The 64,727-nt window shown below is 39.8% G+C and overlaps 2 protein-coding genes and 1 long non-coding RNA gene across 13 annotated transcripts; 1 reads left to right on the forward strand and 2 right to left on the reverse strand.

Moving 5' to 3' along the window:
* Positions 1–866: 866 nt before the first annotated feature.
* Positions 867–19,597, reverse strand: LOC141802689 (tumor necrosis factor receptor superfamily member 5-like). Of its 5 annotated transcripts, none has more exons than XM_074686296.1 (4): positions 19,573–19,597; positions 5,427–5,832; positions 3,406–3,582; positions 867–1,875 (listed from the first exon to the last, which is right to left on the reverse strand). In XM_074686296.1, exons 2-4 carry the CDS (start codon positions 5,830–5,832, stop codon positions 1,547–1,549), a joined length of 912 nt encoding a protein of 303 aa, XP_074542397.1. In that variant the 5' UTR covers positions 19,573–19,597; the 3' UTR covers positions 867–1,546. The 5 variants fall into 5 exon arrangements, with proteins under 5 accessions (XP_074542397.1, XP_074542393.1, XP_074542392.1 ...); XM_074686292.1 differs by lacking the exon at positions 19,573–19,597 and adding an exon at positions 14,042–14,550; XM_074686291.1 differs by lacking the exon at positions 19,573–19,597 and adding an exon at positions 6,111–7,011.
* Positions 5,747–42,246, forward strand: LOC141802690 (uncharacterized). 5 transcript variants are annotated; one of them, XR_012599523.1, is made up of 4 exons: positions 5,747–5,881; positions 13,899–14,113; positions 39,016–39,117; positions 41,730–42,246. It is a non-coding gene; the product is annotated as an uncharacterized LOC141802690 (long non-coding RNA). The 5 variants fall into 5 exon arrangements; XR_012599525.1 differs by lacking the exons at positions 39,016–39,117; positions 41,730–42,246 and adding exons at positions 25,209–25,491; positions 25,590–25,706; XR_012599522.1 differs by lacking the exons at positions 39,016–39,117; positions 41,730–42,246 and adding an exon at positions 25,209–25,706.
* LOC141802688 (venom phosphodiesterase CdcPDE) lies at positions 19,724–54,776 on the reverse strand. 3 transcript variants are annotated; one of them, XM_074686288.1, is made up of 25 exons: positions 53,735–54,776; positions 50,626–50,713; positions 47,858–47,998; positions 47,624–47,749; positions 46,937–46,997; positions 44,045–44,142; positions 42,404–42,483; positions 41,864–41,983; positions 40,429–40,538; positions 40,198–40,263; positions 40,045–40,117; positions 37,413–37,521; positions 34,837–34,959; positions 32,333–32,364; positions 32,087–32,214; positions 30,576–30,645; positions 30,407–30,494; positions 30,157–30,329; positions 26,292–26,337; positions 25,700–25,854; positions 25,362–25,497; positions 22,192–22,269; positions 21,923–22,055; positions 21,645–21,801; positions 19,724–20,315 (listed from the first exon to the last, which is right to left on the reverse strand). In XM_074686288.1, the coding sequence occupies exons 1-25, from the start codon at positions 53,774–53,776 to the stop codon at positions 20,142–20,144; spliced, it is 2,607 nt and encodes an 868-aa protein (XP_074542389.1). In that variant the 5' UTR covers positions 53,777–54,776; the 3' UTR covers positions 19,724–20,141. The 3 variants fall into 3 exon arrangements, with proteins under 3 accessions (XP_074542389.1, XP_074542390.1, XP_074542391.1); XM_074686289.1 differs by lacking the exon at positions 53,735–54,776 and having other exon boundaries at positions 47,624–47,744; positions 50,626–52,300; XM_074686290.1 differs by lacking the exons at positions 50,626–50,713; positions 53,735–54,776 and having other exon boundaries at positions 47,624–47,744; positions 47,858–48,000.
* Between the last annotated feature and the right edge of the window lie 9,951 nt (positions 54,777–64,727).

Raw genomic sequence — 64,727 nt, forward strand, 5'->3', positions numbered from 1 at the left:
TTCTGTTGTGATGTTTTTTTTCATATATATTTCTAACTTTGGTGTCTCTGTTTCAATTTTTTTTTGTGTTTCCATTTTATCATTTATAGTTTTACTGTCCTTGTTTTGACCTTTTGTTTTAAGGCGTCCCTGTGCTGACTGTTTTAGTTCTGTCTTCTCTCTTTATTTATTTATAAATCAATTTCTTTGTTTTTTTTTAAACTGTTTTGTCATTTTTTTTCCCCATCTCATCAAGTTTCCAGTTCTGCTCTCTGATTGGTTGTCTCTGACTTTCTTTTATTTGATAAAAGGTCTAAATGGTTAAAAAATGGTAAAATGAACTGCTTTAATTTTTACTTCTTACAGTAATCCAAACCTCATTTTGTCTCTTAATAACTTGAAATCAGACATTTTCTGGACCGACCAGGTGAATGTGGCTCAGATTGAGTCTAAAAAGACATTTTCTGATGATAAAAAGACAAAAACACTTGATAAGATTTCCGTTTATTTTTTTTATTTTTATTTTTTTATGCTTTTGTCGTCTTTGTTTCCACTCTTTCTGTTGTGACGTTTATTTTCAAACTTTGTCTCACTGTTGGTGTCTCTGTTTTAATTTTTTTTGTAGTGTTTCCATTTTATCGTTTGTAGTTTTACTGGGCGTCCCTGTGCTGACTGGTTTACTTCTGTCTTCCCTCTTTATTGATTTATTTATTTATTTATTAGCTTTTTTCAACAGTTTCGTCGTCTCTGTTTTTAGCGTTTTTTTCTGCTCTCTGATTGGTCGTCTCTGACTTTCTTTTATTTGATAAAAGGTTTAAACAGTTAAGAAGTATTTAAACAAACTTTCGGTGATGAGGTCATAGAAAGACGATGACACGTGATCATAGTGACGAGGTTTATTGAAATGTGGTTAGAAGCAGCCGTACATGATCTTAGAGTAAAAAAATAAAGCGTGGAGAACAGTCTCCTCTAAACTGTATAAATAGAAATAAATTAACATCTCTGAACACGATCACCAGGAGGAAGGAGGAAGGAGGAGGAGAGAGGAGGAAGGAGGAGGAAGGAGGAGGAAGGAGGAGGAAGGAGGAGGAAGGAGGAGAGGTAGACGTACTGCAGGCCAACAGTTATTTAAAGTCACAAGTTTATTTCTGTGTTGCTGCTGTTTGCTCTCTGATCTCTGCTGATTTAACCCAGATTAACGAATGATTGAACGAATGAATGATTGATTGATTGGTTGATTGAATGATTGTGGCTGAACGTTGGACCAACAGTCGTACCTGCAGCAGAGAGGAAACGCTCTGAGACCCAAACGGAGTCAGAAACAAAGATAAACTGACGGCAGTGAACAGACTCTCCCTCTGATCCCAGGTCACAGCACGCTGGCTCATCTTTAATTGTCGGCAGGTGAGACAGGTGGTTTCAGGGGGACACAGACACAGACACAGACACAGAGACACACAGGGACAGGGTCAGGACTAACCCAGAGCTGACCCTGGGAGCTACTGGCGGCGTTTCTCTGGGACCTGGTTTCTCCGCCTGCTTTAAAGCAGCCGTACCCCCGCTGACCTCACAGAGCATCCACGGCGTTGTTGAGGCCGCACAGGTCGTACGCCTGTGACTCCATCCTGCTCAGCTTGCTCTGCAGACGCTCCGCCGCGCCACTCGCTCCTGCTCGGGTGAAAGCGGCGGGGAGCTGGCGGATCTGCTCCGCCGAGGCCGAGGCCACCCAGGCGGTGATCCTCTGGTGAAGCTCGGAGACGCCGAGGCTGGAAAGGCCCTCCAGCTTCTTCCCGTCCTCACGCAGCACGTGGCGCAGGACGTGGCGCAGCTTCCTGACCCCCGGTCTGTGGTGGACCAGGAAGGAGGGGAAGATGTCTTTGAGGTAGAGGGCGCCGTCTGTAAATGGTGGAGAAACAAAACCATCACTCAGAGAAATCAGCCACAGGGGTTTAGACTTTACAGCCACTGAAACGACAGCTGCTGCAACAGTAGTGTGATGATGATGTCACAGTGATCAGGAGTTCCGTGCAGCTGGTGGTGATGTCACAGTGATCAGGAGTTCCGTGAAGCTGGTGATGTCACTGAGAGGGGGAATAACTCATGATAACAACTGTGACCCGTCCAACACTGACTGTGTTTCAATGTTTGTCTCTGTCTAGTTGTCCAGTTTTGACGCCTGCGTCTCAACTTTTCAGAAATGTCGTCTTGTTTCAACTTTTCATTTTTCAGCATCTCTATCTCAGCTTTTTCAGTTTTTGTTGTTTTTTCATTTCTGTATTCCTGTCTCAATATTTTATTAGTTTTCTCGTCTTGGTTTCAGTGTTTTTAGTTGAGTCATCCCTGTTTAATGTTTTTCACCTTTAGTTTCCCCCATACCAACTTTTTCTTTCTAACTTTGGACATCTTTGTTTCAGCTTTTTCAGTTTTGTTGCCTGTTTTTCAAACATTTCAATGTGTTTCCCTGTTTTAAGTTTTTAAGTTTTGTTGTTCATCTAAACATTTTTTTTTAATTTATTGATATTCCTTTTCCGTCTCTTTCCTAACTTCTTTTTTATTGCTTTTTTCATCTTTGTTTCCACTCTTTCTGTTGTGATGTTTTTTTATATATTTTTTTTTAATTTTGGTGTCTCTTTTTCAATTTTTTAGTGTTTCCATTTTATCATTTATAGTTTTGCTGTCCCTGTTTTTGAGGCGTCCCTGTGCTGACTGTTTCAGTTCTGTCTTCTCTCTTTATTTATTTATATATATATATATATATATATATATATATATATATATATATATATATATATCTTTTTTTAACCGTTTCGTCGTCTCTGTTTCAGCGTTTTTTTTCATCTCATCAAGTTTCCAGTTCTGCTCTCTGATTGGTTGTCTCTGACTTTCTTTTATTTGATTAAAGTTTTAAATGGTTAAAAAATGGTTAAATGAACCAGTTTAATTTTTACTTCTTACAGTAATCCAAACCTCATTTTGTCTTTAAATAACTTGAAATCAGACATTTTCTGGACTGACCAGGCGAATGTGGCTCAGATTGAGTCTAAAAAGACATTTTCTGATGAAAATAAGACAAAAACACTTGATAAGATTTCTGTTTTTTTGCAGTGTAGGAGCTCTTAAAGCTCCAGAGTCCGGCCTCACAGAGTGCCCTGAGCCACAGGTTTCTCCCCTGGTGCAGAAACCACACAAACCCTGTGTCTCCGTGGCGCAGAGCCGCAGCGTTTCCATCCCTGAGCTGTTTCTCTTTAAAAACGTCTGTGAGGGTTTCTGTGCGGCGTCAGGATGTGCTGACGTGCTCCTGCATGATAATTGCTGCTTATTAAGTTTGCAGAAGCCCCAAAATGAGCAGTTGGTTTCCCTCTGAGTCTAAACACAGCTGTTTATAGCCCCGCCCCCAACCGGCCGCTGGCGGCGCCGTGCTCTCACCTGTGGACGTGGAGCAGCTCATGCACACGTTGTCGTGCCACGCCGAGCCCCTCAGCAGCAGCTCCAGCCCCGCGGCCTGGCAGCTCCGGTGCTGGGAGCAGTTCTTCTGGGCAGAGACCACGTCTGAGAAGGTGCCGTTGGGACAGGTCCTGCAGACGGTGTCCTGATCAGCCGTACCTGGAGGACGGACACAGAGAGAAACGACCCTTTAACCAGCTCTGATAAAACCCTCTGTGGACTTTGTGGTTGATGTTACATCAGTGCAGTGACTGTGTCTGACCAGTGAGGGGCAGTGTGTCTGCAGGACAACATCTCACTCAGTTTTGACATGTCTGTTTCATTCACTCCTAATTCTTAACTTTTTGAAGCTGCTTTTTCACAAAACAAAACAAAACAAAACAAAATTAAACTACTTTTTATTTTTCCATGAACACACCAGGACACGTTCACATCATTTTACATTTCAGACTGTGTAAATTCAGAGGATTGAATTACATCATGCAGGAGTTCCCTTGGAAAGGATTCCTCCTGCAAAGCATTCTGGGTAACTGAGTCTGTTATACAATGCTGGCTCTTGAGGTAAGTGTGTTGTTTTGACATGTCTGTGACTTTCCTGTTTTATTGTTATCATAAACTCCTGTGTGTGTGTGTGTGTGTGTGTGTGTGTGTGTGTGTGTGTGTGTGTGTGTGTGTGTGTGTGTGTGTGACTCATTAAACCTCCAACAGGGTAAAATGTGAACGTCGTTAATCACTGAGTGTTTACTCTGTCCCAGTTTCCCTCTGAACACAACATGAGCTGAATTGACTCAGAATGAGACCAGAGAATAAAAACAAAGAGATTTAATCTGATTCATTTTCAGATTATCTGACGTGTGTCTGGAGGAATTGGAGCCTGGCTGATTAATCAGACTGTCTGTGTTAGATAAAGTGAATATTTGTGTCACTCTAACAGGATAAAACCAGAGAGGAGTTATAGTTAAGATTTCCAGGGGCCCCCAAAGCATCTCTTAAAAACTGATTTATGAAGTTCTCTTCAATTGAAAGCATTTCTTTTTTCTAAATCTCACTTCACATGCTTCAAAATCCATCAAAGGCTTAATCTGTAATGATGGTTTTGGGTCCTCCCCCTCCCTTCTTATTCAATGGGCTATTCCATGTTACAACACATCTGAACATTTGATTCAGGAAGAAAGTGGTAAAAACACTTTTTACCATTTTTTTTTTCTTATTTTCAACCAAGTGGGAAATAAAACCAATGTTGCTCTGAGATCTGAGATAAACATATCAGACTTTTAGGATTTTAAGGACTTTATCTAGCCCAGGAAACAGGATCATTTTCTCTAAATCAAACTTTTGGAGTTGGTGATAAACATTATTGTATAAATCTCTTTTTTGGAAACATAACTCACTGGACAGGGGGTCAAATAAAAATACATTCACTTTAAAATAATAGCACCAAAAAGTATGGTAACTGTAAATATCACCTCTTTCAGTAGATTTTTTTCCAGTTTGATGTTGTTCTTGATATTTACATATTTTTTCTTTACTAAATTATTTTTTTCAATATTTACCTATTGTAATGTTTTTCACTTCATCCTTTCTTGTTTGTTCCTGTTACTCTGTAAATTCCCCACTGTGGGACAAATAAGCTTCAATGGACCATAAAAGATTTCAAATCCAGGACAAAGTGGACTAAATGATGGATTCACTTTTTTCTAAATCAAACTAAAGTACAGAACTTGAGGAAATGCATTTAGTTGTGTTAAGTTAGCATGAACAAGATTAGCACTGTGTCATGCCTTGATTCTGGGAAAGAGACAGTGGACCCAGGGAAGGCCAGTCTAGCTCTGAGGAAGAGGAGTTACAAGGACATGGAGGGCCCCACTGACGGGGTTTGCCTTGGGCCCCCAAACCACTAAATACGCCCCTGGGTGTGTGTTGATTTTCATGTGTGTTTATGTTCATGTTCATGTGTGTGAGTGTGTGTGTGTGTGTGTGTGTGTGTGTGTGTGTGTGTGTACCTGCACTCAGCACCTCCTGTCCGGACGGGCACTCGCTGTGGGGAACGCAGGTGTCGTATCTCTGGTCGTAGTAGAACCCGGACCTGCACGCGCACTGACAGTCGCTCTGCGCCGTGCACGCGGCCTTCACCACCTGGTTGTGTGCGCATGCGCTGCAGCGCAGACACTTCCCGATGTAGTTCCAGAGCTCCGTGAAGGAGCCCTGCGGACACGGCGCGCACGCGCTCTTCTTGTGCTCCGTGCAGCGCGCGCGTAAATAGGTGCCGGGCGGGCAGCGGTCACACGTCAGAGGCTTCCCGCTGATCGGGTCCGTGTCCTTGAAGGTGAGGAGCGGCTCCGGGACTCCGTCCACCAGGGAGGAGCGCAGGGAGAGGAAGAGGAGCGGGAAGAGGAGCGGAGTCAGCATCTGCAAGGAGGGAGGAAGGAAGGAAGGAAGCGAGGAAACACAAGGAGAGGTGAGGAGAGCATCCCGAAACAAGGTGAGACAGGGACACACTCTGCACACACACACTCACACACTCACACACACACACACACACACCTGCAGCAGCTGTTTTAACCCAAATATCACCTGAGGAGGGAGAACCTCAGAGACATGCAGGCAGCAGTCTGAGCATGTTCCTCTCACACTCACACACACACACTCTAACACACACACACTCTCACACACACACACACACATACCATCGTCAGTGTGTGGCTGCAGAGTCTGTCAGGAGGATGGACTGTGAGCGGCGCACGCTGCGCTTTATACAGTAAGGTAACACCGACGCCCCCAATCAGCGGCTCGGAGCGCGGAGCGGTTTCTGAGGAAGGTGGACGCTGTGTCATGCAAATACTGAACACACGAGTCATCACCAAACACTAATTCATCATATGTCAGAGGGTAGGAGTGAGTAAGGTCAAGTTATCAAACACGCTCAGACTTATTTTGACTCTTTGAATATTTTAATCAGTTTTCATCCATAAATACTTTTTTTTAAATATTCAAATATATTCACATATATCCTGTATCCTTACTGTAAGTGCTGTGTGATAATCAGAGTTATTTATTGATATTGAATTTCCAGTATGATGTAATAAACATGTAAACATGTTGTTTTACTGGCAGCTGTAGTCACTCAGTGTAATCTGTTTAAACTTTGACCTGTTGCCCTCCTCACCTTCTGGATGAAAACACAACATTACACCTGTTTCAGAGAGCAGTAACACTAACGAGGAACTAATTTTGTCTTTATTCATTTAACCTTTATTTAACCAGGAAGTCCCATTGAGATGAAAAAATCTCTTTTACAGGAGAGACCTGGCCCAAACAGCAGCCGCACAGAGTCACGATGACACAACACAATCAACAGGTTAAAGTAAATAAGCAAACACACACATTGGCTTTCAAGAAAAACAACCACACGCCTCCGTCACCACACTCTAAACCCCCAGAAGTGATTGCTTTTTCTACGCGTTTGTGTTGTTCATGGACAAAACGTCCGCCCTTTATTAAGCTATAAAAAATTAATTAATCCATATTTTTTTAAACTTTCAAAGCATTAAATCTTTTTGACTACTTCAGACCTATCTAAAAAATATAAAGTTTTATAAAACTTTTTGATTATCTTTTTGCTTTATGGCATTTTTGTCATAAAAAAACATGATTTTAAGAACAGGAAAAATTGAAAAAAAAAAGATTTTTCTAAAAATAAGGTTCACAGCTGAATACTTATGATCAATATATAACAGCCTTGACTGTGTCAATATTATATAACAATATGAGTTTAAAGACCCGAGGTGATCCTCCACCCTAACCACTTTTAAATCACGTCTTAAAACTCACTTTAATTCTGTGGCTTTAACTCAGCACGAGAGTTGTTTGATCCGTGTCCTTTTACATCTTTTATGGTCTTAACCCCTTTTTTTATGACTCTTATCTGTTTCTATGTGTTATTTAAATTGATTTCTTTTATTGATATTCTCATATGTTATTTTAACTGTGCAGCACTTTGGTGAACTTAAATGTTTTTAAAATGTGCTATATAAAGTATAAAAATAAAGTGGATTGGATTGGAAATGAGAGTTTGCTGTCTATCCAAATACCCAGGTACAGTTTCCTTCAGAAGTAAAAACATTAAAATGATTCACCTGTTGTTAGTTACCTCTTGAGACGACCGTGAACTTTGTCTGAAGCTCCTGCACCGCTGTTGTGATAGAGTTTGTATAGGTATAGATGACAGTATCGTCAGCATAGAGATGTATTTTGGCCTTTATGTCCTTTCCCAGGTCATTGATAAAAATAGAAAACAGAAGAGGTCCCAGAATAGATCCCTGAGGGACGCCTTTAGTGATCGGAAGACACTCAGATTTATGGTGCATAGACACGCTGAGTTCGGCTGGTAAAATGACTTTTAAACCAATTAACAGTCTTTGGACTTACAGCAGCAGCTCTAAGTTTCATTAATAACAGTTCATGTCTTACTGGATCTGGATAAATCAATAAATAAAGCAGCAGAGTGTTGTTTTCTGTCCAAGGCACAAATGAGGTCATTTACAACAACCATAGATGCAGTAATGGTACCGTTGCCAGATCTAAAACCTGACTGAAAGTCACTTAAAATGTTCTTTTCTTGTAAAAAGTGCTTAACTGTAAATTCACCTGGCTCTAACAGAGAGCTCCTCATACTGATAACCAGACTTCCTGTGCAGGGACTCCTCTCAAAGAGTGAGACGAATGAAAAATGCACGGCAGACAAAAGCTCCGGTCTGAAGAGTTAAACCAATAAACTACTATTAATAAACTGTGGTCCCAGATTTCCCATCATCCTCAGCTGTAACTGTCAGTAAGTGTGTGAATAATAATGAGTATTTGACTGTTGGGACCAAAGGATGCTCTGTTAATAGTTTACTGTTAAACCTGAGTCCAGTAGTTTTCTGTTCACATAGTTTTTCTGGATTGGCCTGAAGGAAACCCTCCCTGACTGAGTCAGACCAGAACCTGTCACAGTACCTTTAATTTTCTTTCCAGTAACCTCTGATGTTATTTAATTAGAGGCTGATGTAATACGCTGCTGAGCCTCAGAGCGGAGAAACCTGACTCCAAAATTAGCCCCATCCAACCAGAAAAACCAGTTTACTGTAAAAATAGAAATGTGACAGCTAAATGTCATCATTTATTCCCTCATGTGTTTGTTCAGTCAGATAATAGTTTCCTGGAAAAGGAGAATCAGGATGATACTCAGAGGTTTTCACATGTTGGTGATGAAGCAGCTTCAGAGCTTTCAGAGCAGTTAACGAGCCAGCTGTGAGTTACAGAGCTCATTGTCTGGGCAGGTTTTCATTTTCAGAGACGGGGTGTCAGGGAGGGACGCAAACCATGAGCTCACGATGGTTCACCGAAAAAAGAAAGAGAAAATCCTTTTTCCATTTCCTCACACACACTGCTGATAACTGCTGATAACTGCTGATAACTGCTGATAACTGGTTAATGTGTTTCTCTCGTTCAGTGCAGTAAGTTCTCCTTAATATGAGACTGAAATGAAGGTTTCAAATCTTCCACCAGGGGGCCCCACCTGCAGCTGATTTTGTATCCCTGTTTGAAAAATCTTTTTTTTAAATCCTGTGTCTGTTTCTGAATTATTAAACAAAATGTCATAAAAAAGTGGTTATAAAACTCAAAATGTAAATCAAAAGGACCATGTTTCAGTTCCTGACCCGTCCTCGAGACTGTGAGGGAGTGGAAGTGGAGATTTTATGAATATGTTAAATTAAAAAAAACGTTAAGATTTTATCATTAAATCAATATTTATCATCACATAGACACACTAAAGTACCAAAATTGGTACCATTGAGTAACGACACGAATGACCTGGAACCAAACATCTGTACCGTATTGTTTCAGATGTTAAAGGTCTCCATCCCTAATTGTTGTAACATTTTGTGTAGTTATTACATTTTGTGTAGTTGTTACATTTTGTGTAGTTGTTACATTTTGTGTAGTTGTTACATTTTGTGTAGTTGTTACATTTTGTGTAGTTGTTACATTTTGTGTTATAACATTTTGTGTAGTTGTTACATTTGTGTAGTTGTTACATTTTGTGTAGTTGTTGTTACATTTTGTGTAGTTGTTACATTTTGTGTTATAACATTTTGTGTAGTTGTTACATTTGTGTAGTTGTTACATTTTGTGTAGTTGTTACATTTTGTGTTGTTGTTACATTTTGTGTAGTTATTACATTTTGTGTAGTTGTTACATTTTGTGTAGTTATAACATTTTGTGTAGTTGTTACATTTGTGTAGTTGTAACATTTTGTGTAGTTGTTACATTTGTGTAGTTGTTACATTTTGTGTAGTTGTTACATTTTGTGTAGTTGTTACATTTTGTGTTATAACATTTTGTGTAGTTGTAACATTTGTGTAGTTGTTACATTTTGTGTTGTTGTTACATTTTGTGTAGTTATTACATTTTGTGTAGTTGTTACATTTTGTGTAGTTATAACATTTTGTGTAGTTGTTACATTTGTGTAGTTGTAACATTTTGTGTAGTTGTTACATTTGTGTAGTTGTTACATTTTGTGTAGTTGTTACATTTTGTGTAGTTGTTACATTTTGTGTAGTTGTTACATTTTGTGTTATAACATTTTGTGTAGTTGTAACATTTGTGTAGTTGTTACATTTTGTGTAGTTGTTACATTTTGTGTTGTTGTTACATTTTGTGTAGTTATTACATTTTGTGTAGTTGTTACATTAAGTGAAGTTGTTACATTTTGTGTTGTTGTTACATTTGTGTAGTTGTTACATTTTGTGTGGTTGTTACATTTTGTGTGGTTGTAACATTTTGTGTTGTTGTTACATTTTGTGTAGTTGTTACATTTTGTGTAGTTATTACATTTTGTGTAGTTGTTACATTTTGTGTTGTTGTTACATTTTGTGTAGTTATAACATTTTGTGTAGTTGTTACATTTGTGTAGTTGTAACATTTTGTGTAGTTGTTACATTTTGTGTAGTTGTTACATTTTGTGTAGTTACATTTGTGTAGTTGTTACATTTGTGTAGTTGTTACATTTTGTGTAGTTGTTACATTTTGTGTAGTTGTTACATTTTGTGTAGTTGTTACATTTTGTGTTATAACATTTTGTGTAGTTGTTACATTTGTGTAGTTGTTACATTTTGTGTAGTTGTTGTTACATTTTGTGTAGTTGTTACATTTTGTGTTATAACATTTTGTGTAGTTGTTACATTTGTGTAGTTGTTACATTTTGTGTAGTTGTTACATTTTGTGTTGTTGTTACATTTTGTGTAGTTATTACATTTTGTGTAGTTGTTACATTTTGTGTAGTTATAACATTTTGTGTAGTTGTTACATTTGTGTAGTTGTAACATTTTGTGTAGTTGTTACATTTGTGTAGTTGTTACATTTTGTGTAGTTGTTACATTTTGTGTAGTTGTTACATTTTGTGTAGTTGTTACATTTTGTGTTATAACATTTTGTGTAGTTGTAACATTTGTGTAGTTGTTACATTTTGTGTAGTTGTTACATTTTGTGTTGTTGTTACATTTTGTGTAGTTATTACATTTTGTGTAGTTGTTACATTAAGTGAAGTTGTTACATTTTGTGTTGTTGTTACATTTGTGTAGTTGTTACATTTTGTGTGGTTGTTACATTTTGTGTGGTTGTAACATTTTGTGTTGTTGTTACATTTTGTGTAGTTGTTACATTTTGTGTAGTTATTACATTTTGTGTAGTTGTTACATTTTGTGTTGTTGTTACATTTTGTGTAGTTATAACATTTTGTGTAGTTGTTACATTTGTGTAGTTGTAACATTTTGTGTAGTTGTTACATTTTGTGTAGTTGTTACATTTTGTGTAGTTACATTTGTGTAGTTGTTACATTTGTGTAGTTGTTACATTTTGTGTAGTAACATTTGTGTAGTTGTTACAATTTTGTAGTTGTTACATTTTGTGTAGTTGTTACATTTTGTGTGGTTGTTACATTTTGTGTAGTTGTTACATTTTCTGTAGTTGTTACATTTTGTGTAGTTGTTACATTTTGTGTAGTTGTCACATTTTGTGCAGTTGTTACATTTTGTGTAGTTGTTGTTACATTTTGTGTAGTTGTTGTTACATTTTGTGTAGTTGTTACATTTTGTGTAGTTACATTTGTGTAGTTGTTACGTTTTGTGTAGTTGTTACATTTTGTGTGGTTGTTACATTTTGTGTGGTTGTTACATTTTGTGTGGTTGTTATATTTTGTGTAGTTGTTACATTTTGTGTTGTTGTTACATATTGTGTAGTTACATTTGTGAAGTTGTTACATTTTGTGTAGTTGTTACATTTTGTGTGGTTGTTACATTTTGTGTTGTTACATTTTGTGTAGTTGTTACATTTTGTGTAGTTGTTACATTTTGTGTAGTTGTTACATTTTGTGTAGTTGTTACATTTTGTGTAGTTGTTACATTTTGTGTTATAACATTTTGTGTAGTTGTAACATTTGTGTAGTTGTTACATTTTGTGTAGTTGTTACATTTTGTGTTGTTGTTACATTTTGTGTAGTTATTACATTTTGTGTAGTTGTTACATTAAGTGAAGTTGTTACATTTTGTGTTGTTGTTACATTTGTGTAGTTGTTACATTTTGTGTGGTTGTTACATTTTGTGTGGTTGTAACATTTTGTGTTGTTGTTACATTTTGTGTAGTTGTTACATTTTGTGTAGTTGTTACATTTTGTGTAGTTGTTACATTTTGTGTTGTTGTTACATTTTGTGTAGTTATAACATTTTGTGTAGTTGTTACATTTGTGTAGTTGTTACATTTGTGTAGTTGTTACATTTTGTGTAGTTACATTTGTGTAGTTGTTACAATTTTGTAGTTGTTACATTTTGTGTAGTTGTTACATTTTGTGTGGTTGTTACATTTTGTGTGGTTGTTACATTTTGTGTGGTTGTTATATTTTGTGTAGTTGTTACATTTTGTGTAGTTGTTACATTTTGTGTTGTTGTTACATATTGTGTAGTTACATTTGTGAAGTTGTTACATTTTGTGTAGTTGTTACATTTTGTGTGGTTGTTACATTTTGTGTTGTTGTTACATTTTGTGTAGTTGTTACATTTTGTGTAGTTGTTACATTTTGTGTAGTTGTTACATTTTGTGTAGTTGTTACATTTTGTGTAGTTGTTACATTTTGTGTAGTTGTTACATTTTGTGTAGTTGTTACATTTTGTGTGGTTGTTACATTTTGTGTAGTTACATTTGTGTAGTAACATTTTGTGTAGTTGTTTCATTTTGTCTAGTTGTTACATTTTGTGTCGTTGTTACATTTTGTGTTGTTACTTTTTGTGTAGTTGTTACATTTTGTGTAGTTGTTACATTTTGTGTAGTTGTTACATTTTGTGTGGTTGTTACATTTTGTGTAGTTGTTACATTTTGTGTAGTTGTTACATTTTGTGTAGTTGTTACATTTTGTGTAGTTGTTACATTTTGTGTGGTTGTTACATTTTGTGTGGTTGTTACATTTTGTGTAGTTGTTACATTTTGTGTAGTTGTTACATTTTGTGTGGTTGTTACATTTTGTGTGGTTGTTACATTTTGTGTAGTTGTTACATTATGTGTTGTTGTTACATTTTGTGTGGTTGTTACATTTTGTGTAGTTGTTACATTTTGTGTGGTTGTTACATTTTGTGTGGTTGTTACATTTTGTGTAGTTGTTACATTTTGTGTAGTTGTTACATTTTGTGTGGTTGTTACACTTCGTACTGGGATCAGTAATAAATCAGATGGACAGTGATGATGATGATGATTATCTGAGAACAGATGGAGCGTTCCCATTACTCTGCTGACACCTGGTGGTTAAAAAGTGAACATCAAAAATTCATTTAACCCCTTGGTGGATGACAGGGTGAAAAATGACCTGATGAGGTGTTTTTTTTTCTGCGGTATATCTCTGTGATGAAAAGCTTTCATATTCCAGCTGTTCCTAAAAAAACATGTTTTTGTTTTTATTCATTCACATTTTCAAATTTCCTTAGATACTTTTGAGGAAAGCGTAATATTTGTGTTTCTTCCTTGAGTGGGTCAAAAATGACCATTTACATGTTTTTACGCCACTTTTTACATTCATTTAGTTTCAAACAAGAATGATTAAATGTTTAAAAACTCTTCACTTTGTAACAGATTTTTGGATATTTGAAAACCATTTCTGCGCTGATGAAAATGTAACCCGAGCGATAACGTGGATGATTTTCTTCCTCTGGTCATTTTGGAGCCTGTTTGTGAAAAGTGTAGGGTTTATCACGCCTGCAGCGAAGGGTTAATGATAGAAAACATCCAAAACCAAAAACAGATTTCTCTGAACTAATCCTTTGAGTTTTGTTTTTGGTGGATGACGTCCTGAAGTTTCTGTCACCCTCTCTGTGTTCACACCTCGGGTTTGACTGAAAGAAACTCTCAGTCTTGTGTGTTTTTTTGTGTGTGTGTTTCCTGCTCCCCAGGTTTTCCTGACAAACACCTGACCGGGATCAGCTGATGTGTTCGTCTCCTGGCAGCTCAGGCTCAGGGGAACATCCGGGCAGAGATTCAGGAGAGTGTGAAATCACATCAGTGAAATCTCATCAGTGTTTATGACGGCGCTCACCTCCTCCCAGAGCTCCCTGTTGCTGTGCACGCCGTGGTCATTATCTCAGACGTCCCTGGCGCTCTCCATGAGGTGATTTAACGTCTGGCCTGTTGGTTTCTCCACGCCTTCACTTTCACTCTGATGCTCCGTCTGTGCTTTCCTTTTGTCCCTTTGTCCCTTTGTCTCTTTGTGTCTTTGTCCCTTTGCCCCTTTGTGTCTTTGTCTTTAATCTTTCCCGTCACTGAGCGAGCAGCGGTCTGACAGGAACAGTGTTCACTGAGCGTGAGACATTTCTCCCGTGTCGTCACTGAGAGGAGAAAACAAACCTGAGCTCTGTTGACCCTCTCTAGCTAGGTTCCAGTTTTGCTGAGGTAAAGGGGCGGGGCTTCAGCCAGCTACAAGGCGACCACCTGTTGGTCGAATCGGCCGTGCCCTTATATGGACATGTTCATAGTTTTAACAACTTTAATAACTCATCCAAACTGTTCTTGAATTTCTCATATTCAGGCGTTTTTCCCTTTTCTAGAAAATAAAGAACAGGGCTTATTTTTGTTTTTTTACCCCATTTTTTGATTCATTTAACTCTTTATTAGGGATAGACTGATTATCTGCACTAACAGTGATGTGGTTTCTCTCTGTTTCTCACACATCAGCTGATGAACTCTCCTCTCTAACAAACTAATAACTAATGAAGTGTTTATGTCGTACTCTGAATAAAAAAAAGCCAAGTCCAGAAAAACGGCTGATTTCTGGATATCAAAGATAAAAATGACGCCTGAGTTTTTGAGCCCTTTTTTTGCATGATCTAGAAAAACATCTGCAGAATTTGAACACCTGTTTAATTTAAAAATGACTTTGCAAAAAAATCTTAGGAAATTAAAAATCTTGACAAACATCTGAGTTTTATTTTTTATTTCTTTATTTCATTTTATTTTATTTTATTTTATTTTATTTTTATTAATTAGTTTTGTTTTCTTTCCTGCTTTTGTTTTTCTTTTTTGTCTTATTTATTTACTTATTCATTTATTATTTTTTATTTATGTATTTATATTATATATTTATTTATTTATTTATTTTTAATTTATTAATTTATTTATTTACAAATCAGCTGATGAACTCTCCTCTCCAAGAAACTAAAAACTAATGAAGTGTTTATGTCTTACTTTAAATAAAAAAAAAGCCAAGTCCAGAAAAACATCTGATTTCTGGATTTAAAAGATAAAGATGACACCTGAGTTTTTGAGCTCTTTTTTTTGCATGATCTAGAAAAACATCTGCAGAATCTTTGAACACCTGAATTATTTAAAAATAACTTTGCAAAAAAATCTTTTGGAAATGAAAAGTCTTGACAAACATCTGAGTGTTTTTTGTTGCTTTATTTTATTTTAATTTAATTTAATTTAATTTAATTTAATTTAATTTTATTTTATTTTTATTAATTAGTTTTGTTTTCTTTCCTACTTTTGTTTTTTCTTTTTTTGTCTTTTTATTTACTTATTCATTTATTATTTTTTATTTTATTTATTTATATTTTTTATTTATTTATTTATTTACAAATCAGCTGATGAACTCTTCTCTCCAAGAAACTAAAAACTAATGACGTGTTTACTCTAAGTAAAAAAAAAAAAGCCAAATCCAGAAAAACATCTGATTTCTGGATATTAAAAGATAAAAATGGTGCCTGAGTTTTTGAGCTCTTTAAAACCCCTCTTACCTCCAGCGCTCCCGGGTGCAGGTTAAATTACCGTAACTCCTCAACTAATTGGGCTAAAATAAAATGTTTGTTGTCCTGTTCTCATTACCGTAAGTCTTCAACTATTTGGGCAAGAGAAAAAAACTAAGAGAGGAGAAGATGAACTTTCCAGGCATGACCTCTGACTTTTTGAAGGACAACATCTCTAAAAGTTTGGAGAGGAGAGTTGATCAGCTGGTGTGTGAGGAACAGAGAGAAACCACATCACTGTTAGACGCAGGAGAGTCAGAAATCTCCGTCTCTGAAGTCCAAGCAGAAAGTTTCCCCAAAGTTTCCTCAAGTCGAGCACAGATAGAAAAACTCTGAACTAAGATCCGGCAGATTCACTGTCACTGTTCAGGGTTTCCAGCGAACTGAGCATGCTCACAGCTCATAACAGACTAATGTAACACGATGAGACTCCTGGTGTAATAACTGGTACAGTCTTATTGTTGTCATGGTGACCTGCGGGTCATAAAGACAGCCTTACATGCAGTGGAAAAATAAAGGAGGTGGAGTGAGAGGATAAAAATCACCCACCTGAGCTTCAATGGGCTCGGGTTGACATCATGTCCAAACAAAGAGGCTCTTAGTGGAGCCTTAAAAGGATCTGGTTTACATCATCCAGTCTGTGCCTGCTTCTCAGAAAGTGTTTGATGACACGGCTCTTAACCCAGATGTGAAATCCCTGAGAGGGTCTGACATCAGCGTCTGGGGTGGCCTGACGTCAGGCTGAAGCTGAAGCTGAGACTGAAACTGATTTTCTGGGACAGAAAGAGACTAAAAAAGGAGCTGAGCTGCAGCGAGGGGCGTAGGAAGGACGCATGACACTGTTTGAAGCCTTTCCTCCGTCTCTACAGAGATCTCTGCTCGCTGCTCAGGGCTCACCTGTGCACCTGCTGATCTCCACAGAGAAATCATGTGAGAAATATCAGAAACAGTCAGAGACGTTTTCTGTGTGTGACTACGGCGGTTCTTCTGTTTCAACTTCCTGTCACCTTTTTGGCGTTGCCGGCAGGATCGAGGAGGCCACCGCTGCATACTGTTAGCATTTGAAGCTAGATGTGCTCTGCAGAGCTGGGATAAGTGGTGGGACTCAGTAAAAGCAAGATTTATCTTATTAATTAACTAATTAATTAATTAAACAATTAATTAAGTAGTTAATTGAATCAGAGGCTTTGAAGCAGGATCTTGATATTCTTAAAACTTTTTCAAATCTTCAAATGAAACAGAAACTTCAGCAAAATATTGAGAAATAAAAAAATATCTGATTTAAATTTTTCTTTTTTTTTGCATGATCCAGAAAAACATCTGCAGAATCTTTGAACACCTGTATAATTTAAAAATACCTTTGCCAAAAATCTTTGGAAAAAAAAAACTTGACAAACATCTGATTTTTTAAAATTTTCTTTATAATATTTTATTTTTATTGTTTTGTTTTGTTTTCTTTCCTGCTTTTGTTTTTCTTTTTTTGTCTTAATTATTTACTTATTCATTTATTATTTTTATAATTAATTATTTGTAATTTTTTATTTATTAAATTTTTATTTATCTGTCCATAATTTTATGTCTTTATTCATTTATTATTATAATTGTTATTATTATTATTATTATTATTATTATTATTATTATTATTATTATTATTATTATTATTATTATTATTAGTTAATTAATTAATTTATCAGTTTATTAATTTATTTTTATTTTGTATGATCTAGAAAATCTTCTGCAGGATCTCTGGACACATTTTCAACCCTAAAATGATTTTGAAAGAAATCTCAACAAAATCTTTGGAAATTAGAGATTTTGACAAATGTCTGATTTTTTTTGTTTTGTTTTGTTTGTTTTCTCTCCTGTTTTTGTTTTTCTTTTCTTTTTTGTTTGTTCGTTTTATTTTGTATGATCTAGAAAAACTTCTGCAGGAACTTTGGACAACTTTACTCTCCTAAAATGATTTTGCAGGAAATCTCTTCAAAATATAAAAAATCAAATTCTAAACAGAGTTTCAGGATCTGACAGAAAGTTTCTCATTTTTCAGGATGCAGAGGTTTTTTAATCCAGATCCCTCGGGGTTAAAGTTCTGGTCCTGTTAATAAAACCTGCCAGTCATTCTGCTTTGAGCTGGTTTTCCTGAGAAGCTGGACTTACAAAGACCGGACTGTTGTGTTGTGTGTCACTGTGTGACTCTGCTGTGTGTGTACTGTGTGCTCATTGTGTGACTTCCTTTGTGTGTCATAGAGAGGGGGATCATGGACTCTGCAGGGCCTCGGGGAATCCCCTCACCTGGTCCAGCAGGCTCCTGGTCTCTGTTTTACTCCCTGACCTGATCCCAGGACTTCAGGGTGACACGGAGCTTTGAAGGACTGTGACCGTCACAAAACAACCCCCCCTTCAGTAAACACGGAGGATAAGAGCTGCAGCTGCTCAGCCGCTGAGTCAAGGTCACGCTCCCGTCACCTGTGGGAGTGTTCGCTCTGTGCTCCACAGAAATCCTCCTCTTCAGAGAAACCGTCACGCAGAGTCACAGAGTCTGCGTCTGACGGTCTGAGGGTTTCTGTGTTTTCCAGCCTTCGTCAGGAGGATGATCTGACCTGCTGATGGTGACGATGACGGTGATGATAAGGTTCAGTAAACAGTTTGGACTCATCAGTTTCGCTCTGATGCAGAAACAAACACTGAGCCGGGCTGATTAAAGGTTGAGGAAATGTTTCTGCTAAAAGACCTGAAAACACCCAGAAGTCTCCAACACCTGAGGTTAGATCCAGAAACAAAAACTCCTGTAGGATCCTGAGGGGATCTGGATTAAGACCTCTGCATCCTGAGACCTTTTCATGATCAGTCAAATATTAAGGTGATCTGACAAGAAATCTCTGAGAAATAAGATTTGGTCTCAAAGATCCAGAGACCGCTTTTTTTTCTCTGGGTCTCGAAAACTGATCCAGAGAAAAACTTCAGGAGAGCCTCAGGATTTTGGGGTCTCTGCAAAGGATGCAGATTTTTTGCAGGCCTTAAGGCTTTCAGGGTCCTGGATTAGGGTTTTTCCTGGATCTTGGTGAAGTGTTGAAGAAACAATTAGGAGAAGGAGATTTTGCAGGGTCACTCGAGATCCCACAGGAAGACATTTGTCGAGATCTCTCGTGTCTCAGGATTCTGGAAACGTTTCTGTTTTTCTTGAATCGAACAAAAAGTTTCCCGGCTCTGCAGGAAGTCCTCTGAAGATCATCTGAGGGTTGTGCCGGTTTGGAGCATCCTGCTGGTTTCTCTGGATCAGGGTTTCATGGAGTTTTCAAAGGTCTTTTTAGACTCCTGCTTTTCTGTTTTCTAGACTTTTTGATCCAACAGATATTTTTCAAGTTCACAGAAATTTCTCATGAATTCTTGACGTCAGGATACCGTGAAACTGAGAAATGATTTTTCCAAAAGTTTCTTAGTTTCTCGGGATCTTTGAAAACTTTCTCTCTTTTTTATAAGAAAATAAAAAATAAAAAATTGTAAAGGTGCCCAGATATCCTGCAAATGTTTTCCTGCATCATGCAAAAAAAAAACAAAAAAACAACAACAAAACTTAACACAAAAACAAAGCAGGACAAAAATAAATAAATAAAGGAAAAATAAACAAAACAAAAGAAAACACAAAAGAAAAATAAAAACAGAACAAATGACAAACAAAAAAAAACAAACAAAAAAAGCAGATTTCTGCAAGATCATTTCAGAACTGTTAAGGCGTCCAAGGATCCTGCAAATGTTTTTCTGCATCATGCAAAAAAACAAAAACAAAAACAAAAAAAACAGACACATAAACAAAAACTTAACGTACCACAAAGCCCGTCCTTCAAACAGCTGAGCAGCGCCTGACACAGGACGCACACGCCTCAGAGACGAACAAAAACCACAGTTCATCCCAAAGTGTTTCACAAACATCAGTCTGTGTATTCAAAGATTACAACATGTTCATCTGGAGGGGCTAACACTTATTTACAGATTAAAAATTAACAATAACAAAAAAGAAAAAACAGGAAAAAAAAACAGGAAACAAAGAGGAAACAAAGAGGAAACAAAGAGGAAACAAACAGGAAACAATGAGAAAACAAACAAAAGGGAAACAAACAAACAGGAAAAAAACTGAAAAAAATAGCAAAAAAACATGAAACAAACAGAAAAAACAGACAGTTAAAAAACAGGAAAAAAATAGCAAAAAAACAGGAAACACACAGAAAAAACAAACAGGAAAAAAACAAAAGGAAAAAAATAAGGAAACAGGAAACCAGAGCAGGACGTGTTACAGGATGTCTAGACACAGAAACAGCAGCGGCGAGTAAAAACGAAGAGTTAGAGGAGACATCGAGGCGTGGAGACGTCGTCCACGCTCTGCAGCTTCACGCCGCTTTAGGCCGTTCTCTGGATGGCGGCTGTGGGGCGGGTCTTTAGCCTCAGCAGCTCTGGGATTGGTCGACTGCTGTCCTGGTAGAAGTCCAATCCAGTGACCCACTCCACGTCTCTGACCCGAGCCTGGTGGAACCACATGAGGTCCTCGACCCAGAGAGACTGGTCCTCTGAGCTCTGTGGACCAGGGACAGAGTCTGAGTCTGGATTCTGGTCTAAAGAAGTCAGGAACACTTTTTAATCTGCGGGATGACCCTAGCTAGTGATGAAGCTAGTGATGAAGCTAGGGATGAAGCTAATGATGAAGCTAATGATGAAGCTAGTGATGAAGCTAGTGATGACGCTAGTGATGAAGCTAGTGATGAAGCTAGTGATGGAGCTAGGGATGAAGCTAGGGATGAAGCTAGGGATGAAGCTAATGATGAAGCTAGTGATGTAGCTAATGATGAAGCTAGTGATGTAGCTAGTGAAGAAGCTAGTGATGTAGCTAAGGATGTAGCTAGTGATGTAGCTAGTGATGAAGCTGGTGATGTAGCTAGGGATGTAGCTAGTGATGAAGCTAGTGATGTAGCTAAGGATGTAGCTAGTGATGTAGCTAGTGATGAAGCTAGTGATGTAGCTAGGGATGAAGCAAGGGATGAAGCTGGGGATGTAGCTAGTGATGAAGCTAGTGATGAAGCTAGCGTTGAAGCTAGGGATGAAGCTAGCGTTGAAGCTAGGGATGAAGCTAGTGATGAAGCTAGTGATGAAGCTAGGGATGACCCTAGCTAGTGATGAAGCTAGTGATGAAGCTAGTGATGTAGCTAATGATGAAGCTAGGAATGAAGCTAATGATGTGGCTAATGATGAAGCTAGGGATGAAGCTAGTAATGAAGCTAGGGATGAAGCTAGGGATGACCCTAGCAAGGGATGAAGCTAGGGATGTAGCTAGGGATGTAGCTAGTGATGTAGCTAGTGATGAAGCTAGTGATGTAGCTAGGGATGTAGCTAGTGATGTAGCTAGTGATAAAGCTAGTGATGAAGCTAGGAATGAAGCTAATGATGTAGCTAGTGATGTAGCTAGTGATGAAGCTAGTGATGAAGCTAGCGTTGAAGCTAGGGATGAAGCTAGCGTTGAAGCTAGGGATGAAGCTAGTGATGAAGCTAGTGATGAAGCTAGTGATGAAGCTAGGGATGACCCCAGCTAGTGATGAAGCTAGTGATGAAGCTAGTGATGAAGCTAGGAATGAAGCTACAGATGAAGCTAGGGATGTAGCTAGTGATGAAGCTAGTGATGTAGCTAGGGATGTAGCTAGTGATGTAGCTAGGGATGTAGCTAGTGATGTAGCTAGCGATGAAGCTAGCGTTTAAGCTAGCTAACGACGCTGGTCTCGTTCTGGTCTCTGACCCGCTGTGGGCCTCTGCTCATGGATCTGGTTCAGGGACAGGACCTGGAGTTTTCAGTGGGCCCTGCAGACCCTCTGTGGGCCGGCCTGTCTCCCCTCAGACCCCTGAACGGTTCCTCACCTTACAGCTCTCTGAGTTGTCGGGTCTGTGCGGCAACAGGAAGGACACGGTCTGCAGCTCGCCGTCGCAGGACGCCACGGGGACGCTGGCGTCTTTGCAGCTGGTCAACACCACGAAGTAATGGGTGGGGACGGAGATGTTGGAGCCGGGGACGAAGCTGGAGACACAGAAGCACAGGGGTCAGCCGGGTCAGCAGGACTGCTCTGGATCCAGGAACCAGGAGCAGAACCAGGATCCAGGAACCAGGTGCTGAGAAGCTGCAGGTCTCAGAAACTTACTCCAGGATCTGCTGAGGAGCGTCAAACCGTCCGTCGTAGTTATAGTCGTAGACCGGCCCCATCACCACGTTAACGCCGCCGTATGAGGAGGCGTACTTCTTCAGCAGCACGCTGTGAAAGTAGTCCCAGATCTCTAGAACCAGAGAGACCAGGAGAGACCAGGAGAGACCAGGAGAGACCAGGAGAGACCAGGAGAGACCAGGAGAGACCAGATGAAGATGAGAACAGGGAACGTTCAGGGGACCGTGTCTAAACCAACCCAGACTCACTCTGAAACTGCGGGTACATGGGAACCACGTTGCTCATCAGGAGGGCGTCGAACTGCTGCTCCATGGAGACGTTCAGGTCTGAAACACAGCGAGACGCACAGGGGGCGGAGTCAACGTAAAGGTCAAACACAGGAACGTTAAAAAAAGAGACATTCAACGTTTTTCTACATTAAAAAAAAAGAGAAGAGGAAAGATGGTTTTAAACCAGTCTGTGGATCAAACCAACTCCAGGGAAAGGAGGGGGTGTTTCTCCAGGTGTGAATGAACGGCACGAGTAGATGACTTTTTTTTGACGTGAAAAATATCCGAGCTGACAGGAGCAGACTTAAAAATAAGAGGTCATCACAATAACAGGGGGAGGAAGACCATCTGGAAACCCAGTGCTGGATTTTGTGAGAGAAACTTGGAGAGAAGCTCAAGACAACAAAAAGTGAACAAACCTTAAAGAAATCATTAATCTGCTTCAACAAATCCTTGAAAGTGGGTTAAAAAAAGAGAAAAATAAAGAAACAATGAAAAGTTAATTACAAAAATAAAAAAAATGAATATATAAATATATATATATATATAAAAATAAATAGATAAATAAATAAATATATAGGCTTCATAAATAAATAAATAAATTACAACAGATAAATGAACAAATAAAAATAAATAAATAAATAGGTTACAAAAATACATCAATAAATAAATAGAATAATATAAATAAAAATAATTAATAGGCTACATAAATAAATAAATACTAAATTAAAAAGATATATATAAAAAAAGTAAATAAATAGGCTTCATAAACAAATACATAAATAGAAATAGATTCATTTATAAATAAATAAATACATAAATTAATAAATAAATATATATGCTAAATAAATAAAAAATAAATAAAGAAATAGGCTACATAAATTAATAAATATAAAGGCTTAATAAATAAATAAATAAATAGGCAAAAAAAATAAGTAAATAAATACATGAAAATAAATAAATGAATAAAAAATAGGCTACATACAAAATAAATAGGCTAAATAAATAAATAAATAAATAAATAAATAAATAAATAAATAAATAAATAAAGGGTTATCTGGAGAATTTACCAGTCAGGAGTGGATCCAGAGACAGGTTTTTAAAAATCAGGAGAATCCCTCCTGAACCAGGAGAGTTGTCAGGTCTACCTGACCTGGATCACTCAGACAGACTCAGGACAGGAGCTGCAGATTTAATCTGAGCCAGTGCTGAGCGCTCTGTGGGTTAAACTGGACTTTTCAGGATGGGAGTTGGCCTACAGGCTCTACATGAACCTCATTTTCAGGATGGAGGAAACAGAAACCACTTCAACGTCAGAGATGGAAAAGACTAAAACAGACGTGAACTTTATGTCCCAGAGAAAAACCTGCTCAAAAACTGACTTCAAAATTATTATTATTTTTTTTAAAGTAAGGAGTAATTCAGTTACTTTTTGGGGAGGGTATCAAGTAACTGTAACTAATTATAATCTACCCAGCTCTGCTGATGGCTCAGGGTGGGAAACGTCATTAAAACATGAATAAAACATGAATAAAAGTAAAAATGATTTCCACAGCTTCATAAAAACATGTTTTTCTATCACTTGTTTCTCAGCACAGAGAGCATCAGCTCGTTTGTTTGTTAAAACATTAACATAATTCTCCATGTTTCCCTGACATGAGTCAGGAACTGGTGTGAAAGTCTTATTTTTAGTGCGTCTGGCCCAGAGTCCTCCTCCAGTTTCTGGAGAGAGCTGGACCATCAGGAGCCTGATGAGGTGAAAGTGTTTCTCTGGAGCTCTCTGGAAGTCCTTGTTTTAGTTTTTCTGGTAAAGGCCGCGGCCCACGCTCTGTTTTTGGACCTGGAGGAGAAAAGCTCTAAACAAAGACTCCTTCATGGACGTGACGGTGGATAATCTGCCCATGAGTCCTCGCTCTGATCGTCAGAGTTCTGGCTGAAACCTGACGTGGTTCTGAGGAGCGTCTGCCCGGTTTCTGACTTTCCCTCAGTCCATCAAACACCAGAACCTGAACTGGGGAAGGGTTGATCAGGGGCAGATGTTTTGGAGGATGGGTTTTAGGAATATGTTGGATATTAGCGACGTAATAACTCTGCAGCATGCAAACCTCAGGAAACGAGCAGAGAGAGGAAACTGTGAGTGAACTCTGGGACGTTTGTTGTTTATGGTTTGTTTTCAGTAAAAACGGACTGAACAGACTTAATGTGAGCCACGTTCAGCAGACAGGCCCAGAAAAACGTCTGAATACAGGATGTTAAAGACAAAAACAACGTCTGAAGGGATGGAAATGATCTGATGATAAAGGGAAAAATAAATTCAGCTTTTTGTTTGAAGACTTTACTCTGAACCTGTTTTTTTTATATTATTCATATTCATTTGGAGTTTAAATTTGACTCTGAATAAAAGTTATTTACATTTATTACATTTAAAGTTAAGTTAAGCTGATTCTGTTTTTATTGTTTTTATTTTACATTCCTTCATTTTATTTTGTTAAATCAATTAATGTTTTTTTTTTAATTATTAAATTTTTTTTTAATTGATCTAATTTGACCTTGTTTTAATGTTTTTCTTTTAGAAAAAAATTAAGTTTTTATTTCATTTCATTTGATTTTATATCATTTTCAGTTTTTTTTTAATTTTGTTTTGGATAATTTTATGTTATTTTAATTAATTTCACTTTGTTTCATTTAAATGTTTTTTTAATGCTTTTATTTCATTCTAAATCATTTCATGTTTTTTTTTATATGCTTTGTACAATTTTAGCTTTTTTAAACATGTAAACCATTTTAAATTAATTTTTTGAATTTATTTTTTTACATTTATTTTTTTCCCTTTTTTAATTGATTTATGTAATTTAAGCCTTTTTTTTTTTTTTTTTAGTAATTATTACATTTTTTTCTTTATCTTATTTTATTCCTGTGACTGATTTTATGGTATTTATTAGATTTATTGTTTTAGTTTTATTAGTGTTGTAATTATTTGTTGGTCTCTCCTGCAGACGTCTGTGGTCTCTGTCCCTGAGTGAAACAGTGTCTGTCTCTGATGGACGGTGAGGTCTCTCATCAGCTGATCCCAGAAACTCAGACTCATGTGGGTCTGGGTCTGGGTCTGGGTGTGGGGGGACAGCTGGGTGTGGGTGATGCGTACTCACTGGGCGGGTACAGGAAGGCCCGGGTGATGTCAGCAGCAGGGTCATAGTGGTCACAGCGGGGACTTTTGGATGCTGGGATCCTGGGATCTGCCCTCAAACAGTCCGACAGCACAGGAGGCAGCGGGTCCAGGTCGGTCTGTGGGGTCCAGAAAGATTCAGGTTTGGTTCTGACTCAGATCCGAGGAATGAAAACACTCACAGATCATTTAAAGAGTCATTTTCTCTGAGGTCCAAACCCCCTGACAGGACCCTGTCAGATCCAGCACCAGCAGAGACCAGATCACAGGCCGATGAAAGTTTTCCTGTTTCTAAAGCTCTGAAGTTTCTCCGACACTCACCGGTTTGTCGACGGTGAAGGAGCTCCACAGAGGAGAGAGGGTTTGGTGGCTGTAGGTGCTGACGAAGCCCTGGTGGTGGAGGACGCAGTAACTCTGCTCCGGCTGCAGCGTCCGAGGGCGGCCGAACGGCAGGTGCTTCCTCTCTGCAGCCGACACTGAGACAAAAAGCTCATCGTCACCAGATCCAGCAGCTAAACCAGATCTATCTGAACCCACCTGCAGCAGACCTGGACCACCTGAAGGGGTCCCCCAAGGCCCAGTCCTGGGGCCCATTTTATTTTCAGATAAATCAATGATCTGTGAGCTCATGTGTTGGATGCATGTGATGATTTCTGTGCTAATGCTAACGTTGTTTATCTCTGTTCCTCCTCGCTGACCGAGGCTGTGGAGTGTTTAAAAACTGCTCCTAATGTTCAGTCTCCTCTGAGAAAAACTGGTTTTAGACACAGAAAACACTGAGCTCATGGTCGCTTCAAACTGAAGTGAGTTAGCAGTGAACACAGCGACTGTTGAAACCAAACAGAGCTGAAATAAAACACACACACACACACACACACACTCTTTGAGTCTGTCAGTGAACAGACGCCCTCACCTTGCTCTGAGGTCAGATTCAGACGGCCGTTGATGCTGTTATCGTCCTGAGGAGAGAAAAACATCAAATGGTCAGAGTCACGAAAAGCCTTCACATCAAAAACTGTTAGCAGCTGCTGGATCCATTACAGTCAATAAAGAAACACAAACAGGTGTCAGCTTGGTTTTGTTTGTTGTCTGGGAATCCTTTGGGATCATCATCTGCTTACACTAAAACTGTCTTCTGCTTACACTAAACTTCTGTGACTGATAAAAACAATAAATAATGAGTTAGAGATAAAGTTACAGTAGACATCCAACCAGTGTGTTTTTTTTCTGTTGAGTTAGAGCAGTTTATGTGTCATTCTGGTTTTTATGATGTGGAGAGCCCAGAGACAGTGAGGGGAGCTTGGTGCTGAGATAAACCTGAGTTTCATCAGCATAACTGTTAACATCTGCAAAATGCACCAAAGGCTACGGCAGTCTGTTCCTGCAACGTGTTTATAAAAAAAAAAAAAAAAATTAAAAAAAAGGGAAAGAAGAAAGAGAAAGTTGTTAAAATAACTAAATCTACAAAAAGACAAATCTGGAAAAAAAAAACCCACAGATTTTAAATCTGTTTTTTTTCTGTGTGGATGGATTCATTTAACTGACAATGTGCTGACTCAGGATAAACATGTCTGATACGTAGCAACCATTAGCAAACAACAAAAAAACAATGGTTTAAGCAAATTATCAATAAATGGTATCAAATTCAGGTATAATTTAAAAAAATGTGAAATTTTTGAATTTTTTTCAAATTTCAAAATTTTTTGAACTTATTGGAAAATTTTTGAAATTTAAAAAGTAGTTTCAATGTTTTCAATTTAAATAAAAAATATGAAAAAAAAATCTGTTGTTTGATATTTTTTGCAATTTTTTTAACTTCTAAAACTTTGATATTTTTGCAAATGTATTAAATTACAAATGTTTTCGAAATTTTGCAAGTTTTGGAAATTTTTAATTTCTGAAATTTTTTTGAATAATGGAAACATTCTTTTTTTCAAGCTTTACTAATTTTTTTAAATTTCGAAATTTGTTGAAATTTTTGCAATTTTTTGAAAATTTCAAAAGTTGTTTCAATGTTTTCAATTTAAGTTAAAAAATAAAAAATCTTTTTTTTTTTTTTTTTTTTTTTTGCTATTTTTCAAAATTCTTAAACTTTGAATTTTTGCAAATTTAGTTAATTACAAATGTTTTCAACTTTTTGCAAGTTTGGGAAATTTTTAAAATCTGAATTTTTTTCAAATTGTGGAAGTTTTCATTTTTTTTTAAATTTTGAAACTTTTATTTAATTTTGAATTTTTTTGAAATTCTTGAAATGTTTTGAAATTTCTGCAATTTTTTGAAAATTCCAATTTTCAGAATATTTTTTGCTAAAATCATGAAAAATTTAAAACATAGTCCAATGCTGACAAATACTGCAGAGCTTGTTAGCACTGACACATGCTAAGATCATCACTTCATTTACAGAAAGAAAAAAAAACAAGAGTCCTCCTCAGAAAAAGGTCTCAGGATGAAGGATGAAGGATGAAGGATGAAGGATGAAGGACGAAGGAAAGCTCCCTGACCCTGAGTCTGAAACACGGAAAAACCAGCTGCACATCTGTTGGACAGACCGAAAAACAACAACAGGACAACAACGGACTCTCCTGTTGGTGATGAATCAGGGCTGAACCGTAAACAGGTGGGCGTTTTGTCTCCAGGTGGGCTGACACATCCTGACGTTTCCTGAGAAGGAAACATCCAGTTATCTCTGGCCTGAGAGTCACGCCACCGCCGCCATGATTAACTCTTTATCTGAGTCTGTGGGAAGCGCCAACAGCAGCTGGGGCTGTTCTTTTTTTAGCTCTGAATGAGAATCCTCTGTTTTTCTCACAAACAGGAAATCAGAACGATCTGCTCTGCTGCTGATGAAGAGTGACACCACTTTTATTTCCAGCTCAGACTCTGAGTCCGTCTGTTTGTTTGGGATAAATAAAAGCTCTGACCTCAGCCTGTAAAATCTTCCTCACCCTACAGGAGCGTCCCCTCCCTCGGTCTGCAGGCTGCAGCTCAAACACCGTTACGTTAGCTGCTCCATGGGCCGATGGTTGGAGCTGTTTGTGGTCAGAGAGGTGGAGTAGAGGAGGATTTATGGAGCTGTTTTTCCTCCTCCGCTGTCCTGCAGCTCATTGTGAACTAACCAGGAGGATAAAACAGATACTCTGAGGCTGCCCAGGGCGAGGTAAACACCCTGAAATATCCTCTCAGTCCGCTCCTCCGCTCCTCCGCTCCCAGAGACGGAGCTCCAGTTGGTGTCAGGATTCAAAGAGTTCAAACACTGTAAAAAATCCCTCTGCCGTGTCTCTGAATGATTCATTCTTCTCTTCTGGTGTTTTTACATCAGCACAATGAAAAACAAGTCTCAATATTTTCAGAATTTAAAATTTTCAAGCTTTGAATTTGTTTTTGTAAAATTTCACCAGAAATTAATTTGACAAAACTCAGTTTTACAGCGCTGAGCTGCAAAAACCCTGACCTGCCCACAAACAGCTTAGCATGTGGTAAAGCCGTTAGCTTATGTTTTAGCTCTTAGCCTGTGTTTTAGCCCTTAGCCTGTGTTTTAGCCTTTAGCTCCTGTTTAAGCCCTCAGCCTGTGTTTTAGCCTTTAGCTAGTGTTTAGCCTTAAGTTTATGTTTAAGCTTTTGATTCGTGTTTAAGCTTTTAGCTCCTGTTTTAGCCTTTAGCTCCTGTTTTAGCCTTAAGCTCGTGTTTTAGCCCTTAGCCTGTTGTTTAAGTTTTTAGCTTGTGTTTTAGTCTTGGGCCTGTGACAAAGCATTTAGCTCTTGTTTAAGCCTGTAGCTTGTGTTTTAGCCCTTTAGCCTGTGTTTTAGCCTGTAGCTTGTGTTTTAGCCCTTAGCTTGTGTTTTAGCCTTTAGCCTGTGTTTAAGCCTGTAGCTTGTGTTTTAGCCCGTAGCCAGTGTTTTAGGCTTTAGCTTGTTATTTAGCCCTAAGCCTGTGTTCTAGGGTTTAGCTCGTGTTTTAGCCTTTAGCTTATGTTTAAGCTTTTGGTTCATGTTTTAGCCTTTAGCTCCTGTTTAAGCCTTTAGCTTGTGTTTTAGCCCTTAGCCTGTGTTTTAGCATTTAGCTCATGTTTTAGTCTTTGGCCTGTGTTTTAGCCTTTAGCTTTGTGTTTTAACCTTTACCTTTTTCTATCCTTTAGCATGTATTTTAGCTTTTAGCTTGTGTTATTACCTTCAGCTTGTGTTTTTGCCTTTAGCTACTGATCTAACCTTAAGCCTGTGTTTTAGCCTCTATCACATGTCTTAGCCTTTAGCTTGTGTGTTAGCCTTTAGCTAGTGTTTTAGCCTTGAGCTCGTGCTCTATCTCTCTCCTGTTCAGCTTTTTCTGCTCCTTTGTCCTTTCTCTGACTGATAATCCAGCTCAAACTTCTTGAAATTGGTGAAATCATCTGTTAGTGTAGCCAGTGAATTTTGCTTGAAAAAATGTCCCAGCATCAGTCCTCCATGAGAAATATTCACGAGTGTTACAAGACAATGTTTTTTTAAGTAAAATACTTGGAAAAAAAATCCTGTTTTTGCCAAAAAATATCTGTTTTTGTTTTATTACTGTGCATAAAATCAAAACGACTGAATTATTTTATTCAAGATCCCTGAAATGAGGCAAAAAGGTGTTTATGCTAAATGTTAGATTTAACTTGAATCTGGATAAAAAAAAGATTTTGTCTTGACCTTTGACCTCCTCGTCTCATTTTCACTTCGTACGAGTCTAAAGAGGAAAAACGACCTTCACGCTGCGTCAGTGATTCTGTCTGAGAGGAAAAATGATGCGTCAGTGAAACCCACCAGCGCCGTGCAGGAGCAGTTCAGGCTGTCTGCAGGATCCAGGCTGACCAGGGGACACTGCAGGGGCTGGCTCTGCTCTGCAGGGGGCGCTGGTGGGGCGGGGGGCGCCCTCAGGATGTGGTGCATGCTGCCCTGGGTCCCGTTGTTGTCCGAGGGCGGGATCTCCAGCAGGTCTGTGGGGGTGAAGAGGGTCACGTCAGGGACTACTTCCTGTTGGGATCTGCTGGTTTCAGACCGTCTGTGAACTCACCACACATCAGGTTGTAGAGCTCGATGTTGGAGAACGGCTCGATTTCTGTCTTGGAGCGAAACTTGGGGCCGTAGCTGAGGAACATGGCCTGAAAGCAGAGTGAGGAGATAACTGCAGCGGGTTACAGGAGAAACCGGCACCCTGCTGTGTGTCAGCGTGTGCTCCTCACATGCATGCTCTCCACGTCGTTGTCGTAGCCGTGGTTGCCGCCGGAGCAGAACGTCAGGGATCCTGGTTTTCTGCAGGGAGACAAAGCAGAAACTGGCTCAGAGCTCAGAGGGGGGACGTCTGGTTTGAGTCAGTCGTTCAGGAAACCGTCAGACGGTGACGACCATCACTGCGGGGCCTCGTTATGATCTTCATACAGCATCAGTTCCCCTCCCTGACCGGGTTTGTTTGATGTGGAGCGTCTGTCTCACTGGTAATTACAGCCCAGGTGGTTTTTACTGTGACCCCCTTGGTGCACGGCTAGCCCCTGACCCTGATCTGAGTAATCAGGCCTCGTCAGACCCAAACACTAACCCAAGGGTGTTCAACCTGTGGCTCTGGAGCCTCATGCGGCCCTTTGACTCTTCTGCAGTGGCTCCTTGTAGCTTTCAAAAAATATGATTAAAATAAAGAATTATTATTTTTCCTACAGAGGGTATTGATGATTAAAGACATCTAAAAAAAACATTAAACATTTTGTGAAACTAAATATGCATCACACTAAAATTTTTTTTGTTTTTTTTTTATTTTATTTTATTTATTTATTTTACATTTTCTTAATTGTTTTAATTGTTGAATTTTCTATTTTTTCATTTTATTTATTTTTTTTTAATTTAATTTCAAAATTTCTAGAAATTTTACAAATATTTGAAAACAGTTTTTGAAATTTTTGCAAATTAAGTTAATGTCAATTCTCAATTTATATTAAGATTTTTTTTAACTTTTTTTTTTTATTTTGTACTTCTAAAAAATTACTTTATTTTTAAAATTATCTTAATTTTTGCAAACTGACTGACTCATGTGACCCTTTGACTCTTTTGCTTTGCAAAAAATATCATTATTACTGTTATTTTTCTTACAGGGGGTATTGATGATTAAAGACATCTAAAAAAAGCCATTTAACATTTTGTGAAACTAAATATGCATCACATATTGCTATAAAACTTTTGCTTTTTTATAAATTTTCTAAATTATTTAAATTGTTTGAAAATTTAATTTCAAAAATTTAGGCAATTTTTTGAAATTTCTATTTTTTTTATTTCAAATTTTAACAATTTCAAAACTTCTAAAAATTTACAAATTTTTGAAGACAGTTTTTGAAATTTTTGCAAATTTAGTAAATGTCATTTTTAAAGATATATTAAGATTTTTTAATTTTTTTTGTTGATTTTGAATTTCTAAAAATTTTGCTAATTTTTGCAAACTTTTGAAATGATACCTTTTTGAAATATTTGTTGCAGATATTTCAAAAATAAAAACTAAGACATCACATGGTCAGTTTTAACAAATTCAAAAAGCTTTAAGTTTAGATAATTATTCTAATTTAGATTTTAATAAGGTTAATATTTTTATCTATTCTATTGTCTGTACTGTGAATTTAAAGTAGATTCAGTGGCTCCTGACTGACTCTAATCCAGGTGAGCTGAGGTAAATTATCCTGTGTCAGTGAAGGTTTCAGACTCCTGCTCTGACCTCTCAAACAACCACTGCGGCTCCACCAGGACGCTGACGTCCTCGATGCGTCGGCTGTTGGCGAAGTGAAGCCGCTTTGGAAGGTGGGCCTTCAGGTAGGGCCGGATCTTCTGGTCTGGTTTCTTACACTGAAACCATTAAAACCATTAAAACCATTAAAACCATTAAAACCATTAAAACCATAAGAGCGCTGTGAGCACACTGAGGTCATGTCTTCACTGCACGTTAGTAGCTTCAGATACTCACGGTCATGTTAGCCACCAGTCCAGCTGAGTCCACTGTGGAGAGGAGAAACTCAGATCAACCATTACATCATCACTAGGCACTTAGAAAGTTATGCATATACAGTGGGGAAAATGAGTATTGAACACGTCAACTTTTTTCTCATCACATCTGCCTCCAAAGCTGCAATTCAAACCAAATTTCTCCCAGACATTGGTATTAACTCCAATAATCCACACATGAAAAGAAATCACAACGTTCAGGTCCATAAATAATGATTATGGTGAATGAAGTACAATTGGAACTGGTTACAGACTTATATCAAAGCTTTTCTGAATTTTTGAACTTCTTTACTTCTTTCCACAAATGTTCAGTTGGATTGAAGTCAGGTGATTGACTAGGCCGTTCTAACAGATTGATTTTCTTTTTCTGAAACCATTTGAGAGTCAACTTTGCCGTGTGCTTTGGATGGTTGTCCTGCTGGAAGGTCCAGCCACGTCTCATCTTCATCATCCTGGTGGATGGCAGCAGATTCAGATCAAGAATTTCCCCATACATGGCTCCATTCATTGCTCCGTCAGTTAGATGAAGTTTGCCAACACCATGAGATGAGAAACAACCCCATGCCATGATGCTTCACCTCCAAACTTCACTGTTGGTGTAGTGTTTTTTGGCTGATGTGCAGAGCCATTTCTCCTCCAAACATGGTCTGTAGTATGACAGCCCAAAAGTTCAGATTTGGTCTCATCTGACCAGACAACATTCTCCCAGTATTCTACAGGCTTGTCAAGATGCTGTTTAGCAAACTTTAAACCAGCTTCAACATGCCTTTTCTTGAGGAATGGAGTCTTGTGGGCTGAGCGTCCATAGAGGCCATGGTGGTGGAGTGCATCGTCTGTTGTTTTCTCTGTAACAATTGTACCTGCTGCCTCCAAGTCTTCCTGGAGCACTTTCAGGGTGGTCCTTGGCTGGTTGAGTCCTCTTCTGACTATCTTTCTGACTCCCTGGTCAGAAATCTTCAAGGAGCTCCTGTGCGTGGCCTGTTGATGGTAAGGTGGTGCTTCTTCCACTTGTGAATAATGGCCCCAACGGTGCTGACTGGAATATTCAGGTGCTTTGATATAAGTCTGTAACCAGTTCCATTCTGATGCTGAGCAACAATCAGGTTGTGAATGTCTTCAGAGAGCTCTTTGCCTTTACCCATCATGAGGTGTGTGCTATTTAACTGCTTGGTGAAAAAAACACCTTTTTTATAGGACCATCAATTTGCTCTAGCCCAGCTGATGTTGGTTTGCACTAATTGGAAGTTCAAGTAATAATTACTGACAGATTTCAGGTGGTATGGTGCATTTCCTGTCCAAAGTATTCAGCCTTTCCATGGTGTGTTCAATACTTTTTTCCTGTGTTATCGTACTTAATTCACCATAATCATTATTTATGGACCTGAACGTTGTGATTTCTTTTCATGTGTGGATTATTTGAGTTAATACCAATGTCTGGGAGAAATTTGGTTTGAATTGCAGCTTTGGAAACAAATGTGATGAGGAAAAAGTTGATGTGTTCAATACTCATTTTCCCCACTGTGTGTATTTATGGCTGAAAGCAGCAGAGCAATGACCCTCTTCTGATCCCACTGTTTCTGAGCGTCTCCATGACATTTCTCAAAGAGGTGAATCATCATCAGGGCCTCTCTGTGTTTCTGCTCCTGTTTCCTCTGAGGTGGATCCATTGTTCAAAGCCATGACAAACATGTTTCACTTCACTTCAAATGAACAAACTCTGTTGTCAAACTCTCTGCGCCCTGTTGGATCTGATTGATTTGGAGGATGAACGTCTGGAACGTGCGGGTTCAACCACTTTCATTTCAGTCGATGCCTCATCGACCTGATCTGCTCCACGCCAGGAATGAAAGAGGATCTGATATATGGGCTGGGATCAGTCACCGTTCATGCTTTTATGACTGATATTATTTGGAAAACATGGTTTATTGGACTTGATGTGTTTCGGCCTGTAGCAGAAGGATTCCTGGGAGATGATCGGACGCCGAGACCTCTCAGGTCACAGAGCGTCTCAGGCCTCAGGGCGGGATCCTCACACATCACCGCGCTCATTAAGTCTTTACTGCTGGTCATTAAAGCTAATAGACTCTTTGTTCACCTAGTGATGGGTCTGAGCTCACAGACTGAGGACAGACAGTGAAAGCTCAGGGGTCGACTCTGGAGGTCTGCATGCAGCTGCATCACACTAACCATCTGAAAACGTTCGTCGTAAAACACGTGGTATTGTTCACTTTTTGAAAACAGGGGGTACCAGTACTTTCTCAGTATCTGTATATCCTGCAACCCTCATCTGGGATCAGTCACCACCCATGCTTAAATGACTGATTTTATTTGGAAAACATGATTAACTGGACTCGATGTGTTTCGGCCTGTAGCAGAAGGATTCCTGGGAGGGAACAAGACGCCGAGGCTTCGCAGGTTATCCTTGGATCCACCCTGAGGTTGGAGGTATGAGGCCTCAGTACTCACAGACTGTTTCTTTGTTTCTGGCTCTGATCCGTCCAAACGGTCCCTCGGTCACCCAGTAGTCCTGGATGTCTCCCACCAGGTCCTGCAGCGCCTCCTTCCTCTGACAGCTGATGTCCTCCATACCTGTGAGGAGGCAGAGGTCGGATCACACTGTGGTCCTGAGAACACGTCACAACCTTACCTGTTTGACTCTTAACTGCCTGACCTCAGAGTATGAAAACAGGATCTGCTCTATCCCCAGAAGGCCTGTTAGCCAGGAGGCCTGTTAGCTAGAAGGCCTGTTAGCCAGAGGGACTGTTAGCCACTAGGCATGTTAGCAAGGAGGCCTGTTAGCCAGAGGGACTGTTAGCCAGAGGGACTGTTAGCCAGAAAGCCTGTTCGCCACTAGGCATGTTAGCAAGGAGGCCTGTTAGCCAGAGGGACTGTTAGCCAGAGGGACTGTTAGCCAGAAGGCCTGTTAGCCAGAGGGACTGTTAGCCAGGAGGCATGTTAGCCAGAAGGCCTGTTAGCCAGAAGGCCTGTTAGCCAGGAGGCATGTTAGCCAGAAGTCCTGTTAGCCAGGAGGCCTGTTAGCCAGAAAGCCTGTTAGCCAGTAGGCATGTTAGCAAGGAGGCCTGTTACCCACTAGGCATGTTAGCAAGGAGGCCTGTTAGCCAGGAGGCCTGTTAGCCAGAAGGCCTGTTAGCCAGAAGGCATGTTAGCAAGGAGGCCTGTTAGCCAGAAGGCATGTTAGCAAGGAGGCCTGTTAGCCAGAAGGCATGTTAGCAAGGAGGCCTGTTAGCCAGGTAATCAGTTTGGATTTAGTAAATATTCTTACAAGTGCTGTAAGGCGATTAAAAAAATAATCTAATTAATTAATAGGATTTGTAACTAATTAATCTAATTAATCACATTTTTCATTTCATATCTGCTTAATGCCCCCAAATATAGATTTTTTTATTCTAGGACAAAATTGTAGTTGCATCAATAATCAGATGAACAAATGAAGAAGAAGAGATTTGTAAATCCACATTTTTATCAACTGATATTCAAATGTGTTCACGTCTATTGACATTGTGCAACTGTTTCCTGCGTCTGTAGAAGTAAATTGTGTTTTTCAGCAGGGGGAGGCGGGGTCTGTCTAAGCTGTCAATCAAAACCTGCTCGTAAACCACTGTGGGTGAGAGCAGTGCGCTCTTTGGATGAGAGCTCAGGATGGATATGAGGAGAAGATGTGAGATGACAGAGACACAGAGAGACTAACTAAGCTCTACTTCTTACACCCAAACTGATTTTCTGACTAACAGGCCTTCTGACAAGGTGGGCTCCAGAATTAAGTAACTTTTCTGTTTTTTTTTTAGACGTTTTAGATGTTTTTTCCGGTTTGCTAATCTTTAATAAAACCAAAACAAAAACGAAACTACATTGGCTAAATAAAAATGTGGTTAAAAACAAGATCAGACATGAGGAGACGAGTTATCCTGGGCCTGTCAGGTGACTGTGGTCATTCAGGAGCCACAAAATCCAAATTATCTTCACAACGAAGACTATAAGTATTATTAATGTAAAAAAAAAAATGAAAACGAACAAACAAAAAAAAAGTTTCAAAAATTTGCAATTTTTTTTTAAAAGCTTGAAATGTCAAAAATTTACCAAAAATTTAAATATTGTTCCAATTTCAAAATTTATAAAGATTGCACATTTTTTTAAACTAAACTTTTAAAATTGGAAAAAAAATTGCTGGAAATTCAAAAAAGTTTTGCAAAGCTTAAAAAATGTCAAAATGTGAACATTTTAAAATCCTTTTAAAAATTAGACAATTAATAAATTTACAAAATATTCAAAAAATTGTAAATTAAAAAAATGCAAAAATCAAAGAATTTTTTTTTAAAGAAAAATTCAATAGAATTTAAATTTAGTAATTTGGCTTAAATTTTAGAAGTTTTGAGAGAATACTTGGATTTGATGTTGTATATTGATAATATTGCTCCACTCGTCATTTTTTGTTGTTTGCTCATGTTTTGCCACATATCATATTCAGCCCTGCACGTTGTTAAAACTACTTTGGTCAAAAAAATCTGGTTCAAAACAAGATTAGTTTTTCCTGAACAGAAAGACTTGGGCTGGGTCTCTGACAGGTGGCGCTGTGAGGACACCTTCAGAGATGTGCAGATGATTTCAGTGGAATAAGCCTTTATTGTGAATTTCCTGACACGGAAACCTGGAGTGTTTTTAGCACCTGTCAGAGTTTCCTGAGAAACTGGGATGAGTTCAGAGCTCGGGGCCTCCGTCTCTGTCAGATTTCTCTGTTAACGCCGCTTCAGGTCTGTGCAGGTTTGTTCAGTCTGCAAACAGCTCCATAACTCTTCACCTGTGTCCAGGTCACAGCTCAGACTGATCAACGAGCAGCTGATTCATGTTAGATAGCTGAACAATAACGGCTCTTTAAGGGCTGTAGATAAGAAAGTGTCACAGACGGTGGATCATCAGGCTGACACCTGCTGGGTGAGTCATCCTCTCTGCTCCTGTCACCACATCATCTCATCATATCTGAGTCATTAGTGAAGCGGAGTGAAAACATCCGTGTGTTTGGGTACCATGATCTGCCACCACGATGATGTTGACACAGCGATGAAGGCCGATCTGCTTCAACCCGTCCATCAGCTGACCCATGATCCGGTCCACGCCCTGGATGGCTTCGATCAGCTGCAGAGAGGAGACGAAACAAAGAGATGAGCATACAGAGCCAGACGCAGGAGGAGGAACAGGCTGACGACTAACAGAGACCCCCTCAGGCTCAGGAGACGCTCTCAAAGAGGGTTATCGCTCAGACAGTAAGGCGATGTGGTGTCCCACAGAAAGATGACGAGGAAAGAGGACGCCGGGGGCTAACGTTCAGGGTGAAGTGTCTCCTTCCTCTACGCTACGCCGCTAAACAGGGTTCAGCTTCAGAGTCACTGCTTCATTAAAAATCCCATCTGACTGCAGAGGAAGATGAGGACGACTCATTTTCATCAACACGTTTAAAGAGGGGGTTCTGTGCTACTTTAGGCCACCAAGTGGTCCGGTACGGATCAGTCCAGTTTGGTACGGGTTGGGTCAGTAAAGCCTGATCCTGTTTGTGTTTCCACTCCTAACTGTCGGATGCTGATAGCTGCATCGGACTGGAGATGTAAACATGTCAGGGTTATGTGATGTTTTTTTATCACAGCTGTCACACAGGAAGTGACCGTTCTTTCCACCAATCAGTGGACTGCAGTGTTTCTAGCTCCACCCCAACAGAAGGGAACCAGAAAGTGGGACGGTACGGGTCGGTAATTTGGGGACCTGTCCTGGTTTTAGTCAAAGGAAACGTCACAGAAAGTGTGCCGTACCGAGACAAACAGAACTAAGCCAGTTGGTGAAAATGGGTCTAAAGCAGGGGTGTTCAACCTGTGGCTCTGGAGCCTCGTGTGGCCCTTTGACTCCTCTGCAGTGGCTCCTTGTAGCTTTAAAAAACATTATTAAAATAAAGGGCTTTTAATATTTTAATGATAACAACACAGACGCTAAGTAAAATCATAATATAAAATTTGGACTAAAAATGCGTCACCTCTTGAAACAAAGCTTTAATTTTTTAGTGATTTTTGTAGGGTTTTTTTTTTTTTTTTTTTTCAATTTTTTGACATTTTTGAAAATTAAGAAAAAGAATTCCACATCTTTTAAAGATTTTGCAAATTTTAGATTTTTTTTTTATATAAATCTCTCTTGTTTTGCATTTTTAGAAAATTTTTAGAATTTTTGGAAATTAAGCAAAATTTTGAAATTGCATTATTTAGGTTTTTTTTTTTTTTTGCAAATTTATGACATTTCATTAATTTCTTTGAAATTTTGCAATTTTTTTAGATACATTTCCTTTTGCAATTTTTTTTTTCAATTTCCAAATTTGCAAAATTTATAAAATCTATGACACTACAAATTCCTTTTTTTTTCTTTAATTTGCAAATTTATTAAAAAATGAATTAAATAAATAAATTAATAAAAATAAAAACCTAAGAAATCACATGTACAAATTTATAAACACTAAAACTTCTGGTTTAGATAATTATTCCCCTGATTATACACTTGTTTTGTCTTAATTTGAAGATAGAAACAGCTCAACATGAATCTATTTTTTCTGTCTTTAATGTTTTATTAAACTCTTGTTTCTGTCTCTTTAAGACTCCCTGCTCCACGGACCCCCTTCACTCTGATTGGCCAGCCCTCTGGAGGAGGACCTTGGTGTTTGTTAGGAGACCCTTACGTGATGACCTCATCATTTCAGTGAGTTCAGGTGTAGATCTGGTGTTATTGACTTGTTATAAACTTTCTGTCGTTGTGAGTTATGCTAGCTTGGGACAGCTTATTTAGCTTAGCTTATTTAGCTCAGACCCTCTGGGATCCGTGGATCTGTTGCCTGTTTCCTTTTCTTCCTCCTCATCTGTAAACCTTTTATCAAGGAGCCTCAGCTCATCACTGGGTCTAAAGACGAGGGATTCAGTGAATCATTAATCTGGATGCAGCGGAGAAATTTCCCACGCTCAGTGAACTCCTCTCAGCTGGAAATGCTTCCCAGTTCACCCTGCAGCAGGTGTCACCTGTGTTTAACTGGAAATGTTGGTCAGATGGTCGTTACGCTGATCCTCATCATCATCATTACCATCTTCATCTTCATCATCTTCAGTCATGCAGGGTTCAGTCTGGCTCTGAGTCCCTGTCCTGGTTTCCTGTTGCCTCTTAGTTAAAAACAAACCCAGCTGGTCTAAGGACAGCACGCTTCCTGTCTCTGCCTGCAGACGGACTGATCATACAGTCAGGAGGATCAGAGGCAGATTGACAGCGCCACCTGCTGGTCTAAACTCAGAATGACCTCCTGTAATAACACACTGTGTGGTGTTCCTGATGAAAGCGGGGCAGTCTGGGCCGTTTCTAGAGAAGTCTGCCTCACACAGCTGTGTGTGAACAGCAGATTTCTCTATGGCTTATCTTTACCTGAATCTCCTGTGACCTCATTGGTTCCCTGCGCCACCAGGTGAGGTAACAGCTGGCGCTCAGCGACCAACAGAAACACACAGTTTCACACACCTGGAGTCAACACGGCTGACGTGTTTGGACACAGCTTTAACAACCCGAAGCTTGATGTCGTCAGAGAAAGGGAAAGGTGTTTTCTCCCTCAGGTGTTTGTGTGTTGTCATGGTGATGTGAACTCACCCCCCCGCTCACAGGCCCGTAGCTGTGTCCAGATTTATCCGGCTCCTCCAGGTACAGCGTGTAGAAGTCAGGCCTGGAGGCAGAAGAGGCTTCAGTTGGGACGTGCAGCGTTTAGTGAACACACACAGACTCAGACGTTCAGGGACCACTCACCGCTCCGCCTCAGGCAGCTGGAGCCACTGCAGCAAGGTGAAAACTCGCTCCTCAAACGGCACCCCGCTGAAAACAGGAGACACAGGTTCAGGTACAGAAAGACGTCAGACATCAGACCAGAGCAGACTGCAGAGACCTGCAGGACTTCATGGGGGTGTCTGGGCACCCCAAAGATCCTCTGTCCTGTGGGGAGACCCTGATATCTGCAGCGAGTGTGAGTCTGTGTCTCACCCGTCGTACGGTCGGTAGATGTCAGGATAGCTTCCGCTAATATTCACATCTGAGCCCGGCCAGAAAAAGGTCCCAGACTTCAGCCCGTGGTCCTTCGCTGTGTGCCAGATCTGCAGGATCAGAGAGGACGAGGAGACACAGAGCAACAGGTTCAGCTGAGTCTACATCAAACCAACACATGAACCATCATCAGCTCAGCCAGCTCTTTAATCTCAGAGCTCCTGATTTCTTCTTCTTCTCCTCTGGTCGTTTCAATCCGACCAGGGTCCATCCTGACGGTTTTTTTCTTTCTCTATAACAGGAGTCTGCAATCTTTACTTTCACAGGAGCCATTTTCACTCAGCTCAGCTGGATTAAAGTCATTCAGGAGCCACAAAATCTACTTTATCTTCACAATAAAGACTTTAAAGTGTATACATTCCTATACATGTTTAAAATCTGGTGACTAGTCATCCAAACAAGAAGTTCTTTTTTAATTTATGAAATTCTACATGTTGTAACCAAGGTTCTGTTTTTTATTTAAAAAAAAAATGTGAAAAATTTTGAATTTTCTAAAAAAAACAAAAAAAAACAAAAATTGTTCCAATCTCAAAATTTTGACTGAAAAAACTTATAAAACTTATATTCAAAAACTTCTAATATAGAAAAAATTGCAGAAAATTTTTAAAAAAAGATTTGCAAAGTAAAAAAAGCAATTTTTTTTGTCCAAAAAATTTGAAATGTAATAAATTTTCAAAAAGTTGAAAAAAAATTAGAAATTTCAAAACAATGCAAAAATATAGGTAAAAAAGTAAAAAAGTTTGAAAAATTTCAATAAAATTGAAATTTAATAATTTTGCTAAAGTTTTAAAAGTTTTGAAATAATACTTGAATTTGAAAAAACACATTTTGATAGTTTTGTTTAATACATTATTTTTTTGTTGTTTGCCAATTTTTTTTTTGCCACATATCAATCATGTATATTGATCTAACACATAGTCAGTGAAATGGATCCATCCACACAGAATTAAAATCAGTATTTTCTTCCAGATTAATCTTTTTGTAGATGTAGTTATCTTCCCAGGGCTGTAAAACTTGAGGTTAGCCACAGGTGCATGGAAAGTTGGTGGGCTGTTGATGTTGTAGGAGGTGAAGTAGAGCGGTGGCAGGCTTTATTGACAGATGGGATGAAGATTTAGTTCAACTAAATGTTAACGCAGGATTTTATTTAGTGTCAGTGTCTTTAATCATCAATACCCTCTGGAAGAAAAATAACTATTCTTTATTTTAGTAATATTTTTTTTTTGCTGATTTTTCTACAGAAGTCTTCCAAACTGGGTCCTGGCCATGTCCACTCACCACATCTCAAATACAGAAAGCCTGAGTTGTGTGAAGAAGCTGAAACTCTGATTTGAACGGCCCCACTCGATTGAATAGTGATGTTTGAAGGACTCACGGGCTGACCGAGGTACCAGGCGGGGTTGTCCTTCTCTGGACTGGACAGACTGAAGGAGGCGTCGAACACCGGGTCGTACATGCTGTTATCGATCAGACCGTTGGACTCTGGGTACAGACCCTGACACAGGAAACAAGAGGACAGGGAAACTACATCACTGTCACATGACACGGGAGACGAGGCCAGGATGGAGAACAGGGGTGTGTTTGTGTGTTTGTGTGTGTGAAGACTGATCAGCTATGAGACCTTCAAATGTGAATCAGCAGAATCTGAAACTTCAGCTCCTGGATTAACCGTTCCCTCACTGAGACTGAATTTTGAGCAAAGTTTGGAGCACGATGAAGACACAAGTTCAGGATTTATGTCAACAGAAGAAGAAAGAGGGAAAACCTGAGAGGAATGAGCCAAAGGAGCTCCTTAAAAACTGACGCCTCCAATTCACATCCAACAAAGACATTTAGACTGTGTTTTCATGTGTTCAAACTCTCTCTTTGCGTGTGTGTGTGTGTGTGTGTGTGTGTGTGTGTGTGTTGCCTTTACCGTGACGATGGTGTAGTGGTTTGGAAAGGTCTTGCTGGGGAAAGCTGCTTGCATGTACGGAGCAGACGAGCCACAGCGTCCTGTGACGAAGACAAGAGACAAAGCGTTACACCGAGGACTTTAAGCTCTAAACGTGCTTAAAAATTCACTGAATCAGCAAACGCCTCAGATTTGGCCAAAAAGTCAATATATTACAAAAATTGACCCCAACATACCAAAATGTGCTCTCTGGCGCCACCTAGGCACACTTAAATGGCTCTCAATGGCAGAAGGAAGGTCATAGAGAGAGTCATAGAAAGATGCTAAAATCATATGCAGACACCTCTGAACTGTCTCAAACTGGGAGCCAGCAATTTGCCTTTCAAAATAAAAATATCCCACGATTTTTGGGCCGTAAACTAAAGTTATCTCCTCCTACACCATAAATGGTATCTGCTTGAAATTCACTCAGATGACAGAGTGGACCCTGCTTTACAAAATCTCTGTATGAATTTGTTGTTTGTCAAACGGTTTTTGAATGACGAGCCCTCAAAGTCGGTGAAACCCAGAGAAACCCTTTCAGCTCCCCCCATTAGAATGAATGGGAGAGGAGGATCCAGCTCCACACGAGCTGCAGCAGTTAGTCCTCCACACAAAAAAGTCAAAGTGGTACAGCTTTAAAAATGACATGGATGGATTCCTGATGAAATTTACTGCAAAAAAATATCTGATTTTTACAGAGATGTGGTCAAATTTAGTTCAGTGAGGGGCTTCTTCAGGTCCCATGTAAGACTGAGAGGTAGATCATTCCTGCCAGCAGCCATCAGCCTCATGAACAAAGCCCAGAATTAATTCTTGTTATTATTATTGTTATTATTATCGTTATTATTATGATTAATGAACACAATCTGAACTACTACAATCCTGAATTTCCCTTTGGGATAAATCAAGTATTTTTCATTTCATTCATTCATTCTTTCGTTTGTGGCAGCTGAGGAGATGATTCTAGAACTTCCTGAGAGGGCAGCAGTTGGTGATGATGTCACAATGACTGAGAGTTCTGTGCAGCTGGTCATGTGACTCACAGAAGGCGGGAAAATTGAATGTGTAACACACACACACATTAAAAAGGGATTAAACTCTGACAGTGGAGGTGAAACCGTAATGAGGGATGGGTGACACAGCGGGAACCAGACCAACGCTGCTCACAGCTTTCATTTTGTAAAGCAGTTCAAACATCAGATCATTTTGCATTTTGTGGACATAAATCACTGTTTTTCTCCAACCTTTGGCTGACTCGTTAATGTTCATGTCATTAATGAGACTTTCCTTCCTCTGTCCGCCCACTGAGTCACTCCACCTCCCCTGAGAAAACGTGCTCCCAAAGCGACCAGACCATGATTCTGCACAGAGCGTCTGACACGGACATCATAAAGAAAGAGAGGAGCTGGATCTGTGTGAGTAATTATCTCTGAGAGAAAACAGCTGGACTTGTCTCAGCCGTTCCTCATCCAAACAGGATCTGAGGTTCGGGAGAGAGTGACTCAGGCTGAAGGATCGCTGAGATATGACCAACGAAAAGCTGAGAACCATCAGCGACAGCAACAACAACACCAGGTCAGTGTTTGACGGCAGCTCACGGCGTGACACGCTCAGACTCACTCAGTTTGTCCAGGACAGGAATCAGACGGGCCCACGTCTGCAGGTACTCGGCCCGGAGCCCGTCCAGAGAGACCAGGAGCAGAGGCTGCTTCTTGAACCTGGGACAGAGGGTAATTCAATCAGGAGGAGGAAGTTAGTGAACACATGAATACATGAATAATCAGAGAGTGATGGGCTGCAGATCAGACAGGATGGAGACAAACAGGAACACTCTGCTTTTTGGGCCTTTGGCGCTGTGACAAACAGAAACTGGATTACTGAAGAAAACATCCAGACATCCTGATCTGATGGTTTCAGCCCGCAGGAAGACCAGCGCTGAGGGAGGGGGGCTCCTTTAGAGCTCACTTTACACCATTACAGAGAAAATGAAGCAAAGCAGACTGAGGACAATGAACTCTGTGTTTCTGTCAGAAGAGTTTGGAAGAGAAACCTTCAACATGGCCTCACGGTTTTCATCACTGCGGGTTCAGACAAAGAATTAATCTTCAGAGGACAGGAAGTTCAGAGTCAGAGCTGCTATGGCAAAACACATCACCTCTAAATAAAGAAATAAAAACATTACAACAAAGGTTAAAAAAGAGCCTGCTTTATACCTCTGGGTCAAAAGGACAAAGTGACCTGCACCGTAGCTCTGCGTAGCTCTTTTTAAGACAGAGGAATGAACAAATGTAGAAGCTGAGCAGGACTGTGTTTCTGGTGTTTTCAAAACGTTTCCTGAATCTCTGAACATTACCTCACTACCATCCAAACATCGCCCAACATCACTGTAATATCTGCCAAATATAACCTGAACATTATCAGAACTTCACCTGAACATTACCCTGACTCTGCTTGAATATTGTCTGAATATCAACCAACAGTTGCCTAAACACCTAAACACTGTGCCAATATTGTCTGAACATTTCCTGATGACGGCCCAAACACCGACTTAACAACTCCTGAACATCACCCTAATGCTGCCTGAACATTGATTAAATATCAACTAAATATTACCCAAAAATTGGTCAAATACAACCCAATAGTTGCCTGAGCTACACCACCACATTGCCCAAACATCACCAGAGCATTGCCTGAACATCACCAGAGCATTGCCCAAACATCACCAGAGCATTGCCTGAACATCACCAGAGCATTGCCTGAACATCACCAGAGCATTGCCTGAACATCACCTCAGCATTGCCTGAACATCACCAGAGCATTGCCTGAACATCACCAGAACATTGCCCAAACATCACCATCAAATTGCCTGAACATCACCAAAACATGGCCCAAACATCACCAGAGCATTGCCCAAACATCACCAGAACATTGCCCAAACATCACCATCAAATTGCCCAAACATCACCAGAACATTGCCTAAACATCACCAGAGCATTGCCCAAACATCACCAGAACATTGCCTAAACATCACCAGAGCATTGCCTAAACATCACCAGAGCATTGCCTAAACATCACCAGAGCATTGCCTGAACATCACCAGAACATTGCTAGGACATAAACCAAACATTACCTAAAATATTGCCTGGATATCCCCTGATAGTTGCCCAAACATGACCCACATATTGCCCCCAACTTACCAGAACATTGCTTGGATATGACCAGAAGTTTGTCTACAGATGACCACAACATTTCCTAAACATTCCCTAAGAATTACCTGAAAAAAGCCTGATAGTTGCCCAAACATTGTCCAAACAAAGCTCAAACACAGCTCTAACACTCCCTGAACCTCACCCAAACACTGCAGAAAATTATCAGAACATTACCAGAGCATTACCAGAGCATTACCAGAGCATTACCAGATCATTACCAGAGCATTACCAGAGCATTACCAGAACATTACCAGAGCATTACCAGAGCATTACCAGAACATTACCAGAGCATTACCAGAACATAACCAGATCATTACCAGAACATTACCAGAGACATTACCAGAACATTACCAGAACATAACCAGAACATTACCAGAACATTACCAGAGCATTACCAGAGCATTACCAGAACATTACCAGAACATTACCAGAGCATTACCAGAGCATTACCAGAACATAACCAGAGCATTACCAGAGCATTACCAGAACATTACCAGAACATTACCAGAACATTACCAGAGCATTACCAGAGCATTACCAGAACATTACCAGAACATTACCAGAGCATTACCAGAGCATTACCAGAACATAACCAGAACATTACCAGAACATTACCAGAGCATTACCAGAACATAACCAGAACATTACCAGAGCATTACCAGAGCATTACCAGAACATTACCAGAACATTACCAGAACATTACCAGAGACATTACCAGAGACATTACCAGAACATTTCAAGACCATTACCAGAACATTGCTTAACGTAACCTGAACATATGTGTACAGTTTCCTGACCACAGAGCACTGAGTGTAGACCTGCTGAGGCCATACTCCCATCATGCACTGTGCCTGATGCCCACAGCACAAGATCATTAAAGGCGCCCCCTAAGGACAGCATGAAGTCAAGGAAGCTCTGATTAAACAGAATATCTGAGTTTCTGGAAATGTGAAGTTTTTGTCCCATTAGGACCGTTAGTGAAAACAAATGAAACCGTAAAAAGCTGAAAACAGAAGAATCTGCTGAGAGCTCCAATAAAAACAGAGTTCAGGCGAAAGGAGACGTTCAGGTCTGGATGTTTGACTTATCATCACAGAGGACCACAGAGGTCTTCCTGGATCTAAAACTAAAGTCCCCTCTGAGACGGAGTCTTCTGGTTCTGGTGAGTTCTGGTGCTGCTGGTGTAAAGAGCAGAAAGGATGGAGCGTCACAGGAGTCAGTGCAGGTTTAACGCCTGCGTCAGCCTCTCTGTGTCGCTCTCAGAGACGGTCAGAGACGTTAGAGGAGGAGTGAGGACTCTTACCCTGCAGGACACGCCGGGGCAGACAGGTCCTCACATGAGTCCTTCACCCACTCCGTTTCTCCTGCAGGGGGCCAGAAAAACACAGTCAGGGCCAGGATCCAACCAACACTCCAAGACCACCTCACCAGGGTACTACGGTTCATCAACAGGAGGGTTTGGAGCTGGACCACAGGTTTATAACCAGGAACCAGCTGAGACGTGTGACCAATCACAGCGGCTCTGATAGCATCTCATGTTTGTGTCAGATTTAGACGCTCTGGATCTGTAAACACACAAACACCAGGCTGTCTGCACCCGGGTCTGAGCAGCCTGAGGGTCTCAGCCAGTCCACCTCAGGAGTTCATGTAAGGCCAGCGTTCCTCCTATCCCTCTGCTTTAATCTGCTCTTATCTCTGTGTTTAAATCATCCTCTCTGCTTCATCCTCTCTGCCTCATCCTCTCTGCCTCATCCTCTCTGCCTCATCCTCTCTGCCTCATCCTCTCTGCCTCATCCTCTCTGCCTCATCCTCTCTGTCTCATCCTCTCTGTCTCATCCTCTCTGCCTTATCCTCTCTGCCTCATCCTCTCTGCCTCATCCTCTCTGCCTTATCCTCTCTGCCTCATCCTCTCTGCCTCATCCTCTCTGCCTCATCCTCTCTGTCTTATCCTCTCTGCTTTATCTGTATCTGTCCGGCCTCTCGTCCTCACCGTGGCAGACCTGTTTGTAGTTGGTGCAGCAGTCGGCTGCAGACAGGCAGTCGTCTGAGCAGTGACACTTGCTCTGCGTGAGCCTCTTCTCTCCGCAGCGCAGCCGCGTGCACTCCCAGAGCTGAGCTGTGTGGAGACAGACACAGAGAAGAGTTCAGAGTTAATCACAGAGGATCCTCCTCGTCCTGAGAGACCTGTACGATCAGAGTCAGCGTGAAGCTCGCCGTGTCTCACTGGGGGCGGTGCAGGTGTCGTGGAAGTCCAGGCAGCAGCTGTTGGTGTTGTTACAGCCCACATCACATCTGCAGCCGGGGACGTCTCCATCGTACGGCTCGTAGCATCGGTTCCTGCAGGACGTGTGCGGGACGACGGGGACTGAAAGACAGGAAACAGTTTTACAAATTCCTCTCCATCAGACAGCAGAGCGCTTTCAGAGAGCTGGATGTTTGTCCCTGAGCCACACAGGGCCAAGGCTGAGGACGGGCAGCACAAACAAACAAACAAACATCAGACAAACAAAAACAAACAAAAACAAAACAAGAAACAAACAAACCAAAAAGACAAAACAAAAAACAAATACAAAAACAAAAAAAAAAGAAAACAAAATGAGAATGAACAAAGAACAAAAGTCAAACAAACAAAAACAAAAATCCAACAAAAACAAAACAAAAATCAAACAAACAAAAAAAAATTAAAACAAACAAAAATCAAACAAACAAAAACAAAACAAAACAAACAGAAAACGAATGAAATTTAAACAAAAGAAGAGCAAAATCAAACAATTAAAAAACAAAACAAAAAAAATAAATAAAAAATAAAAATCAATCAAAAATAAGACACACACAAAATAAGAAAAAACACACAAAACATAAACAAAATTCCAACAAAAAACATACAAAACTAAAAAACAAAACAAAAATCAAACACATAGTTAAACAAAAAACAAACAAAAAACAAAAACAAAACAAAAATTAAACAAAAAACAACAACAAAAACATCTTTCTAAAACAAAACGAAACAAAAAAATTAAAACAAATAAACAAAATAAAATAATAGATTTTTTTTTGTCACTTGCAGAAACAAACATTTTTCTTGATTTTAAAAAGAGCCACTCTTACCAAAGAAGAACAGGAAATGTTTGATTTTCAGATTTCAGGGGCTGAAAATCAGGCTTGGCTTGTTTTTTTTTTAAGTAATGGAAGAAGAAATGTTGAAATATAGAAATGGAATAAAGAGATCTGATCATTTTTCTTTGTATTTTGATTCTACTTTCTTAAAATAAGACTGTGTTCATGCTGTGCCTCACTGCCTGAGTGATGGTTTTAAACTAACTCCTCAATGCACAATATATTCTTTGTTTCTCATGAAACATTCTTTAATTTTTTATATTTTGTATCTTGTATCTTAACTTTTTCTGTTTTCTATTTTACAGTGTAAATCTTGTAAATTGTATCATTTCAGTCGTTATTTCCTTTATTTTTAACCATCTTATTTTATCTAAAAATAATGAATGAAAATTAGGACTCCACTCTCAAAATGACATTTTGTCCGAATATTATTTCAACATTTTTCTTTTTTTAAAAAATTACAAAAAAAAAGCATTTTTTTTTCAAATGTCTTCCTTCAGAATAAATGCATCCCATCCCAAAACTCATGTTCAGCTAAATGTTTGTAAACACAAACATCTAAAGGTCAAATCTCCAGCGTGAACGAGTCTTTAAGGAGAAAAACTTCATCTGAAATTAGAAGTCTTGTTTTGTGTCTTCATAGCTTCATGACCCTGACAGATTTTCTCTTCAACCCTGACAGATTTTCTCTTCAACCCTGACAGATTTTCTCTTTAACCCTGACAGATTTTCTCTTTAACCCTGACAGATTTTCTCTTTAACCCTGACAGATTTTCTCTTTAACCCTGACAGATTTTATCTTTAACCCTGACAGATTTTCTCTTCAACCCTGACAGATTTTCTCTTCAACCCTGACAGATTTTCTCTTTAACCCTGACAGATTTTCTCTTTAACCCTGACAGATTTTCTCTTTAACCCTGACAGATTTTCTCTTTAACCCTGACAGATTTTATCTTTAACCCTGACAGATTTTCTCTTGAACCCTGACAGATTTTCTCTTTAACCCTGACAGATTTTCTCTTTAACCGTCTTTTTTTTTTTTTTTTTCACGTTGAGATGTTTTTACCCTGCAGGACACGAGACGTTTTCTGTTTCCACATGACGATGAGGACAGGACGCCATAAACCGTCACATGAAGAGAGCGTGACCGGGAGTGCTGTCATACATGTCATACATGTCATACATGTTAAACTGTAACAGAGCTGTTAGAGAGGAACAGGCAGTAAAACTTCATCCTCAGGAAGAGGAGACGGGCTGTTTCCTCTGAGTCTGAAAACCACCACCCTCAGGTTTCCTGACCTCCTCAATCATCATCAAACCTCAAACCTGACGACTCCTGGTCTGGCTCCGCCCATTTTACCGGTTTGATGTTGTGGTCAGGTTAAAAACTGGGAGTTTTAGGTGGTTTCTGTGCAGGACTTCCTGTCCTGCTGGGTATCTGATCCAGAAGCTCCAACCTGGTGGAGCTGGGACGCTAACTGGGGCGCTAACTGGGATGCTAACTGGGGCGCTAACTGGGACGCTAACGCAGCAGGTGCAGTGTGACAGGAAGTGCTGTGGTAAGAACACAATAAAAGTCTGTGTCTGACTTTAAAGACCTGGTTTTGGGTCTCTGGTTTCCTCTCAGACCGTTTGAAGAGACTCTGAGAGATCGCCGATCACTGCGGCGAGCAGCTTTCCCAGCAAACACGCCAAAACCTCCTGCAGGGCCTCATACGGCCGCGCTGACACGCTCCAAGTGCCAACGATGGAAATCGATCCGTCTGACTCAGCTCGCCACAGAAACCACAACATGTCAAAATATTTACAGCATCATTACGACCAGAGGGAGAGTGACGGCGAGGAGCCAGGGCCTGAGTCAGGGTCTCTCCGTACCTTTGTTACGACATCTCTGCAAATCCAGACCAAGACCCAGCCCCAGACCCAGGATCAGGATCACGATGGCTGCAGCTGAAACGCCGATCTGTGGAGCAGAAAGACATCTTTAGAGCTGAGGAGTGGATCTCTGCGCTGACAGGAGCTCAGACCCAGACTGATCAGGGTCCCCTGAGCCCCTGGTTCAATCCGTCCAGGCTGGAGCTGATAAAAATCATCTTCCTGCTGATTCAAACACGTGTCGTCCATCAGAGCTCTGCTCCCTGACGCTGTCTGCGCCTGTTTATTATGAAAAGTCAAAGTGTTTCTGGAAGGATCACGCTTTGTTACCAGTAACTGTCAAGTCCTGATGGTGTTAAGCAGGAACAGGTGTGAGAATGAGCTGACAGCGCTTTGATCAGCTCTGATCCAACATGAAACTCATGAATTTCCCCTCAGAGATCTACAAACATCCCATAACGATCACAGGAAACAGGTTAATGAAGTTTCTCCACATGTTTTTCCAGAATGGTCACACAGGAGTCACAGCACAAACCAGGCATGAAGTCAAAGGAACTCACCTGTGGCTAAGCCCCGCCCTCAAACGTAACGAGCCAATCACAGAGCTCATTCCAAGACACTCAGAAAGTTTTCCTTCAGTTTTCTTGAATCATCTCTGAGTGAATCAAATAAAGAAGGACGTCTCCATCTGCTCTAAGGTCAGCTGACTTTTTAACCCTCGAACCACCACTGCAGTCTGACGGACTCTTTGGGAATTCCTCTAACGTCAGCTAAAGTTAGCCTAGCGTTAGCCGAGCGTTTGCTCCTAGCTGCGTTGTTCATCATGTCTCTTTGTTTGTTTGGAGTTCATTGGCCTGTTTGGTTCTTAATCCGCGTTTCATTTGTTTAATTCATATTCAATTATAAATCAAAAAACAAGTAAAAATCTGTTCATTTTTCAATTTTCTGTTTGATAATTCAGATCAAATAAAGGGAAGTTGAATAAAGGGCCATGAGCTGATTCTGATTTTATCTCATTCCTCTGATCATTGTGACCTGGAGGTCGTATCTTCTCTGCCCAGAGAGCGTAGCTGAAACCGGTTTGATGGTAGGCGTGTAATGATGAACAGCTGTTTGATTTAAAGGAGCTGAACCAGTGACTAAAGATGACGACAACTGAAAAATCAAACAGGATCTTTCAGACACGTTCATTTTCCTCTGAAACACGCCGTATGTTTCTTGTTAAGTTGTAACTAATATGACGTATTTCAGAAGGGAATGAACATGAGGCCGTGGGAAGAGATGCTGAGCAGAGGCAGCTGCTGGTCAGTCGCTCGTTGTTTTTAAGAAAGGTAAACTCTCTGGGGATCGATAAAGCCTCTGGATCAGTCCAGATCAACTGAGGAGATGCTCCGGTGGAGGGTTATACTTCAAGATCTCTGACTGGCTCATTTCACTGTCAATCAAAAAGGGATTCAGCCTCAGACAGATCATCCAATCATCATGCAGAAGCCCAGCGTCCAGGCCAGCCCACTGCCTCATAGACCCCCAGAGACGCTGAGCGTCCGATGGGCGGGACAAAGCCCAGCGTTTATCCAATGACCGTCCAGTTTCCACAGTGGAACAACCCACTCTACGCTTCCCCGCTGAAGTCAGAAGACGCTCAGCGTCCGACTGTGTTAAAGCGCTGAGACGCTGCGGGGATGAATGAGAAGGAGGTGGAGCCAGTTACCTGTGATAGGAGCTGATTCTGAACTAAAGATGAAGGAATTCTAGCTCAGATTTTATCAGTGAAATGTTCACACAGCAGAACATATCAACACTTTTTAGAGACATTTTAGGGGAAGCTGAGCTCTGTCTGGTGTTTGCTGCGCCTTCACACAGCTAACTCTGCTCCATAATCTGTATTTAACAGATAATTATTGGTGTTAGCCAAACGAACGCTGCTCCAGATAGAATCCTCCGTATGTGCAGCGTCTGTCAGTCACTGTCTTAAAGTTTTGTCGTTGGATCAATCTCAGATTATTTCTTCATGTTTTAAACATCATAAAGTGTTTGATTGTGTTTTACAGTTGATACCTGAAGAAGAATAACCTTCAAAGTGGTTACAGACTCCACTACGACTCCCCCTACTGGACGAACCAGATATTTCAGACCAACGCCTTTATACCCCGCTACCAAACCAAGACCAGCTAACACTACATCAAGTGAAGGAAGAAACTCAACGTAACGCACAGAACTGTGGCAGGACACTGATCTGAATACTGACGACACAATCCACCAACAGCCACCAGGGGGCGCTGCAGCACCCTCAGCACATTGGGCCTGACTGAAATACGCCACATGCTCAAACCGCTTCGTCTACGCTATCTGGACAGAGGAGCTACGACTTCCAGGTCACGATGATCAAAGAGTTGAATCTCTAGTTAAGCTAACGTTAGCTTCGTTAGCTTATCTGTAACAGCTGAGGTAATAAAGGTTGTCAAACATTGTGGCTCCAAACTAGCAGAGACACTCTTGGTAAAGATGGGAAAAGGAGGTTAGAGTTTATCCTGACCGATGCTGATCCTCTGTCTGAGATGCTGATGCTAACCAGATGCTGATGCTAACCAGATGCTAATGCTAACCAGATGCTGTTTATCAGGTTTGCTCTGAGGCTTTTTATCGAGCTTCAACAATAAACTGATTCATATCTCTCTCCGATATGGACTTCAGAGACTTTCTGTCTCCAACAATCATCGTCAGCATCCGTCTAACGGAGAGGGTTACTCAGGGCCTCACTGAGGGGAGTTTGGGTTTTAACATTTACAACGTTTTGCGTTCTCCGCAGACAAAGAAGCGTCTCTTGTCCTCTCCCTGCTCTCTTCCTGGTTTCTCTCAGCGGTCTGTGTCTGTCGCCGTGAATCTGTGGGAAACTCAAACACAAGCTGCTTCCCTGCAGCGCGAGAGCTTCAGCGGGTAAAAAACACGAGTTCAACTGAAGTCAACAAGCTGGGTCCTGATGGTCTGGAGACTCAGTCAACCAAACCCTCAGGTCCCTGAGGCCCTGACTGAAGACAGGCTGACCCTGCTCCCTGAAAACCCACCCATCACCTCACCACGACCCCATCCCGCCACCCCAGGTACTCACTATGATCTTCTTCTTCTTCTGCGACTGCTTCAGAAACGCCATAGCTTCCACGGGCAGCTCAGAGACAAAGTGAAACGCCTTCCTGGACGTGTGGAGAGGAAAGAGCCGCCGCAGCAGTGACCTCCGGACCAGGTGTGCTCTGTGGAGGAGTTACTGATTACCTGAGCGCCGTGATAACCTCACGTTTCTGTGTCTTTGTTCTGTAAATAACCTCCTCCTGATGATGCGTTTTACACCTTTCACCTGCAGGAACCACCTGACGCACGCGGGCTGAGGGGGTAATGATTAGCAGTGACTGAGCGTGCTCACAGAGGTCTGATGGAGCTAATAACAGCTGATAGCGGTTAGCGGTTTATGAGACGGTAAGGGTTCATAAAGTTACCTGAGCAGCTGGAGCAGGTGAGATCACTGGCATCAGGAACCTTGAGCGATGTTAATCTTCACTGAATAAACTGATCAGGAACAGATAATCAATAATCTGACCTTGGACCACCTGCTGTGAATGTGCCTGTGATAAACCTCAGAGCGGTTTACACGCTCCACGCTCAGTCCTGATAACGGACTCATCTGATCTGCAGGTCTGACGGTCTGATGACTGATTCACAGACTCTAAAGACTTCACCTTCAGCGCCGTAAACGAGCGGCTCCTCGTTAAACCAACTGTTCGCTGCGTCGTTTCCTGCAGACACATGAACACACGGATCATCAACACTCATGGTTTAAGATTCAGAGCTTCGCTGCTGAGTCAGCGCTGCAGATGAGTTTGTTTGATTGGACGTCACGCTCTGACAAACACTGATTCACACACTCTGCTAACGAGGTGATTCAATTAATGAAAATTAGTCCAGCAGTGATGAAGATACCACAAGAGGCCCTTTAGTCAGTATAAATAGTTAAGTTTGTGAACATTGACAAGCTGTTTGACATACAGGCTTTATGACCAACAGGCCTTTTAATTTTTTCTTATAAAAGGGTCTTCTGATTTTCTGACTGACTGGCATCTGATTTAAGAGCATCAATGGGCAGTTAGACAAACATGGCTCCTGACAAACAGGCCATCTGAATTTCTGACTAATGGGTCTCTCTTGATTTTCTGACTTACAAAAATTCTGATTTCTTTTTACTAACTGGTCTACTGATTTTCTTATCACAAAGCCTTTAGCTTTTGTCACCAACAGGCCTTCCAATTTTCTGACTAACAAGAACTCTGATTTTCTGACTAACAAGCCTTCAACCTTTGCCACTAACAGGCCTTCTGATTTTCTGACTAATGGGTCTTTCAATTTTCTGACTTACAAGAATTCTGATTTCTTTTTACTAACTGGTCTACTGATTTTCTTATCACAAACCAAGGGCGTAGGTTTGCATAGGGACAGTAGGGACATAACACTACCAACTTTTTAGGAGGCACAAATTGTCCCCAACAACTTTTAAGCAACTTTTTGCATTATATAATGAGTCCAGTTATATAGGGAATTTAGATTGTCTTCCCATATGTTGTAAGGATAGAACTGACCCTACCGTTATTAAGTAAATTATTTTCATAATGTTCAGACTTAAATTTACCCCCATGTCGACAACATGCCGCCTCCTTCGAAGAGGAGGGATATTAGAAGTTTTTTCGGCCAGCAGCAGCCACTGTAAGTAATGTAAAAAGACGTCAATGTTGTGGAGGTGGGGAACACGTACCACTAAATTTGATACTGAAAGTCCGACCTGCATCAGAGTTAGCGTTACATTGAACTTTGTGAACTTGCTAACCTGCAAAACTCGAGTAGGAAGCTTGTTCTGTGGAATTGTCCTACTCGTGGGAAACTTGCTACTGGAGGCTGATTTGACAGCCGAAGTACTACCGTTGTTTTTCAGTTTGTTTTGTCGAGATGCATACAGGTAGAACGTTATTAAAATCCCTTAATATAATATGTTCAATTATTGCAATTTAAATTTGCAAATAAAATCCAGACATTTATTCTGGAAGTTTTCAAAATGTTTCTTTAGTAGTTTTTGAAAACCCCCGTTCACCCAATCTGTTTGGTCTTATTGATGTCCCGTCCCCAGCAAAAAGCGTACACACAGGTTATGCTGTTATATTGTCCCTACCAATGTTGAGACCAAACCTACGCCCTTGTCACAAAGCCTTCTGCTTTTGTCACTGACAAACCCTCTAATTTTCTGACTAATGGGTCTTCCGATTTTCTGACTAATGGGTCTTCTGATTTTCTGATTTTTACGAGCTCTTTTAGACATTTCTTAATATTTGAACTAGTGCTGGGCAAGTTAACGTGTTATTTACGTGTTAACCCGTCAATCTATTAATATTTTATGGCACATTAGTGCATGTTGCTCACATGCTTTTATTTTGTAAATGTCTGTTGCTGACGGCGGTGGAACTGGAAGTGAAATTGGCGGAAAAACACGATGAGTAACCAAAACAAGCATGGAGAAGAGGGCCAACGCCACGGAACTTAAAGGCGCTCGCTGCTTAGTGTATCAGTCCGTGCGCACGGCGTGCCAGATATAAACAAACGCAGGTAGTCTGCCAGGACGAAGAAACACGATGAGAACTAGAGCCTTATTTAGCGGTGTTTTTGTGTGAAAGTAACGCGCTGAAAATTCTCTAAATAAAGTGTGAATGCAGACCCATATCAGATTTTTTCAGTGGGAGTCCGTTTATTTATGTTTTGGTCAGTAAAATATGGCCCCGTCTGAGTGCAGAGGAAACCAGCAGAGGAGCAGGGAGGGGGTGTTTGGTGCGAGCGCTCTGGGCTTCTGCTGCACAAAAACACTGCTGTAGGGGTAATTTCTGCCCTAAACCTTGTGATAGGACCCAACTTGTTCCAACCCAGAGGATCACTTTAATGCCCTGACAGTGGCAATAAGCTTTAATTTTGTATTTACATTTTGTAAATTTGATTTGCACTAAATATGTGATTTAACTATTACTGTATAAAAAGTGCTGATTTAGTGTTTGCATGACAGATGTTATGGCACTTCCACAATGCGATTAATTATGATTAATCAGGGAAATCATGCGATTAATTACGATTAAAAGTTTTAATCGTTGCCCAGCCCTACTTTTAATCTTCATGAGATCTTGATAAGATCATGATGAGATCTTCGTAGATCTTAACAAGATCCTTACAACATCTTTACAACATCTTCACAAGATCTTTTCATGTTTTTTATGAGATCTTTCAGAGATTTTCTCAAAATCTTACTGGTCTTCTTGAGATCTTTTTGAGATCTTGAGGAGGTCTAGAAATGACCAGACTCCACCCTGAAACCCTCAGGTTTACGTTGGTCTTTGGATAAATCATTAAAGCCTCTCTCTTTGAGCAGATCCTCCCTGATGTTTGGACGAGGTTAAACTCTGAGTTCACAGAGCAGCAGGAGAGAAAGTGTGAGAAACTCAGCGTGATGTTATCAGTTTCTACCACTGACAGCTCTGAGTGAGAGGACGCTCACCTTCAGCCTGAGCGACCATGGTTACATAACCAGGACACAGAGACAGAGACAGAGCAGGTCTTTGTGTGGATGAAGGTCTGACTGTCCACAGCTCACTCCTCATCTCCTGACACCGTCCTTCATTTCATCCTGCGAGCGTCAGCCCCAAACGGCCCGGCATCGTTCAGGCTCTGACCCCGTTAAACCCTCAGCGCCGGACGCTTTGTCCGGTCTGATGGTTTCAGTGTTTTTGTGAGGAAAGGAGTGTTTGGGTTCCCAGCATGCAGAGCGTGACTTCTTCTTCTCCATCCTCCGTCAGCAGCATCACAAAGGTCGTTTACGTGAGGAGAAATGTATAAAGAGAGGAAACAGTTTCTGAACCTCGGCGCTGATGGATGAGGACGTGTTGTGTAACTGAGCAGATGTTTAATCAGTCTGTAAACGTTACCCACCGACACATTTCAGACGCTCTCATGAGAGGAGGTGGTTACGTGAGACGTATCTGACGTCACCAGGGTCAGAGTGAGCAGTTTCTCTCTGGACGTTGTTGAAAGACGAGTTTGGCAAACAAACTGACAACGCTTTAACGTCACGGCAGAAGAATTTCCTCCTCCAGAGTCCACCTGACCTCCAGACCAGCAGGAAAGTCCAGGATCTGGTCCTGATGTGTTTCACATCTCTAACTCACCAAACTTCGTATATACAATCCCTCTATGCGTGCTAGCTAACGCTGAAGAGTCTCCATGCTGCCAAACTTTGTGATATTTGTTAGAAGAAGTTTTTCCCACAACTTTGTAGTGCTGCTGAGGAGTTTTTCTCATGTATGGGCCTTACTAAATTCTTTAAATAAATGAATAAATAAATACAAGGATATAAACATAAATAATGAAATATAAAAATAAAAAAAATAAAAAACATATGTATGTATAAGTAACAAAAATGAATCAATATAAATAAAAAAAGAATAATAATTTAAATAAATTAAAAAAGAGTTTTTCTATATAAAAACATAAATATAAACATTAATATTAAAATATAAAAAGTAATAAATAAAAAATATGTATGAATAAAAAAATATAAATAAAAATAGTAATAATAATGAAAATGATAAATAAAAAATATATGACTTTATATAAACAAATAAATAGATTATATATTATAATATAAAAATGACTAAATAATAAATAATATATATAAATGAATAAATGAATAAATAAATAGATATTATAATATAAAAATGACTAAATAATAAAAAATGTATATAAATAAATAAATGAGTTTATATAAATAAATTTTAAAATAAATGACATTAAAAAAAAAAAAAAAATATATATATATATATATATATATATATATATATATATATATATATTTATATATACATATATATATATAATAATGAAGTTTATATAAATAATTTAATAAATGAATGAATAAATAAATAAATAAATAAATAAATTAATTAATTAATTAATTAATGATCTAAAACCTGAAATGAGATGATCAGGGTTAGGGTTGATAACAGTACGCTGGTCAGCAAAGTTTACCTGTGTGAAGTCAGATCAGTGTTTTTCTCTGCTGAACAATATTTCTGTGATTAGTCCAGCAGTGATGGTGGACACTGGAGCTGGACTGGTGCAAAGAAAAAGGAGGTCAGAGCAGGAGAAAGCTGAACAGAGGAGTGAGGGGAGCGTAACCCCTGAAAGGTTTGCTTTCCTCACTGAGTGTTAATGATCCACAGCACCTCCTGTTTACTGGGACGTGTCCTCTGTCTGATGAAACCTTTCAGCGCTCTGAGTCCAATCATCCTGCAGGGTTCAGAGTCAGGCAGCATCACACAGCTGGAGTTACCTGATAATCCCACTAATCTACAGATTAACCTCTGAAACAGGAAGCCAGCGCCGTCCTCTCTGATGATTGAGTAACTCCTGAACCTCTGCAGGGGATGGTGAAAAACAGGAAGACCAGGCCTGGACCTGCTGCTCTGATCTCACGGTTTCACAGAAAATGATTATTAAACAGAATTATTGAGAAATCTGTCCTGGAGTTTCCCACATCCCCACAGGGTTTCTTCAAAAGACTACAGGAGGAAACCTGACAGGCACAGATTGGAAAGCTCTGAGGTCAGTGTGATGTTTACACCAAAGACAGAAAACAAAGATGGTGAAATCACCAGAGGTGACTGTAAGTTACACATGTTCATGACCTAATTCACTGTACAGAGAATCAACAAGTCACAGGTCCAGCAAAAATATGACTGAATTCAAGAATAGTTATTTTTCTTCCAGAGGGTATTGATGATTAAAGACACTGACACTAAATAAAATCCTGCGTTAACATTTAGTTGAACTAAATCTTCATCCCATCTGTCAATAAAGCCTGCCACCGCTCTACTTCACCTCCTACAACATCAACAGCCAACGCAATTATCAAAATATGTTGCCAAATTCGAGTATGCTTTCTTATATTTCTTTTTTTTTTCAAAATCAGAAGGCCCATTATTTTTTCTTTAAAATTACAAAAAGTTTTCTTTCTTTTTTTATCTAGCAAAGTTTACAAAAATTGTGATTTTTTTCCAATGTTTTTTTATTTTGCAAAGTTAAAAAAAAATGTGTTTTTCTTTTTTTTTTAATTTGCAAAGCCAAAAAAATTGTAATTTCATTTTTCAATTTTTTGTTTTGAAAAGTTTTAAAAAATTGTGATTTTTTTCAATTTTTAAAAAATTTAAACAAGTTTTAAAATTTTGGAAAAATGGTTTTTTTCTGCACTTTTTGAAAATTTAATAAATATAACTTTGAAAATATTTTCAGATTTTTGAAATTCCATCTTTCATTTTTTTGTTTATTTTTGAAAATTTTGGACATTATGCAAATGTTGAAAATTGTTGTAGATATCTTTAAAAAAAATAGACATCATTTGTCAGCATCAAACATATTCAATTCAATTTCATCTATTTAAATAGCTTCTTTTTTAGATAACTTAATTAAAGATTTTAATTATGTGTAGGTTTTTATCCACTCTATAGTCTTTTCTGTAAATATAAAGTAGATTTTGTGGCTCCTGAATGACTTTAACCCAGGTGAGCTGGGGAAAAATGGCTTCTATCAAAATAAAGGTTGGAGCCCTCTGGTCCAACTGTATCTGTGTTTATATTAGACTTAATGTTAGTTCAATGAGCGTTAGCATTCACGTTGGCAAACGTTAGCTTTCTGGTCAACGTTTGATCCATTTGACAAGCTCTTGTCGTCAAGGTTCAGCCCAGCCCTGATGGACTCGTTGGGTCGGCTGATGCTCGGATTAAGGAAAGGACTTACACTCAGCCTGTGACGGACGGTCGACTCTGGAGGCTGTTTCCAAAAGTTTGGTTTTAGGTCGGCTAAAACACTGTTTCCATGTCAAGAAGAAGCCGAAACGCTACCATACCTTTGAGTTTCATCCTAAAACCGTTGTCGTGTAAACGGCCCCTCAAGGCGGGAGGCTACACCCACACAGGAAGACCCACTTTGACCTGGGAAGTAAACTGGTGACCCTCTAGCTGTGAGGGAACAGCACCAATCATGACACCACCGTGCAGCTCTGGAGGCTGGCTACGAGTGGACCAGTCCACATAGACCTTTTCATCAAACCAACACAGCCAGGCTCACATTTTGGAGGCTGAGGCACCGAGGAGGAGGAGGAGGAGGAGGAGGAGGAGGAGGAGGAGGAGGAGGAGGAGGAGGACAATGTTTTATTCATCTGTGAGAAGAGATTCACCACAAAAACCCTCGACTGTCGGCCAAATGTCATCACCTCGTCCTCGTTGAGTGACTCTCAGCTTCAGAGGAAACCAGTGAGACAGAGGTTCAGAGGACAGATGGTTTTAGTAGCAGCTAATGGATCTGTGGTCGTGCTCTGATGGTGAAATACAAAGGCAGAAATTTGTGCCAAGAAACAGAAAAGTGTCCCAAACCAAGACCAGTACGCAGAGCGCTGAGTCTAAGACCTGGGTCATCGTACAGGATCCAGACAGCTTGTCAGAGACCTGGTCCAGATCTGTCAGAGAAACAATGATCCAGTGTTTTCGAGTCTGTCTGTTTCTGTTCATCGTTGTCAAACCTTCCTGTCCAACCTGGACCCAGAGTCTGTTAATGTGACGGACTCACAGTCAGACCTGGGGCTCAGACACACACACAGCTGGTGTTTCAGTGGGAAGTGTCGCCCTGTTAGCTGGAGACTGTTAGCATGTCCACACGTAGCCCGGTTTCTGGGAAACTGGATCGTTTTTTACGTCTTTAGTCCCGTCACCCTCACCACGGTCACAGTTTGACGTCACTAAAACGATGTCTTCAGAAAACTCCTCTTTCATTGTTTCCTGCAGACGCCTGGGCTGAAGGTCTCCAGTTAGCACGGTCACCCTTTACTCCACAACACCGGCGGATCTCCAACCCTCAGAGCTGGTGTTGAACAGTTTCTGACCACAGAACCCAGACCTTTAAATCCTGTTTGAGCCCAGAGTTTGAAGATCATAACTGAACCGAGCTGAACACTGCTTCTGTTGTTTCCACCAAGCGGTCCGGTTTGGATCAGTCCAGTTTGGTACGAGTCGGATCAGTAAAGCCTGACCCGACTCGTACCAATCCAACGAAGAAGGAAAACACGACACACGATGAAGACATCCAGTAGTTCGTCTTCTTTGTGATTGACATGTGGATCAAGCTGTCAAACAGGAAGTGACCATTCTTTCCACCAATCAGCAGACTGCAGAGTTTCTAGCTCCACCTTTTGGGGTTGGATCAGTTTAGTCTGGGAAGGGAACCAAACAGTGGGACAGTACGGGTCAGTAGGGGACTGTCCTGGTTTTAGTCAAAGGGTGTGTGCCGCACTGAGACGAACAGAACTGGACTGAACCGCTCGGTGTAAACGGGCTAAAAGTGACGGTTGTGAACAGCAGAGTTCAACACGTTTACAGCTCAGTTCATGTGACGATGACAATTTCTGACTCAGTGTTTCTTCTGAAGTCGGTTTCAGTTTGAGTTTGGTCTGAGTCTGAGGTGGCGTTAGTTTTTCATCCAAACCTGGACAGGAATGATGATTTTATCTTTGTTTTTGTGCTGCTGTTGGACACGTTTCCCGTCTTGTTCCCTCACTCACAGTTTATCAGGCTCTGCTTTGTTCTGCTGCTCAGGGTCCGGTTGTTGGTGTTGGGTCTTCTCCAGGGTCAGACTGAGAGCGCCGCTCTGCCTCCACCGTGGACGTGTCCGGCTTCACGCCGTGTGTCACCGTTTCATAAATAACTCCTCTGCAGCAGCAGACGCTGAGCTGCAGCTTGGTTTTTATTTTCAGCTTTTTATTTCTGTCACTGTAGTTTTTACCTCGTTAAGTGTAATTTCCTGTTTAACACAGAGTGCCCTGTCTACCTCCTCATGTAAATACTAACCCTTTTTCTTCTCATACTTCATCGCTTATTCATGGCAAACCTAACACTTATTTTATGGAATGGTGATCCCAAGTTTCCTCCTGGGGTTAATAAAGTTTTCCTGATCCTGAGCTGAGGGTTTATCTGTGGTGCTGCTGTAAAAACTGAAAACTGTTTGAAAGTTTCCACATCAACGACCTCAGGGACGGAGAGATGAGAGGACGTGTGTGTTTGACCTGACGTGGCGATGAACCTGTTCGTGGTTTGTCAGCGCTTGGTTCAGGAAAATACACAGTAACCCCCAAAATACATTTCTGTGAGAAACTTTTCTGAGGAAAACTTTAAACACAAGTGACGTGTTTCTTAGAGTGTGTGTGTGTGTGTGTGTGTGTGTGTGTGTGTGTGTGTGGACATTCTGGAAACGTGTAGAGAGCTGGATCCAGTCCTCGGACATGACTCCGTCCCTGTTTCTCATGGTCATGGTGAGTAAGTAAAGTAAAGAGAGCTGATGTGACGGTGCCATCGATCACTTCCTGTTGATGTAAAAACCAAATGTTTCCCAGAGTCTGCTGCTCCCATCGAGCCGTACCAACCTCTGAGAGTCTGGAGGAGTCAGGGGATTAGAGGAACAGACCAACATGAGGTCTGGACTAAGAACGACGACGTAACCAGGACATTTTTCTTCCCTCATTGGCTGATTTTTAAAAATAACTAAAAGATCATGAAATAAAGCCCGTACTAAGACCAATAAACATGTTTCTAAAAACAAACACTTGTTTCAGTTTTTACAGTTTTTGCTCTTTCATGAGAAATCCAGTGGAGAACCTCAAATCTCATTTCTAAGAGTTTCCTGGCAAAGAACGCAGCGATGAACAGTTTTTAGTTTTGACTACATTGGTATCATAATTTTCTGTGAGCCTGTTTCTGCCAGTTTAAGATTAGGAAAAGTCTCAATAATGAGATTAAAAGTCATGATTATCAGATGGAAGGTAAAAATCATGAGATAAAAGTCCAAATAATGTCATAAAAGGTCAAAATTATGAGTAAAAAAGTCGAAATTATAAGATATCAAGTCATTAATGCAAGATAAAAAGATGAGATTATGAGATAGGAAGTTGAAATTTTGAAATATAAAGATGAAATTGAGACAAAGTTTAAATCAAGATATAAAGTCATAATTACAAGATAAAAATATGAGATAATGAGATATAAAGTTGAGAAATAACAATCAAATCATGAGATAAAAAGTGTAATTATGAGATAATATATTTATAATTACACTTTGAAAAAAAAATAATTTATGAGAAATTAAGTTGATAATATGAAATTAAAAGTTTAAAGCATGAGATATCAAGTCATAATTACAAGATAAAAAGAGATTTTTGAGATATTGAGTTGAAATAATGTGAAATAAAGTCCAAATTATGAGAAAAGAAGAAGAGATTATGAGAGATTAAGTCAAAATTGTGAGATTTTTAGATTAAATAGTAAAATAAATAGTTTAAATCATGAGATATCTAATAATAAAGAGATTAAATGATGACATTAAAGAGAGATTTAGTTGAATTTTTTAAAAATAAAGATGACATTATGATATAAAAAGTTGAATTATGTCAATTACCAGATAAAAAGATGGGATTCTGTGAAGTCAAAATTATGTGAAATAAAGATGAAATCATGAGATAAAAAGTTTAAAGCATGAGATATCAAGTGATAACTGCAACATAAAAAGATGAGATTGTGAGATATTAAGTCAAAATTTTGAGATTTATCAATCAAATCATGAGATGAACAGTTTATTTATGGAATAATTAGGGCATAATAACGAGATAAAAAATGAGATAATGAGATATTAAGTTGAAATTTTATGATACAAAGTTTAAATTAAAATTTAGATTATGAGATATTAAGTCATAATCTAGAGATAAAATGAGATTATGAGATATTAAGTTGAAATTTTAAGATACAAAGTTTAAATGATGAGATTTTCAGTCCTTATAACAAAATGAAAAGACATTTTTAAAATAGTAATTTGAAATAATGTGAAATAAAGTTGAAATCATGAGATTAAAAGTTTAAATATGAGATATCAAGTCCTTATTTAGAGATAAAAAGATGAGATTATGAGAGATGAAGTCTGAATTGCGAGATTTT

This window comes from Halichoeres trimaculatus, unplaced genomic scaffold (genome assembly GCF_033239565.1).
Source record: "Halichoeres trimaculatus isolate MK-OKI-2021-1 unplaced genomic scaffold, fHalTri1.1 fHalTri1_scaffold_14, whole genome shotgun sequence".
NCBI lineage: Eukaryota > Metazoa > Chordata > Actinopteri > Labriformes > Labridae > Halichoeres > Halichoeres trimaculatus.

Excerpts from the sequence above, each read along its gene's own strand:
- LOC141802689 (XM_074686291.1), bottom strand. The coding sequence starts at position 6,281 with ATGACTCGTGTGTTCAGTATTTGCATGACACAGCGTCCACCTTCCTCA. Across the intron at positions 5,833-6,110 it reads GCAGCCACACACTGACGATG|ATGCTGACTCCGCTCCTCTT; the intron begins GTATGTGTGTGT and ends CCCTCCTTGCAG. Across the intron at positions 3,583-5,426 it reads ACAGGAGGTGCTGAGTGCAG|GTACGGCTGATCAGGACACC; the intron begins GTACACACACAC and ends TCCGTCCTCCAG.
- LOC141802688 (XM_074686288.1), bottom strand. The coding sequence starts at position 53,776 with ATGGCGTTTCTGAAGCAGTCGCAGAAGAAGAAGAAGATCATA. Across the intron at positions 41,984-42,403 it reads ACCACTACACCATCGTCACG|GGTCTGTACCCAGAGTCCAA; the intron begins GTAAAGGCAACA and ends TTCCTGTGTCAG. Across the intron at positions 20,316-21,644 it reads ACAACTCAGAGAGCTGTAAG|AGCTCAGAGGACCAGTCTCT; the intron begins GTGAGGAACCGT and ends CCTGGTCCACAG.